Here is a 72,089-nt window from a genome sequence, read left to right as displayed (position 1 = left end):
GTAGGCAGTGGTCCATAGGACCACTGCCTGCTCTGAAAAAACATTTTTTTGGGCATTCACAAAGGGGAAGGGGTCCCATGGGGACCCCTTCCCTTTTGTGAATGAGTTACCATCCACTTCAAGTGGATGGTAACTGCGAGTTGGTTTGCGACCGCATTCGCGGTCACAAATACAACTCAGCATGGCGATGCGGTCGCAAATAGGAAGGGAACACCCCTTCCTATTTGCGAGTCGCAGCCTCAAATTGCGAGTCGGTACCGATGAAAGTGATTCCCCTTCCATCCATGACCGGGGGCTGAGGTGGGCCGGGTGGAGGACGAGCTGGTCTCATCCCCGGCACATGGCAACTGTGCCCGGGGGCGAGACCAGCTCGTCCAGGGCGCCCAGGGGGTTAATTCAAGAAATATGGCATCTTCGTTGGAGAGCCCTACTGACCATCATCACCTTTTTGCCTATTTGAGACACATGTAATGTATTTCTTGTTTTCTTTTTTTGCTATGTACTGATGTGGTATACCCTCCTTCAGCACTATGCCATTCCTGTGGCACCATGAGGGACTGTGAGTTTTGTTTAATATTATGTTTGCTATAGGTTCTCCGGTGCCTCTGGCATTGTAAGCCAACCTCAGAGCAATTGCTACAGATTATGCTCAGTTATGATAAGTTTGTTTTTTCTATGATCAAACAAATGTTCTTCTCTGTACCATGTAATAGGATTTCATTGTTGAGTATTTATCTTATGTCATGCAATGTATACTCCATGTCAGGGAGTGCAGGGGGTCTATTGAAGGTTACATATCTTATTCTACTGACATACTTTGAACATGCCCACACCAACGATTCGCTATAAAATACTAACATGGAATGTCAGGAGTAAGGGATCAGCACAAAAATAGCATTGCATACACTCTCAGCTTAGTCTTTGCTGGGCTCACTTTGTATGTTTGCAGGAGACCCACCTCTCCTCTGCTGAGAGACTGAACCCCATCAGAGATAGAGAGTGCAGCTGTTTGCCACAACCTTTTCAGCTTTTGCACAGGGTGCATTGTTATGGGTCGGGCAGGAGTGGCGTTTGAGGCTGTAGATACCAAGGTAGATGACAACTGCAATAATGTGTTCATACAAGGGGAACTGGATGGCAGACCACTGGTGCTGGGTAGCGTTTATGACCCAAAAATGTAACAAAGCCTGTTTAAATCACCCCTCCGTGCTAGCAGACTGGTTCCACTTGCCATGGTTAATCAGAGGAGATTTCATTGCATACCTAGATACCCACCCTGATTGTTCCAACACACCCCTTCCCAGTGCCCCATCATTTAGGCAAGCAAGGGCACTGCAAGACTGGACACTTGAGTGATACCTATTAGATGCATTGAGGGAGTTGAATGCTTGGATGCAGGAATATCCATTGTACTCCCCACCACACAAACTACACTCCTGTCTAGACTGTATCTCCTGTCCTTCGTACTTCCTGGCGAACATATCCATCTCCACATACTTGGTCAAAATCTTCTCTGATCAAAACCCCTTTGAAATAACCATGTTTTGGGGCCAAATTCCCACTACATCCCACTCCTCACATAGCTGCAACAACCTAGCCAATTGGAGGACATGGACTTCAAGGACTCTCTGGCCATTGCAATCACTGACTATTTTGGAGACAATGTTGGTACTGTCTAATCACCTCTAGTACAGTGTGGGTGTTTAAAGATGTTTAAAGTGATTATCCAGGGCACATCCATTTCCACAACAACTGCGGCATAGCATTTGTTCCTACACTATATAAACCAAATGGAATAGTACTATGTTAAATATTCAACGTCAATACCAGGTGATGGAGATTGCCAGGGATACATATCCTGACAGTGGATGCCTCTCCCTTGACCTCCAGCATGCATTCACCATCCTAGGCTGGGAGCACATGTTCACCATATTAGCTAAATTCAGTATCCCCCGGCCTATTTTTGGTGGATCAAGCTTTTATATACTGATCGCACAGCATGTGCAAGGACAGGCTCCCATGTATACTCCATTTCCCCTTTTTTCCACCACACTAGGCAGGGATGCTCCTTTTCTTGCTGGCAATGGAACCACTAAGACAGAGCATTAGGCAGAGGTTGGTTGACTGGTATTTACCACAAGGTTAGCAGCACTATGCAGTTTCTCTGTATGCAGATGACATAATATTATGCATACGTGACCTCACCATGGACGTGACACCACCTGCTCCAATCATTGCAGACCTCTCTGGCCTTCTGGTCAACTATAACAAATCCCATGCATTCTCCTTCCAGGGATGCATGCTGGGGGATACTATAGCATTGGGCACGAGTCTCAACTCAATGGCCCCACAAACATTTCCGCTGTCTTGGCATACAAATATTTAGAACCTACACAGATTTACTGGAGGGCAATATGACTAAGGCAAGCACTTATCTCTACTCACAGATTCGGTTCTGGATTACTTTACCTCTTTCTGTAGCAGGATGACTGTCGCTCTCCAAGATGGAGATGCTACCCCATCTATTACAATTTTTTGTGAACCTACCAGTGGTGGTCCATACTGCTTATTTTTGTCAAGGTAATATTCAAATTATAGACTTCAATGGGGGCAGGTAGACAAAGAGTGAGCCTGTCTAAACTACAACTCCCACTAGTTAAGGGTGGAATGGGCACCCCAGACCTCTGAGCCCACTGCTGGTGAGTCTAACTACAGTGGCTATTATACAGATTAGTGGGATTTCACCTGACTGAAATAGATTATACCCAACGACAACTGCAAATGGGTTCCTTGCACATATTACCGCAATCAGGAGTGTCACTCCCTCCCCACCTACCATTACTCATAAATAATGTGCTTAGATACTGGAACAAGGAATTATAATGTACAACTGCCCTCCCACACTCTGCACCTAATACACTGTTGAGAGGACTACTGACATAAATGGGTCCACTGAAAACCCTAGGCCTAAGAACCTGGGAGACTGATGGTATACATACACTGTGGGGATGTGTTTGTTGCCAAAGGACTCCTGTCACACCAGGAATTTACTCAGACTCATGAGTTGGCAAATTTTCTTTTTTTGACACATGGCAACATTTCTCGATATGTCCATAAACAGTGAGCACCAATGGGAACAGAACCAGAATGTTGCCTCATCCAGTCAAGATATGAAATGGGTACCAGCAGACGCTTGGTCAAATGTCTGTACAAAGAGCTCAGATGATATTTACACCTTTCATTTTCACCCCTCAGGTGCTGAACAGATGAGGATGTCAATCGTTTCCTGCATGACAAGAAGTGGTGTTTTCTAGTTGAATAGCCCAATATGATATGCTATCATTCCCAGTTTAAATTCCTTCAGTTCGCCCTACTTCACTGGGCCTACCACACACCTCAGAAACTGCACACAATATTTCCTACAGTGTTCCCTGACTGCCTTAGATCCCACAAAAGCACAGCAGACCTAATACATATGCTATTGGCTTGTCCTTCCCTGAGTGTCTATTGGGTTGACGTCCACACTGCCCTGGAGGATCAGGCCGGAGCCCCGAATTGGAACATGGTGGAGCACTGTCTGTTAGGCCTGTGTTCGTGACCCAAACATTCCAAAAATATGTCACGCTTCATAGACCTGGATCTTATACTAGCAAAGAGGCAGAATACTAAGCAATATATTAGAATAGGGACCTGGTGACATGACACGTAGTCACTCCTGGCGAAAATTTCCAGCACCCCTTTGGTATTCCCTATGATTGTCTTCCAATGTATGAGATCGATCACAAATTTTGAGTAGGTGCATCCCCAATGCTAACACCCAAAAAATTGGGTTTCGTCCCTTGTTCTCCCACCCAAGAACTCTCCTACAATTACTGTTTATTGTCACTTCATGCATGACAGAAAAATGTGCCTTTTGTGATCACTAAATGGCCTTGCACCATGTACCAACCCTATTTTTCAAAATGGTAAGCTATTACTGACTTGAAAAATAGGGTTTTCAACTTGCTATTAGAAAGGGACATGCCAAGGGTGTCCCTTCCTAATAGCGAGTCACAGAGGATGTAGGATTGTTTTGCAACTTCCTGGTCGCAAAACAATCACAGTTATCACCAGTTTCAAATTGGTGGTAACTCATTTGCAAATGGTAAGGGACCCCCAAGGGAACTCTTCATCTTTGTGAATGGGAGTGGCAAAAAAAAATTCAGAGCAGGCATTGGTCCCATGGACCTCTGCCTACTCTTAGAAAATAAAACTGAAACGTTTTATTTTTATTTTTGAAATGCATCCCAATTTTCCACTACATTAAAAAAAACTGCGTACCCCAGCAGGCCACCATCCCTGTCAGTACAGCCATTCCCAGATGGGTCACAAATTGTGACCTGCATCATGAATATTAATGAGGCAGGTCCATTGCGACCCATTTGTGAACCGCAAACAGTGTCGCAGACACTGTTGTACATCAGCTTTTGCCACTCACAATTTGTGAGTTGCTAAAACTCGCAATTTGTGAGTCGCAAAAGCTGGCCATCGTACATCTTGCCCAAAGTCTTATACTGAATCAGTTAATTCCCAGAAATTGAAAATAAGATCTCAGATGTATGTTGGTATACAAATTGCCTGTTACAAATTCACTCCCCCTTACATATTTCTATAGGTAAAAAGCACGTTGTGATAATTGTTTCCGGCTTTATGCTCTATCTTTTCAACTGTGACAAAACGTAATAACGTTTTTTTTTTTTCAAGTCAGTACTGGACCCTAATGCAGTGTCAATAATATATTTAGAAAAATAATTGATAATGTGCACCCTGAAGATGATATTATCAGTGAAAGGGCTAACATTAGATGATGACTTACCACCTCAATGTTTCCATATTTGCAGTACTAATGCCCCACATTCCGTTCTTGTGATATTGATTTTCTAAGACAGGAGTCATGTGGTATGGATGGTTTTGTGACAGAAAATGACTCTAGGCAGATTAGAGTCATTTTTTTTTACTCTACCCTGCCTAATGTAATTTTTTGGTGCAAAACCCCCTTCTCCCATACAGCCAGCCCCACCCAACTAAAGTCATTTTTTTTACGCTAGCCTACCCTTTGCTACATTTTTTGGTGCAAAACTGCATTAGTGCAGTTTTGCACCAAAAAGTATAAATCAGGGCCTTAGTACTTGGGAGTCTTCTCACGTGAGACTCAGCACTAGTGGGTCACACATGCAATGGCGGTGAAGTAGGACCTTTCAGGAAATTGTTCCTCACGATGAACTCTTCTGAAAGGGACTGATGGTTATCGACATGCATAAATATTTATGCAAGTATGTCTGTAACTGACAGTGAAATGGGTTACAATATTGAATTGATATGGAAACATTTTACCTCATTTATCCAGTTCTGAATTGCAGCAAATTCTAAGTGGATTACTGAAATAACTCGTTGATAGCAGACTTAGAGATGCTGGTAGCACTAGTTACTGATTTTGCAGACAGAACTATTTATTGCCTTTCAGAATTATTAGTTTTGACTTCCCTGAGGTTCTGGCTTTCTTTTTCTATTGTGTTCCACTTTTCAACTAGATTTGTGTAAAAATACAATAAGAATAAAAGAGAAACAGAACCCTTTAGTCGTTGGAGAAGTGTGAAGCCGACATTACTTTCGCCATCCTACAGACTACCGCCCGCTAAATTCAGAAATCATCAAAAGCCCAGCGGTGATCTCTGTATCTTTAGAGGAACTGTTAGTTCCTCTCAAGGTACAAAGAGTTTGGTGACAGCTGCTGTCGTGTTTGACGGTCCTGAATCAAACATTTTGGCCCTCATTATGACATTTGCAGTAAATCCCAGTTACCGCCACGCTGATTGCCGTCAACTTACCGCTGCCACAGCGGATATCCATTCACAATATTATGACACACACCCCCAATCCGTCAGTATTCAGCCACATACACAAATCCGCCACACCGAAGGTCAGTGATAAAGTGGCGGTATCAAAACCCACACTGTCACGCCAACAGAACAATGTGCATCACATTATGACTCATTAATCACCACGGTGGACATTCAACTTTGGTAAACCATTGGCAGTACATACTGCTGTGCTTACAATGGACACCCACATACAAAACAACACCACATTAGAAAATTCAAACAACAAATGCCTGACACCCATACACACACCGCACCCACACCCCTATAAAACACACACCCACATTACCCACAACCCTTTACCATTTCAAACCGTGGCCAGCAGAGAGCCATCAAGACCACAGACACAACTAGAGCCACACACTATTCACACCTATACACCACTCATGCACCCCACAACACACACCTGAACACATCACCCAACACACCCTTCACCTACACACCTCACACAACAACCATGTCACCTTAAAGACACCCCTGTTTTTTTACAGAGGAGGAGCTAAGGGTGATGGTGGAGGAAATTATCTGGGTAGAGCCACAGTTATTTGGAGCACAGGAGCAGCGGATACGATAGCTAGGAAGATGGAGCAGCACCCAAGAACTAGGGATGACATCAGGAAGAGGTGGAATGACCTGCAGGGGAAGGTATGTTCCATTGCAGCATGACACCAGCTCGCTGTACAGATGACTGGCGGTGGACTCCCACCCCCTCCCCCACAACTCACAGCATGGGAGGAGCAAGTCTTGGCAATCCTGCATCCTGAGGGCCTGGCCAGAGTAGAAGGAGGACTGGACTCTGGTAAGTCAACTCTCTACTACGACCCCCCTACCTGCATGCAATCACAATCCCCCAACCCTCACTCCCATCACTCCACCACTTCCCACCCACCCCACCATCACATCTCACTCATCCCAATGCCAAGCCCTGCATGCTCTACTAGTGCATGGACACCACTCACAGCCCTGGATGGGCACTCATCACTAAAGCATGCACACTATAGAGAACTAATCATCCCACAGTACACCAACATACACAATTGAAAGCTGCCAGGGCAAATACAACCAAAGAGGACAAGCCACAGAAGCACAATATGTCAGACACAGAAACCATAACACATCATTTACATCCCCACAAGTACCCCAGACAATGTCACCAAAGAGGAGGTGCCAGCAATGTCCTGTCCCCCAACAGAAGAGGACTACAATGATGACAGCAACTCTGGTCTTCAGGATCTGGATGACCTATCTGGCCCATCAGGGACCTCTGGACAGCCGGTTACGCAGGCCCAGTCACACACCACCACAGAGCCTGCCCCATCAGAAAACACCACCACAGCACCCACCCAGCCGGCCCATACCTCTGTCCCCAGGACACGTCAATCAGCAGAGTGTCCACCTCTACAGGGAACCCAGGCCACACCTCATACCCAAGACAATCATGGACCTGGGTTCAGTGGCAGTGGGCACAGGGATCAGGGGACAGTGGCACATGCCAATAGGGAAACTGGCAGGAGTGATGTGCACCAGGAGGAGGACAGGCCCAGGGAACCGACTCTCCAGGAGGCACTTGCAGAGAACCTGGGAGCCTATCAACATTCCCAGGACACGATGGGGCAGATACTGGACAATGTGCAGGAGAACAGGCGGCTACAGGAGGGATAGTACCAGGGGATCAGGGAGGACTTGCAGGCCATCAACAACACCCTGATCTCCATAGCAGGGGTGCTGTCAGACATGGCCAATATTTTGAGGGAGGCAGTCACACAAAGGCGTTCCCTGCCACAAGCCAGACATCTGAGTAGCCTTCCACCTCTGCTACTGCTAGTGGACAGGAGGCCCCACCACATGTCTTACAGGCCACCAGCACTCCTCCCCCTGCAGAAGGTGAACCACCCCGCAAACATTCCCTGTGATCCAGACAGAAGCCAGAGACATTTGCCAAGACCCCTGCCAGGAAATAAGACTCTCCTGATTGTCACCCTTGTGTCCCACTCAGTCACCCTGTTGACCTTGAACTGCCATTGCTCCCCTTCCTATGTCACCTTGGACAATGCACCTGTGCTACAAACAGACTGGAACAATACCCTAGACTTTCCTCCATCATCACCCCATCCCATTGCACTTGCCCCTCTATATTTTAACACTTCAATAAACACCCTTGGAAAAATATCAACATGCCAGTGCCACAGTAACTCAAACAAATGTCATTGAAATGTGAAGTAACACTGTCCTACCTGGGTGTCATTGGAAGTATTGTCTGATAACCGATGTTCTGTTGTGCTCATCCGCATCCTCTGCTTCCTCATCCTCACAGTCTACAGGGTCCACTGGTGGCACACGGGCATCGCCAGTCTCCTCCTCCTGCAGGAATGGGACATGGCATCTGAGGGCCAACTTATGTAACATGCAGCATGCCACCACTATCTGGCAGACCTTCATGGGTGAGTAGCACAGGGATCCACCTGTCAGATGAAGGCACCGGAACCTGCCCTTCAGGAGGCCAAAGAGCCTTTCACTTATCCTTCTGGTTCACCGATGTGCCTCATTATAATGTTCTTCCGCCCTTGTCCTGGCATTCCTCACAGGGGTCAGCAGCCATGATAGGTTGGGGTAACCAGAGTCACCTGAAATATTGACAACATTTAACCACACACTATCCCATATGGCCCACACCATACCCATACACCAACATCTACTGGGTGGGAACCAGGGCTCACCCATTAGCCACACCCTATGCCTCTGTAGTTGGCCCATCACATTTGGGATGCTGCTATTCCTTAGGACAAAGGCATCATGATCTGACCCAGGATACTTCGCATTGATGTGGGAGATGTACAGGTCTGCAAGGCACACCATCTGGACATTCATAGAGTGGAAAATATTCAGATTTCTGAACACCTGTTGATTCTGGCGGGGAGGGGGACAACTGCAATATGTGTTCCATCAATCGCCCCAATTATGTTGGAAGTATGTCCCATTGCATTGAACTCGACCTTCACTGTGGCCAAATCGTATACCTGGGGGAATACAATGTAGCTCCACATGTGTTTAATCAGGGCAGACAACACTCTGGTTAGCACTATTGAGAACATTGGTTGTGACATTCCTGCTGCCAAGCCCTCTGTCACTTGGAAAGAACCAGTTGCCAGGAAATGGAGCACTGATAGCACTTGCACAAGAGGAGGGATCCCAGTGGGGACGGATAGCAGATATCAGGTCAGGCTCCAATTGGGCAACCAGCTCTGTGATTGTGGCCCTGTCAAGTCTATAGGTGAGGATAATGTGCCTGTCCTTCAGTGTTGCCAAGTCCACTAGGGGTCGTTACAAGGGTGTATGTCTCCATCTCCTATTCTTCCGCAGCTGTAGTAATTTAAGGGACAAAAAAGTGAGGAGCCAGACACAAACTGAACAATGGAGCTATAACAGAACTTTGTATCCTGTTAACTTGTAATGGGTCAGTGTGATTTGTCCAGTATGTCCTAATATCACCAGTGACGCAGCAATTTTCCAGGGCCTGCCCCCCCCCCCTGAAATGGCGTTCGCCTGTCCTGCATGGAGGGACAGGTGGAAGTGAGGTAATTCCGCGGAAGTTGTGCGTCGTATTGGGAGGTGGTCGGGAACCGCTGTGCAACTCTTCATTGGTTATAATTGTGCCCTATGGGTTACAGTGGCCACTGGTGATCTACGCCGGCGGTGACGGTATGCTTCGCCACGGACGTGACCTCCATTTTCTATCTGATTCCTCACTTGCTACCTGACCTTCCAAAGGAGAGGACCTACACTGCATGTTCTGCTGTGACCTGTGTCTGGAACCTACCATGGCCCGTGTGACCGGGGTAAGGGCCCCGCCTTCACATCTGAGGAGTTGGAGAGACTGGTGGATGGTTCCTACCACAGTACGGACTGCTGTATGGGCCTCCAGACCTACTGGAGAGTACACTGTGGGCATGATGCATGTGGCATGAATGTATTAAGTGGTGTGTGTGAAGGCCTCGTGTAAGGGGGATGGTTGAATGTCCTCTGGGAGGTGTATAGGTTGTGTGCTGGGCCATGTGTGTGTAAATGATGATGGAAACAGGTATGGTGGGCCATATGTTTGACAGGCAGGACTGTTTGTCTAAATCTATTTTCCTGTGTGTATTGCTTCTGCAGGTCTGCACCCATCAAAAGAAGGGCAAATGGTGTGCCATCGCCAAGGATGTGCAGACCCTGGGGGCCTATGGCAGGCTGAGCACCCACTGTTGAAAACGGTGGGAGGACCTGACACGCTGGGCACGGAAGATGCGGAGGCCCAGCTGGGGTTGGCCTCCCAATGAAGAAGGGGTGCCCGTCGAACCCCTGATGGCCCGCATACTGGCGGTGGCCTATCCAGAGCTGGATGGGCGCTTGAGGGCCTCACAGCAGCCTCAAGGGGGTGAGTACAGTGTCCATCATTACAACTTACGCATGGTTTGGGGGTATCCGGGTGGTGATGTGTGTCAGTGGGTGCCCTTAGGCCAGGCCTGACATTGCAGCATAGGTCCCCTGGTGGCTAGGATTCAGAAGGGAAAATCTTGCTACCTGGCTCATAGGCATCCACTACTGGTCAGGGCTGCGTGGGTCCCAGGTGTGCTGCGTTTGACAGTGTGTGCCCCTCCCCGTGCCTTGGCCATTATTTCTCTGGTATTGCTATGGCATTAGCATCATCTGGCGGAGGAGCAGAGGCACCGGCGACAGAGGAAGCTGCATCCGACAGGACCCAGGAAGCAAAGTCCACTGACGGTGAGGGCACCAGTAGGACGGAGGGCGAGGGGAGCACCACGGCCGAGACTGGAGGGGACAGTTCTGACACAGATACCTCCTCCGATGGAAGCTCCCTGGTGGTGGCGGACACTTCTGTGACCACCCCAGCTACAGGTACATCCGCCACCCCCATACCAGCACCGCCCTCCAAGCAGCCCCTCATCGAGTTGCCCGTGCCCGCTCACCCAGGAGGGGGGCATCTCCTTCACCCCAGACACCTCAGGCCATGCCCCAGTTAGTCCTGCTGCCCTGAGTGAGGAGGCTATTGAACTCCTGAGATCCATCTCTGTAGGGCAGTCAACCATTGTGAATGCCATCCAGGGGCTGGCAGCCCAGATGCAACAATCTAATGCATTCCTGAAGGGTATTCACATTGGATTGGCTGCCCAACAGAGATCGATTCAGGCTCTGGCCTCCTCTCTGATGACAGCCATTGTCCCTTTTTCTACCCTCCCCCCTCCAACTTCCACTGCCCAGTCCCATTCTCCACAACCCCAACCCATCCCAAGCACACAGAAAGACGAGCATGCACACAAGACAACACCCAAGAGTGTCACAGGCAAACACAAGCACCACACTTTATCCCACATGCGCTCACACAAACACCATCCAGTTGCAGCCACACCAACATCCACTATTTCCACTGTCTCCCCCTCCTCCTCCTCCACCATCTCCCACCCAGTTCTGTCCACACTCACAACTGCATGCACTACATCATCATCCACTAACAGCATCACCAAACCACGCAGAACACTCACCTCACTGGCAGACACCTCCACAACAGCCATGCATGTCTGTGTCCCCTCCTAAAGTGCTCAAACGTAATCACTCAGACACCCAACAGCCATCCACCTCACAACAGCATACAGCCCATGCACCTGCACCCAAAAGCAGCAGACAGACACCTCCAACGACCACTCCCTCATCCTCCACTCCAATTCCTTCTCCCTCTTCCCGCCCCAATGTCCCTAAGAAACTGTTCCTATCCACCATTGACCTCTTCCCTACCCCTACCCCCATCCTGCATGTATGGGCAGGGTAGGAAGAACTCAGCCAAGCACCTCAGCCACACAGTCCACAGGACCAGTCGTCACCACACCCACTCGTGGTGGAAAGGGATCCAGGCCACATGTCCTGAAGGTGAAGGAGCCTGCACCAGGCAGCCTCAAGGGAAAGGAGACTGCCCAGCAGGCAAAAAGGGAAAGGAGCCTGCCCCAGCTGCCAGGAAGACCAAGGAGCCTGCACCAGCAGGCAAGAAGGAAAAGGAGCCTTCTCCAGCTGCCAGGAAGACCAAGGAGCCTGCATCAACAGGCAAGACAGGAAAAGAGCCTGCCCTAGCAGCCAGAAAGACCAACGATTCTGCACCAGCAGGCAGGAAGACCAAGTGGTCTGGGCCAGGAACTGTGACGAAGACCCCACCTCCAACCATGGTTGTGCAGCTGTCCAAGGTTGCAGGGGATGGGCAGGAGCCTCCCCTCACCAGCAGCACCACTACCACTGCGCAGCTGTCCGATGTTGCAGGGGAGGGGCAGAAGCCTCACACCACCAGCAGCACCACCACTGTGCAGATGTCACCGCCTGCGAACGTTATGTAATCCCGCCTCCAAGGGCTGCTGTGCGTCCTGCCCCCTCCAAGCCAGTGCATACGACACCCATCTGAGAGACTGTGACCTTACACTCCCCAGGATCAAGTACAGGGCATGTTGCATCCTCCAGAACCAGTGGGGAAGACACCCACCTGAGAGACTGATACTCATCACTCCCCAGGATCAAGCACAGGGCATGTTGCCCCCTCCAGAACCAGTGGAGAAGACACCCACATGCCCATCACCCCCCAGGATCAAGTACAGGGCATGTGCCCCCTCCAGAACAGTGGGTAAGACACCCACATGCCCATCACTTCCCAGGATCAAGGACAGGGCATGTTGCCCCCTTCAGAACCAGTGGGGAAGACACCCACCTGAGAACCTGTGGCCCATCACTCCCCAGGATCAAGCACAGTACATGTTGCCCCCTCCAGAACCAGTGGGGAAGACATCCACATGCCCATCACTCCCCAGGATCAAGCACAGGGCATGTTGCCCCCTCCAGAACCAGTTGGGAAGACACCCACCTGTGGGACTGTGGCCCATCACTCCCCAGGGTCAAGCTCAGAGTATGTTGTCCCCTCCAGACCCAGTGGGGAAGACAACCACTTGAGAGACTGTGCCCTTGCACTCCCCAGGATCAAGCACAGGGCATGTTGCCCCCTCCAGAACCAGTGGTCTTGTAACATCTCCCGGCTGAGGTGCCCCCCGTCCCCCTGAGGTGCCTGCCTATGTACCAACTGATGCCCCTGCAGTGTTCTTTCCGTGTTGAAGCATGTGACATGTGTGGCCTTGGACTTTGGCCTGTGGCCATGTGGCCTACGAACATCGTGGAGTGGGCTGTGTCCCTTTTTCTGTACATATGTATATATCTATTATCTTGTCTAACTTATTTTTCATACTCTGTTGATCTCATTACATTCACTTTTGCAAAGTCGTTTTGTCCTTGTATTATTCAGCCGAGTTGCAGGGTCCAATTGTTTTTATAATGCATCTGGTTGTGTGTATGGTGTGTGTGTGAGGTGTGTGTTGTGTGTGTGTGTGTCACTCACTTTATCCTCCCCCTCTTGCTTGTGTGCTAGGCGGCTGTACTCACCGTTGTAGTCTTCGCCGGCGTTTATGTTCGTGGTGGAGCAGAATGTAGAAGATCATCAGGAAGACATGTAGTTCAGGTTCCATGGTGGCTTGGTTGTTCCCTGTGTCTCCAATTGTGAGTCCTTTCCCTTCTGAGCTCTGTTTCCTCTAGGCTTTTGATGTCCTTGGTACCGTCCCAGAAAAAATGGCAGATTGTCTGGTCATAATACGGTGGGCGCAACATTGACTTCCTCCTGGCTGTAGGCGGCTACCACCGGCTGCTGTTGTTTTCCACCCTGGCGGTCGGTGTGGTACATTGGCTGTCTTTTGGAGATCTTTCTGCCATGGTCATAATTTGGTGGTAGTTACCGCCAGCCAGGGTCATAATGATGTCCTTTGTTGTGGAGTGCCTTTTTGAAAAACAAATAACTAATGACTCTCATATGCAGGACGTTTTTCCCTAAATTTGCAGGTTATTATTTAAAATTTTCTCTTCATCAACACCAGGTTTTCTATGGAGTTGGTGAAAAGAAATAAGGACATCAGACCATCTGTGCTAAACAGCACATGGAGTCAGCTGATCTTACTTTCACAGCAGACACTTCATCAAACTATAGGAGTAAGCCTTATGCTGACAGAGCACTGGTGGTCTCTGCTTAGAGGTTGGTGAACAGAGTACTTCATCATGTTTTTAACGGAGTCTTCCAATACCTAAATCAGGCCCTTTATCTTCCAGAGGGTGGTTTCACTTCATTCTGTCACATAGACTTGTAATCTTCTGATCACTACGTACAAAGTGAAGGCATTCTCCTGAAATACATTCTGAATATCCTTGAAGACATTTCTACCGCATTTGCATTAGCCTCGTTGTATCGGCAGCCTCCCTAGTGTGTAAGAGATATCACATAAGGGACTTCAGAATAAATCAGTGTGTATGTAACCCAATATGCACTGCTGCAAGTAAAAAAATAATCATAGCTATCATTTCAAAGATATGTCTGCTGTATATGAATTAGTCCCTCAGATCTCATTGTTTCATGAAACATTCCTCAAAACATTTCTATTGAATACATATCAGGCTTTGTGCTGATGTGCAGACAGCAGAACTGACTGAAAAAGCAATATTGCAATTCTGAGCAGTATTTCACATACTGAATAGTTTATTTTTATGCCATCAAAAATGACTCTGTAGGACAAAATGCCGAGAGGAGACAACTTGAAGAAAATTCATTTACATGATCAGCATGTGCTAAAGATAATTTATACCAGTCTGATTTTCAAAGAAATACTTGACTTTTTTTAACATACATTTGATAGAAGTGAATCGTTCCACATGTCACTTTATACAAGGGGTTTGTTTCCGCTGTTAACCTGCTGGCTATGGATCATCAATAGGCCCAGGTGAAATTCCCGTTCTACAACCATAATCTTGTGAAATTTCGGATCGTTCATATCACGCTTGTTAGCCGAAACTCCCAGAATTATAGGATTTCGCCAATAGGTACAATTATGCCACCTTCACCTAAAATGTGTAGTTATGGTACAAGAAATAAACAAATGGCCGGAAGGCCAGTGGCCGCTGTATGTGGCACTTCTGTGTTTTGTGTTCAATGACTCATTTCATAACAAAGTATAGCAGTGAATACTTGTTTTGTATTTCATTTCATTTTGATTTATAATTGCATAATTTTATTTGGTTACACATTTTTAGAAAATGTGCCTTTTTTGTGTTTGTCTCCATTGTTTGCTGAGTTTCATTTGCTGGTTTTTAGACTCTACACACTGAGGCACCCCCGTCCCGCACCTAGTATATATGCTCAGACCCTTAAACACATACAAATTAGCTAATCCCAGATTGGCATATTTAACTGTCCTGTAATGTCATAATATATGGTTCAGAAGTACACCAATGGCATGAAAAGTTAGTTTTGACCTGTGGACTGCAGTGACAAAGGAAACATGACTTCCGGCTTGTTAGGCTTATCACTGTAGCATGACTGAGGCAGTTTAAACTGGCTGTCCAACCAGTCCAAATAACACTTTTGATATGGGAAAAATCTTCCTTTTAAATATGAATGTCATCTTTATCTAAGCCTTGTAACCCTCAACGGAGAATGAATGGTATTTAGAAGTGAAGCCTGTAGAATGCTAATGTTAACATGTCCCTTGGCAAGACCCCAAAAACTATTTCCACAGTTGAAAGCATTGGCTGTCCTATGAGAAAAGTAAATTATGGGTTAAAAAATAATTCTCATCTGGTTTGGCATCAGCTAGTCAATAGCTATTTTTAATACCATTTCAAACTAATGTCAGAATAAGGATTTTTAATAAATACCTGAGAAAAGTAACTTTTATAGAGGTATATTTTCCATCCCTAAAGTTCATGAAGGATAGTTTGCCTTAGCTTCGTAACAGAAGAGCAGGTATTGAGCGACAACAAAAAAGGGGGAGGTGTAAATTTCCCTCGGTTTACACCTGGTAGGCATATGCTCTCTGCAAAAGGGAGAAATGGTTTTAGAAGTAAAGTGCACTGTGGAATTGTTTTCAGTATGCAATTAAGAACTGTTGAAAAAAATGGGTAGGGTTGCTCCTGGGAACTTTTGCCCCATTGGTCAGAAGGAACAAGAAGTCCCCCCAACCACTAGCTAGTACCAAATATAAATGTGGCACCTCAAGACACCTGCCTGAGAGTATTATCAGGACCTGTGGAAGAACAGACGAATGACTGCACCTGTTTGTTGAGACTTATGAGGAGATCTGGAGGGCTGAACTTGCTCCCACTTGTACCCAAGTCAAGGATGTAGACTCCAAGGGTCAGTTGGCTGACATCCTGTGTGGCTACCGAAACTCAACAAGCTGCCTTTTTCCTGAAGTGCCAACCTAACCAGTTAGAATTGGACCTGGACAGGACTCTGCTGGAGTGAGTCTTACCCTTAAGGCTTATCTTGAGATAGGCCTTTGATCCTTGGCTGAGTGTACCTAGGCTCCTTTTACTATTTGTAAAAAGTTTTGGGACTTATAGAAATTTCAGGAGCTGGAGAATCGGAACCAACCACCAAAGGCTAGCCGGCCAAGGCATGACTTTGCTAGGATAAGGGAATACGTTTCCCCCACTTGCAACTTCTATGCAGCAGAAAACCAGTTTCAAAGGCCCTCCGTGGGAAGGAGTCTGGCCTCATGGGACTCATTGTCTAATAGAGCCGGTAGCCTTGTTCCGCTGCCTTGAAAAAGAGACTTAGGCCCTCATTACAAGTAAGTCATAATAGATGTGTTATTTGTCATGTATATATCTCTTATTGTAACTTTTTTTATTTTTTATTGAAAATGAGGTATAAAATGCTGATTCTGTATTTAACACACCTAATTCTGCATGTTTCTACTTTTATGGGCCTTTTTTCTTGGTAAATTTTGGCAGATGTGACCCTCCAGAATTTATGAGGGGAAAACTGCGAGGGTGCTATAGTTATCATACCACTCATAATTCCGATCCCCGTGCAAACATGTTTGCACAGGGACTAGAAGTTAACCATGCACTTCTAATCGAGGCCTAAGTATGAATGTAGAAATCTTGACTCAGCAAAGGTGCCAAAAGTATCCAGTTGATTTCAGAACTTTCCTGGGCATGAAATTGTAATGTTTCCCATTTGGAGCTTTTCCCGGTAGAGCCAGTGGCTTCAGTGGGACCTCATCCACCAGGGATCTGGATTTGTAAGGACTTCCTTGGACACAGCCTACAACCTTGTGCCACTGGAGGATTTTGACTTCCATTCCAGAGACTAGATGAGAAGGTAAAATCTTGAACCTGCTTGATGTACCTGACCCAAAACTCCATTGTAGTCGGCATGGAAGACTGCTAAGGTCCTGGTTGCATGCTAACAGTACCCTATAATTGTGCTTTACTTATTCTTGGCACTTTGTCTCCTAAACCTTTAAAATACATACATTTGATTCCCCTGATCCTATTTGTGTGTTTTTTTTGTGATTTTTTTAAATGAATTTTTATGCTATTTTGATGAATTGGAGTCAGATTTTTATTGTTTTTTTTTACAAGTAGGTATATATTTTGTTCAACTTAAGCCTTTCTGATCCCTGCCATCGCTGCCAGGAGTTGAGCTTAAGTTTAAATTACTGAACAATTTGCCTGGACTCAAGAGGTTAGAGAATTCATTACTTGTGGCCGACTCATATCCACCCGTAGAAAAGTGCCATCTTTCTTGGCATGTTACCAGCATTTGTACCTGTATCTCAGTATGTTTTTGCCTGTCTCACTGGGATCCTGCTGGTCAGGACCCCAGTGCTAATAGTTTATGGCCTAATGTGTGTGTCTGTATAGTTCTTAACTGTGTCACTGAGGCTCTGCTAATCGGAACCTCAGTGCTTATGCTCTCTCTGTTTTTAAATTTGTCACTATAGGCTAGTGATCTCATTTACCAATTGCAACTGACACACTGGACCCCCCTTATAAGTCCGTAGTATATGGTACCTGGTACCCATGGCATTGGGGTTCCAGAAGATCCTTATGGGCTGCAGCATTTCTTTTGCCACCCATAATGAGCTCAGACCAACCCTTTCACAGGACTGCCACCGCAGCCTGTGTGAAATAATGCACACGTTATTTCACAGCCATTTTCACTGCACTTAAGTAACTTACAAGTCACCTATATGTCTAACCTTCACATGCTGAAGGTTAAGAGCAAAGTTACTAAGTATGAGGCCATCATTGCACTAGCAAAGGTGCCCCAACATAGTCCAGGGCCATTTCCTGGGACTTTGTGAGTGCGGGGACACCATTACATGTGTGCACTACATATAGGTCAATACCTATATGTAGCTTCACAATGGTAACTCCGAATATGGCCATATAAGGTGACTAAAATCATGGAGTTGTCCCCCATTCCAAATCTGGTATTGGGGAGCCAATTCCATGCATCTTGGGGGCTCCACTGTGGACCCTCAGTACTGCCAAACCAGCTCTCCGAGGCTTGCACTGTGGCGACAACTGCTGCCACCTCACAGACAGGGTTCTGCCCTCCTGGGGTCTGAGCAGCTCAGTCCCAGGATGGCAGAACAAAGCATTTCCTTTGGAAGCAGGGTGTTACACCCTCTCTCTTCGGAAATAGGTGTTACAGGGCAGGGGTAGCCCCCTCCAGCTGCAGGAAATGCTTTGAAGGGCACAGATGGTCTACACAGATGGTCTACACTGGTTCAGGGACCCCTTGTCCCCTGCTCTGGCGCAAAACTGGACAAAGGAAAGGGAAGTGACCACTCCCCTGTCCATCACCACCCTAGAGGTGGTACCCAGAGCTCCTCCAGTGTGTCCCAGACTTCAGCCACCTTGCTTTGCAAGGTGTGGGGGCACTCTGGAGGGCTCTGAGTGGCCAGTGTCAGCAGGTGACGTCAGAGACCCCTCCTGATAGGTCCTTACCTAATAAGGTAGCCAATCCCCCTCTCAGAGCTATTTAGGGTCTCTCCTGTGGGTTCTCTTCAGAGTCTATTTGCAAGTTTCCAGCAGGAATCCTCTGCAACTACTACTTCATCCTCTGTCCTCGGATCAACCACAGCCTCCTCCAGGAACCACTGTAACAGCAACAAATTATCCACAAGGTATACTTTTCTTCTGCAACTTCAGCTGTAGCCAGCAACTGCAACAGTTTCCATGGTGTGCATGCTCTGACGACTCACTGTCTTCACCCTGTACCAGAAGGACCAAAAAAATCTATCGTGGGGTGACGGAGACACTCCCTTGCTCACACAGGCACCTTCTAAGTCGATGACCTGTTCTCTTGGACTCTTCTCACAGTGGCAAACGTGCTCCTTCGAACACAAAGGGTAGATCCCATTGACTCAGACTATCCTGAGGTCCTGCTGTCACAATTTGGAGGCAGTAAGACCCTGCCTTCCCTGAGAACGACAGTACCCATGTGGATTACGTCTTTTTCACCTCCTGGGACCTCTTTTGCAAAATTCCCTCATGCACAGCCTGGCCCAGGTCACCAGCACTGTATCCTGCGATGCTCAACTTGATGAGTTGATCTCCGGTGGTGTGGGACCTTATTTTGTAGTGCTGCACCAACTGCATTTTGCATCTCCTTTGTCCCCATGTTCTGAGGCTAAATATGACTTTGCCAGAACCAAGGCTTGTTGGAGGAATCCAGTGCCAAAATTTGCCTGCATCCATCTTCGGTGACGTGGGACATCCTTTGCATCATGCAGGAACCTGCTGGCATCTTCCTAGGGCGCATTTCTGCAGTGTTCGTCCAACCAGGGACTCTTCTTTTGCACCTTCTTCTGGGTTGGCAGGGGCTCCTGTCCTTCCTGGAACTTCTTTCGACTTCTGGACTTGGGCCCTCATTACAACCGCGCAGAAGACCGCCAACACTCCGCTGCGGCGGCGGAATTACGCTACATCTATTACGACCCACAGGCTGGAATCCGCCAAGATTCAGACACCCACACAAGTCCGCCACACCAAAGGTTAGTGATAAACTCACGATAACAAAGCCGGCACCGTCTTTCAACTGTGGTATTCCATTGGCGGTACACACAGCGGCGCTCAAAATACACACACATTTACAAAACACAACCACATTGGACAATTCAAAATACACACACCTGATACACATACACACACCACTCCCACACACCCAATACAATATAAAACACCCACCCACATCACCCACAAACCCCTACGACAAAAATTGAGAAAGAAGCACAGAGAGAGACAACACTATCAACAGTACTAGCATCCACAGGCACACACCATCATCACTCACACAACATCCATGCACCTCAGACAACACACACAAACACATCCCCTCACACATCACAACACACACCAACCTACACATCACCCACACCACATCATGGCACCACAACGACACCCCAGGTTCTCAGAGGAGGAGATCAGGATCATAGTGGAGGAAATCGTCTGAGTAGAGTCACAGCTATTCGGATCACAGGTGCAGCACACCTCCATAGCTAGGAAGATGGAGCTATGATGCAGAATCGTAGACAGGGTCAACGCAGTGGGACAGCACCCAAGAATACGGGATGACTTCAGGAAGAGGTGGAACAACCTATGGGGGAAGGTGCGTTCTGTGGTCTCAAGACACCAGATTGCAGTTCAGAGGACTGGACCCCCACCTCCTCCCCCACAACTAACAACATGGGAGGAGCAGGTCTTGGCTATACTGAATCCTGAGGGCCTCACAGGAGTAGCAGGAGGAATGGACTCTGGTAAGTCAAATCTTAACTATTACATCCCCCACCCTACCTGCATGCTATCACATACCCCACCCTCACCCCCATCACTCCAACACCTCACATATGGCCCACTATCAAGAATGCAAACACTGGAGTACAGGGTCATCCACCCATTGCACCCGATGGCACACACAGATGCAATAATCATGCCTTTACACCCCTGCATGACCCCTACCCAACGTCACCGGGCAGGAGGTTCCAGACATGTCCCCTCCCCCAACAGAGAGGCCCACAGTGATGACAGCCGCTCTGTCCAACTGGATCAAGATGACCAGCCCGGCCCATCTGGGACCTCGGGACCCCTCACACTGGCACATGCCACCACAGAGCCTCCCCCCCAGGAAACACCAGCACAGCACCCTCCCAGAGGGCCAATCCCTCTGTCCCCAGGACACGTCAAGCAGCAGTGTGTCCACCACTACAGGGAACCCAGGCAAACCCACCAACCCAAGAGAATCAGGGACCTGGGGGCAGTGGGCACACGGTTCAGGGGACAGAGGCACAGGCTAACAGGGGAACTGGGAGGGCAGCTGTGCGACAGGGGGAGGACAGGCCCAGGGAACCCACTCTCCACGAGGCCCTCTCCAACATCATGGGAACGTACCATCATTCCCAGGAGACGATGGTAACGGTACTGGCCAACTTTCAGGAGACCCAGCGGCTGCAGGAGGAACAGTATCTGGGGATCAGGGAGGAACTTAATTCCATCAACACCACCCTTGTCACCATTGTAGGGGTGCCAAAGGACCTTGTGGACACCAGGAGGGACACTGTGGCACAACAAGGGGCCCCTGGCACTAGCCTTGATGATGAGCAGCCCACCACCTCCGCCAGTGCTAGTGGACATGAGGCACCGCCATAGGACCACGACACCAGCAGCCCACCCCTGCAGATGGAGAACCACCCTGCAAACGGTCCCTGAGATCCAGGACAAAGACAGAGAACAATGCCAAGACCCCGCCAGGAAATTAGACCACCCTGAATGTCATCCTTCTGTCCCACTTCGTCACTCTGTCCATCCATCAACTGCCCTAGCTCCACTTCCAATGCCACTTTGGACAATGCACCTGTGAAACAAATAGACTGGACTCTGCCATGGACAATCCTACACCATCACCCCTGCCCATTTTGCAACCCCCTCCACTAATTTGGACTGAAATAAACACCCTTGAATCACAAAACAATCTGGAGTCAGTCTGCGCTTTCACAAATGTGTATTTGCAATAACTAAGGAAAATAGCAATGTTGATTGTATTGTCAACATACCTCTGTCACACAACTCTAGTCCATGAGGTAATATAGCAGAGGTCACACAGTGGGACCCACATCTGTGAAATGGAAAGGCAAAGTGACAAGTCAGGGTCCATACACTGGGTGAAAGTGACAGACTTATAATAGGTCTAACAATTGTATGAGATGTGTGAGCCAGTGACATCTTCTTACCTGTGTCTCACTGGAAGTATTGCTAGATAACGTTGTTTCTGTTGTCGATATCCTCTTCTTCTGCCTCCTCTTCTTCACTTTCCACAGGCTCCACAGCTGCCACAAGACCTCCTTCTGGACCATCCTCCTGCAGAAAAGGCACCTATCGTCGCAAAGCCAGGTTGTGCAGCATACAGCAGGCCACGATGATCTGGCACACCTTCTTTGATGAGTAGTAGAGAGAACTACCTGTCATATGGAGGCACCGGAACCTGGCCTTCAGGAGGCCGAAGGTCCTTTCTATCACTCTCCTAATTCGCCCATGTGCCTCATTGTAACAAACCTCTGCCCTTGTCCTGGGATTTCTCACTGGGGTCAGTAGCCATGACAGGTTGGGGTAACCAGAGTCACCTGAAAATATCGAGGGACAACTGTTAGACACATACTAACCCTTAGGGACAACCCCAGACCTAGACAACTATTCACAGGGTATAGGGTCCTTGTCCTCACCTATTAGCCACACACGGTGCCTCTAGAGTTGCCCCATCACATAAGGGATGCTGCTATTCCTCAAAATGTAAGCTAAATGCACTGAGCCTGGAAACTTGGCATTCACATGGGAGATGTACTGGTCGGCCAAACACACCATCTGCACATTCATAGAATGGCAGCTCTTCCGGTTTCTCTACACCTCTTCACTCCTGCGGGTGGGGGGTACCAAGGCCACATGTGTCCCATCAATGGCACCTATGATGTTGGGGATATGTCCCAGGGCATAGAAGTCACCTTTCACTGTGGGCAAATCCTCCACCTGAGGGAAAACAATGTAGCTGCGCATGTGTTTCAGCAGGGCAGACAATACTCTGGACAACACGTTTGAGAACATATGCTGGGACATCCCTGATGCAATGGCCACTGTAGTTTGAAAAGACCCACTTGCCAGGAAATGGAGTACTGACAGGACCTGCACTAGAGGGGGGATTCCTGCGGGATGGCGGATAGCTGACATCAGGTCTGCCTCCAACTGGGCACATAGTTCATGGATTGTTGCATGATCAAGTCTGTAGGTGACTATTACGTGTCTTTCTTCCATGGTCGACAGGTCCACCAGCGGTCTGTACACCAGAGGATGTCGCCATCTCCTCACCTGCCCCAGCGGACGTGCCCTATGGACGAGAACAGCGCGCAGAGAGTCAGCCAACACTGAGGTATTAAAAAAAGGTTTTTGCCACACATTTGTCAATCCACAATGTGCGTGTCACTGTGTGTATGCAAGGCCTAGATTGGTGTGATGCATTTAAAATTAATTCCATGTGGCCCCCTGAAATGGCGGCTGCCTGACCTGTAAGGTGGGACAAGGGGATATGAGGTAACTGCGCTGGCATTGTACACCGTCGCGGTAGACGGTCGAAGACCGCGGCGCAATCCTGCATTGGTTAACATTGGACCCTATGGGTCCCATGAGCCAATGACGATGTACGCTGGCGGTGACGGTACGCACCGCTGTGGACGTGACTTTCATTTTCTGTCTGTTCACTCACTTGATACCTGACCTTCGACAGGAGAGGACCTACACTACAAGTGCTGCTGTGACCTCAGTCTGGAAGTGACAATGGCTCATGTGTCTGGGGAAATAGCCCCTGCCTTCACTTCGGAACAGTTGGAGAAGTTAGTGGATGGGGTTCTCCCCCCGTACACACTACTCTACGGTCCTCCAGACAAACAGGTGAGTACACTGTGAGCATGCTGTATCGGCAATGCCTGTTTGGAGTGGTGTGGATGGAAGATACGGGGGTACTGAGGCCTGCATGAGCAGAAGGTGAGTGTATGTGCATCAGGGCAAGGGTGGGAACGTGGGTCAATGACTGTGATGGTCCAGACGGTTAAGAATTTTCCTTTTTCCCCTGTACTATTCCTCTAGGTCAGCGCCCACCAGAAGAAGGATATTTGGCGTGCCATCGCCAAGGATGTCCGGACCCTGGGGCTCCACCACAGACAGAGCACCCAACTGCCGTAAAAGATGGGAGGACATTTGCCGCTGGGGCAAGAAGACGGCAGATGCCCAGCTGGGGATGGCCTCCCAACGTGGGAGGGGTGCCTGTTGCACAATGACCCCCCTGATGTACTGGATCCTGGTGGTGGCCTATCCGGAGTTGGATGGGTGCTTGAGGGCATCACAGCAGCCACAAGGTGGTGAGTACAGTCACATCCATCTGCCTCTGCGTGCATAAAGAGGTGTCTGGGTGGGGGAGGTGGGCTGTGGGTTCCCCTAGGCCTGGGCGAGTTTTGTAGGCAAGGTTCCTTTGTGAGGCAGGCTATGTGGCACCCCAACCCTACCAGTGGTCAGAGCCAACTACACCTAGTCAGACTCCTGTCACAGCAATCGGGCATAGGCCTTGTACCCCGTGCCCCTGTGATAGATTAGGGAACTCTAAGTGCATGGCGTAGTGCAGAGGGCTGCTGTGTCTGTAGTGTCTGCCAACAGTAGTGGTATTGCATGCACTGAACATGTCTTTCTTCTGTCTTTCCCCCACCCTTTTTGTGGTCTTCCTGTTCTTGTGTGTATTATCATCATCAGGCGGAGGAGCGGTGGCACCGGAGAAGGAGGGACCTGCATCCCACATGGCCCTGGAGGGCGAGACAACTGAGTCTGAATCCACCAGTGGGACGGAGGGTGAGGGGAGCTCCACAGCGGGGACCAGAGGTGACATCAGCGACAGCAAATGTTCCTCTGATGGGAGCTCCCTTCCGGTGGCAGGTCCCTCCCTCCCAGCAGCCCCTCAGGGTGTGTCCTGTAGCCGCTTACCCAGGAGGTTGGGCATCTCCTTCGCCCCAGACACCTCAGGCCCTGCCCCAGTCAGCCCTGCTGCCCTCAGTGAGGAAGCTATTGACCTCCTGAGATTCCCTCACTGTTGGGCAGTCTACCATTCTGAATGCCATCCAGGGTGTAGTGAGGCATTTGCAACAAACAATTGCATACCTGGAGGGCATTCATTCTGGCCAGGCAGCCCAACAGAGAGCATTTCAGGCTCTGGCCTCAGCACTGATGGAAGCCATTGTCCCAGTGTCCAGCCCCCCCCTCCAACCTCTCCCACCCAGACCCAATCCCCTGTACCTCACCCTATCCCAAGCACACCATCAGACCAGCATGCACACACCTCAACACACAAGAGTGGCTCAGGCAAACATAAGCACCACACATCCCACAGGCACTCACCCAAGCATCATACCCATGCACACATACCAACATCCACTGCCTCCACTGTGTCCCCCTCCTCCACGTCGTCGTCCTCCCTCCCTGTCTTGTTTCCCTCACACCTGCATGCACTACCTCCATCACCAGCACACCCATCACCAAACAACGCTCATGTGCACTCACCACCCCCACTACCATTCACACATCCCCTGTGTCCTCTCCCAGTGTTTCTGTGAGCCCTCCTCCCAAAGTACACAAACGCAGCCACACACCCACCCAACAGCCATTCACCTCACAACAGCCTCCACACCATGCACCTTCAACCAAAGTCAGCAAACGTACACCTCCTACAACAACTACCTCTTCCTCCACTCCCAAACCCACTCCATCTACCCGTCCAAGTGTGTCTAAAAAGCTTTTCCTGTCTACTATTGACCTTTTCCCTACATCTCCCCCCCCCCCGTCCGTCCCTTAGGGCCCGCCTTTCCAGGTCCCAACCCAGCACCTCAGCCACCACATCACAGGGCTGCCAGTGTTCCACAGAGCGAGGGCAAAGACATTCCGCCACCTCCAAAAGTAAAAAAGTTGCCCACATCCCGGACAGAGAAGGGGAAAACACCTGCCACCAAGGGCAAAGGCAAAACAAAAGTGGATAGTGGAAAGACAGCTGCGCCACCATCCAAGGTGGGGAAGGGCCAGAAAATCAAGGGCAGGTCCATGTTGACGCCAACCTGCATGGCAGACAAGACCGCCACCAGCACCGCCACCTGTACCGCCACCTGCACCACCACCAGCACTGCAGTCACTGAGCCTGTCACCAGCACCGCAGTCCGCCACCAGCACTGCAGTCACTGAGCCCGCCACCAGCACCTCCGCCCCAAAGACCGGCACCTGCACCGCCGCCACAAAGACCGGCTCCAGCACCGCCGTTACAAAGACTGCCGCCAGCACCGATGCCACAGAGCCTGCCGCCAGCACCGATGCCACAGAGCCCACCGCCAGCACCGATGCCACAGAGACCGCCGCCAGCACTGATGCCACTAAGACTGCCGCCAGCAACGATGCCACTGACACCGCCACCAGCACCGCCAGAGGCCCTGCAACATCCTGAGCCAGTGGCACCAACGCAGACAGGGCTGCCATCCCCAATGGTCAGTCGTACGAGGCTGGTGGTCAGTTCCAGGAGTCTGGGCAGCTTGCATGTTGCACCACCGTCAGCGGAATATCACATCCACTACCTCAGTCCTTGGCAGGATGAAGCACTCTTGGCACAAAGCCCCCTCCAGAACCAGTGGAGTATCACATCCACTCCCTCTGTCCTTGGCAGGATGAATCACTCTGGGCACAAAGCCCCCTCCAGAACCAGTGGAGTATCACATCCACTACCTCAGTCCTTGACAGGATGAAGCACTCTGGGCACAAAGCCCCCTCCAGAACCAGTGGAGAAAGGCATCCACTTGAGAGACTGTGGCTTGGCACTCCCCGGGATAAAGCAGTGGGCAAACCACCCACTGTAAAGACTTGTGAGACTGTGGCTTTGCACTACCCAGGATACAGCAGTGGGCATGGAGCTCCCTCGTGGAGCTGGTGTCGTGCACTCATCCGGCTGAGGACACTTTCTTAGTATATGGTTTGTGTTGCCCCTTTACCTATTTTCTCCCATTGCATTCTATAGCATTTCTTATTGTTTACTCTATCCTATGGCTATTTACTTGCCTTATTTTGATGTCTACTGTATACATTGTGTATAATACTTACCTCCAGAATTACTATTGCCTCTAAGATATTTTTGGTACTTTGTCACCCAAATAAACTACCTTTATTTTTGGTAACACTGAGTATTGTCTTTACTTGTGTTTAAGTACTGTGTAACTATAAGTGGTATTGCAGGTGCTTTGCCTGTCTCCTAGTTCAGCCTAAACTGCTCTGCTATAGCTACCTCTAGCAGCCTCAGCTGATACATTTCACTAATAAGGGATAACTGGATCTGGTATAAGGTGTAAGTACCCAAGGTACTCACTACAAACCAGGCCACCCTCTTACACCACCCCAAAGAATATGCCACTTTCTTACAACACAAAAGCAAAATATGTGAATTTCACACATCCCTAAAATTCATGACACTGCGGGCCATATTTAACGCAGTTTTGCGTAAAAAAAATTAGCGCCGGCTAACGCCATTCTGAAGCGCCATGCGGGCGCCGTATTTAATCAATGACGTTAGCCGGCGTTAGCCGCCGGCGCTGCCTGGTGTGTGTGGAAAAAAACGACGTACACCAGGCAGTGCCGGCGTAGGGGAATATGGAGCTTGGGCGCCAAAAAATGGGGCAAGTCAGGCTGAGGCAAATTTTTCACCTCAACCCGATTTGCGCCATTTTTTACGACTCCCAACCCCCATAGAAATGACTCCTGTCTTAGCAAAGACAGGAGTCATGCCCCCTTGCCCAATGGCCATGCCCAGGGGACTTCTGTCCCCTGGGCATGGTCATTGGGCATAGTGGCATGTAGGGGGGCACAAATCAGGCCCCCCGATGCCCCAATTTTTTTTTACAAAATTACTTACCTGAACTTACCTTAATGTCCCTGGGATGGGTCCCTCCAGCCTTGGGTGTCCTCCTGGGGTGGGCAAGGGTGACAGGGGGTGTCCCTGGGGGCATGGGAGGGCACCTCTGGGCTCCTTCAGAGCCCACAGGTCCCTTAACGCCTGCCTTTTCCAGGCGCTAAAAAACGGCACAAAAGCGGCCGGACGTCATTTTTTTGGACCCGCCCACTCCCGGGCGTGAATTTTGCCCGGGAGTGTAAATACGGCGCACATGCCTCGGAGTCAATTTTTTAGACGGGAACGCCTACCTTGCATCTTATTAACGCAAAGTAGGTGTCCACGCTAAAAAATGACGCAAACTCCATGGACTTTGGCGCTAGACGCGTCTAACGCCAAAGTATAAATATGGAGTTAGTTTTCCGTGGGAATTGCGTAAAAAAAAAACGACGCAATTCCGGCGCAAACGGAGTATAAATATGCCCCTGCATGTTTTGCTTGTATTTTACCAGTAGATATGATTACAACAGATACCATTTCCGTGGTGTTCTGCTATTTTGCTGACTTCTGCAAATGAAAGAAGCAAACAAGTATGTAAAATAAGCCATTGAACAGTATGTTCAAGTCAAACAGTGTATAAACCTTATCTGTTACTGTTAGTTGGCAGGGCTTGTATTGGGAAGCCCAGGTGGTACAGGTGGTACAGACTGAATATTCTGATTGAAACATACAATTTTGAAATTTCTGACTTGCATTCTGAAATGGTTAAAAAAAAAAAAGGGGCCACTATTGGAAGCTAGATTTTAAATTCCTACTTTTTTCCATCGATTTAAGGTCAAAATAACAATAGTCATAATATATTTTCTTATTTCTGAAACAACATCTCCCGTGGGTAAGGTTCCATCAGATTGAGGGGGTCATTCCAACCCTGGCGGTCATTGACCGCCAGGGTGGAGGACCACGGAAGCACCGCCAACAGGCTGGCGGTGCTTCCCTGCCCATTCTGACCGCGGCGGTAAAGCTGCGGTCAGAAAGGGGGATCCGGCTTTCCCCTGTCTGGGCTAAATCTCCATGGCGGCGGTGCAAGCAGCGCCGCCATGGAGATTCCGACCCCGTTCCCGCCACCCTGTTTCTGGCGGTTTTTACTGCCAGGAACAAGATGGCGGGAACGGGTGTCGTGGGGCCCCTGGGGGCCCCTGCACTGCCCATGCCACTTGCATGGGCAGTGCAGGGGCCCCCTAACAGGGCCCCAGTATGATTTTCACTGTCTGCTTAGCAGACAGTGAAAATCCCGACGGGTGCAATTGCACCCGTCGCACCCCTGCAACACCGCCGGCTCCATTCGGAGCCGGCTTCTATGTTGCAGGGCCTTTCCCGCTGGGCCGGCGGGCGCTCCTTTGGCGGGCGCCCACCGGCCCAGCGGGAAAGCCAGAATGGCCTCCGCGTTCTTTTGACCGTGGAGCGGCCAAATGGCGGTGACCGCCAGGGCGCTGCGGTCAGAATGACCCCCTGAGTGTCTGAAAGACTCAGTAAAGGGTTACATAGCTCCATTAGTTCAAACAGTCTGAAAGATCTTCTATATCTCAAGACTCCTTTTAATATCCAGATATAATAACTGAGATGATTAAGATGCTAGATGGCATAGATGCACGGAATAGAAGACCAATATTTGATGGTTTCATAGAACACAAAAAATCAACAAAGGTGGATAATGCCATTATTGCCCGCATCTCCAACAGTATATGAAAATATAAAGCAATCTTCTGGCAAAAAGTATTTTGTGACAGCTGTGTGTCCAGTATGGGGTGGGTGCCAACCCGGTAGGAACACTTGCCCACCACAAATGTTCAAAGTTACCTACTTCGAGGGCAGTCAGGTAATGATGAATAAAGGATGACATTTGACATTACCGACGCTATCAGACAAGGTTTGACGTGGTAGGAATGCTTATCAGGGCCATTCATGCTGACCTCTACTCCTTGGCCCAACGAGGCAGGAGTCCTTTACTAGCCCTTGATGGCGGACTCTTCTACATGCTACAAGATCACTACCTGTCCAATATTATCAGCCTTGACAAAGTCTAGGAGACGAAACACGTGTCGGCTGTTTTGCTGTATATAGTACGATTTGGATTATGGCTGTACTCATGATGTTTATATAGGACTATTTGGATTATTGCTGTACTCATGATGACTCGTTGTACATTGGATTGGTACTTGGAGATTAACATCACTCTCTCATAAATCAATAAACTCCATTGTACCTACGCAGTTGTTACAGACATTTGATGACTTTGACCACTTGGATCTCTGACACAGGACTTCCTGCGGTGTGCCCTGGTATTCTATCAATATTTGATGGTTGTACATCATTTAATAGAAAAACAATTTCATGGAATGCCATTATTAAGAAATTCATTCACCTGAACTGTTTATTGTAAATTTGTAGGATGAATGGCATTTAGAATTTCATAGAAACCAATTTAAAGAATGTATTTTTTTGGTTTATATTGTTATCAGCGTAAATGTAATTGTAGCAGGTCTTAATTTCAGAAACATCTTTATTAGAGATGTTTATCTCCGGATTTACTTCAAGGAGCATTATTTTGATAAAAAAGCATCAATCATAAAGGTAAAATTGGCAAATTAGGATACCCCAGAAGTCTTATAAGGGAATCATAAAAGAGAGCAATGTTTTATGATAGAGACCATTTGCTGTTGGGGTTAAAACAAAAAAAATCAATCCTAGGGTATTGTGTATTACTAGACATTCAGTATTTAATGAAAAAGTAAGACAGGGCATTACCTCAATATAGCATACTTTGAACACTGATCCTGTGAACAGCATTAAGATACCAATACCTATGTTTGCCCGACAACACAATTGCAATTTGAAAGACAGAATAGTGAGTTCAAGACTTAAGATAACAGGTATTTTTACGTGGAAGACCACAGATTGTGTTAATCCAATCAGAAGAAATTATAAATGTGGTCAATGCTTGGCATGCGATACTGCCATAGCACCTGGAACGTGTTGCGTAGTTTCTCTAGCCACAATGCAGGTCATGCGTTGATTTCTCAGCTGTGATGCAGGTGGTGTTTAATTTTTACAGCCATGTTGCAGGTGGTGCATCAAATTTTTCCCCGCATGGCTTCTGTGCATGGATTTCCACCTTGGTTCCACCGGCTTCACCTTTCAACGGCCCAGAGACTGAAGTGGGCATGACTTGGCAGGGTAGGAGTGCTGGCAGAGAAAGCCTTTAATGCCCCTGAGACTTCAAAACAGGAGGAAAGCTCAGTCCAAGCCCTTGGAGACACTTCACAAGCAGGAATATACAACAAAGTCCAGTCTTTGTTCTCATTCAAGCAGAAGCTACAACTGCAGGCAAGCAGAAGCAGCAACTGCAGGCCAATGCAGCAAAGCACATTCACAGGCAAAGGGGCAGTACTCCTCCTCCAGCTTTTCTCCTTGGCAGAGGCTACACTTAAGTCCAGAAGTAATCTAAAAATCTGGGATTTGGGGTCCACTACTTATACCTCTTTCTGCCTTTGAAGTAGGTAAACTTCAAAAGGAAGTGTCTGTTGTTCACAAGATCATGCATTGCCCATGCCTGGCCCCAGGCACACACCAGGAGGTTGGAGACTGCATTGTGTGAAGGCAGGCACAGCTCTTTCAGATGTAAGTGTCAGCTCCTCCCACCACTCCAGCCCAGATAACTCATCAGGATATGACGGCTACATCCCAGCTCACTTTGGTGGAGATTCAAAAATAGCCCAACTGTTAGTCTTACCCATACAGGGAATACACAACCAGGCAGAGTCACAGGATGGTTTAATCAAGAAAATTCCCACTTTTTAAAAGTTGCATTTTCAAACTGACGATCTGAAAAGCAACTTTACCAAAAGATGTATTTTTAAATTGTAAGTTCAGGGACGCCAATCTCTAATTCTCCATCTGCTCCCAAAGGGAAACTATACTTAAAAGATATTTAAAGGCAGCCCCCATGTTAACCTATGAGAGAGATATGCCTTGCAACAGGGAAAAACGAATTTGGCAGTATTTCACTTTCAGCACTTGTAAAGCAAATCAATACACGTCCTAGCTTTAACATACACTGCACCCTGCCCATGGGGATAGCCGGGGCCTACCTCAGGAGTGCCTTACATGTATAAAAAGAGAAAGTTTGTGCAGTTTAAAACTGCACACACAGACACTGCAGCTGCAGGTCTGACCCATGTTTACAGGGCTACTCGAGTGGGTGGCACAATCAGTGCTGCAGGATCACTAGTAGCATTTGATTTACAGGTCCTCGGCACCTCTGGTACACTTTACTAGGGACTTAGTAGTAAATCAAATATGTCAATTGTAGGAAAGTACCATCTTGCCTGGCATGTTACCTCCATTTTTACTTGTGTGTATGTTTGATTTTGCCTGTGTCACTGGGATCCTGCTAGCCAGGACCCCAGTGCTCATAAAGTATGCCCTGTATGTGTTCCCTGTGTGGTGCCTAACTGTATCACTGAGGCTCTGCTAACCAGAACCTCAGTGTTTATGCTCTCTCTGCTTTTAAAATTGTCACTGCAGGCTAGTGACTAATTTTACCAATTCTGATTAGCACTGGAACACCCTTATAATTCACTAGTATATGGTACCTAGGTACCCAGGGTATTGGGGTTCCAGGAGATCCTTATGGGCTGCAGCATGTTTTTTGCCACCCATAGGGAGCTCAGACAATTATTACATAGGACTGCCATTGCAGCCTGAGTGAAATAAATTCTGCGTTATTTCACAGCCATTTTTCACTGCACTTCAGTAACTTATAAGTCACCTACATGTCTAACCCTCACTTAGTGAAGGTTAGGTGCAAAGTAACTTAGTGTGAAGGCACCCTGGCACTAGCCAAGGTGCCCCCACATCGTTAAGGGCCATTTCCCCGGACTTTGTGAGTGCAGGGACACCCATGTGTGCACTACATATAGGTCAATACCTATATGTAGCGTCACAATGGTAGCACGGAACATGGCCATGTAACATGTCTAGGATCATGGAATTGTCACCCCAATACGATTCTGGCATTGGGGGGATAATTCCATGCATCCCCGGGTCTCCAGCATAGAGCCTGGGTAGTGCCAAACTATTTTCCCAGGGTTTACTCTGCAGCTACCGCTGCTGCCAACCCTCAGACAGGTTTCTGCCCCCCTGGGGCCTGGGCAGCCTGGTCCCAGGAAGGGATAACAAAGGATTTCCTCTGAGAGAGGGTGTTACACCCTCCCCTTTCAAAATAGGTGTGAAGGGCCTGGGAGGAGTAGCCTCTCCTGGCCTCTGGAAATGCTTTGAAGGGCCAGATGGTGCCCTACTTGCATAAGCCAGTCTACACTGGTTCAGGGATCGCACCAGCCCTGCTCTGACGTGAAACTGGACAAAGGAAAGGGAAGTGACCACTCCCCTGACCAGCACCTCCCAGGGGAGGTGCCCAGAGCTCCTCCAGTGTGTCCCAGACATCTGCCATTTTGGATGCAGAGGTGTGAGGGCACAATGGACAGCTCTGAGTGGCCCGTGCCAGCAGGTGACGTCAGAGACCCCTCCTGATAGGTGCTTACCTCTGTAGCCAATCCTCCTCTGATGGCTATTTAGGGTCTCTCCTGTGGGTATCTCACCAGAAAACGAATGCAAGAGCTCACCAGAGTTCCTCTGCACTTCCCTCTTTGACTTCTGCCAAGGATCGACTGCTGACTTCTCCAGGATGCCTGCAAAACTGCAACAAAGTAGCAAGAAGACTACCAGCAACATTGTAGCACCTCATCCTGCCGGCTTTCTTGACTGTTTCCTGGTGGTGCATGCTCTGAAGGCTGTCTGCCTTCACCCTGCACTGGAAGGCAAGAAGAAATCTCCTGTGGGTCAACGGAATCTTCCCCCTGCCAACGCAGGCACCAAACATTTGCATCACCGGTCCTCTGGGACCCCTCTCATCCTGACAAGCATGGTCCCTGGAACACAGGAGCTGGGTCCAAGTGCCTTCAACAGTCCAGTGGCCCTTCGGTCCAAATTTGGTGGAGGTAAGTCCTTGCCTCCCCACGCCAGAAAGTAATCCTGTGTATTGCGTGAACTGCAGCTGCTCGGGCTTCTGTGCACTCTTGCAAGACTTCCTTCGTGCACAGCCTAGCCCAGGTCCCCAGCAATCCATCCTGCATTGCCCAACTCTATGAGTTGGACTCTGACTTCGTGGGACTCCCTTTTGTTGTGCTGAGTTGACCACCATCCTCAGATCTTCTGAGCACCTGTTCAGGTACTTCTGCGGGTGCTGCCTGCTTCTGCGTGGGCTCTTTGTGTTGCTGAGTGGCCCCTCTGTCTCCACCTCCAAGGGGCGACATTTTGGTCCTTCCTGGGCCCTGGTAGCATCCAAAATCCTCAATTGCGACTCTTGCAGCTCGCAAGGCTTGTTTGTAGTATTTCTGCATGAAAACAACTCTGCATCCTCCGGCACGCGTGGAACATCTGCTGACAAAAGGAGAAGTTCCTGGCATCTTTCGTTGTTGCAGAATCTTTGGCTTCTTCCACAGGAGGCAGCCCTTTTGCACCTTCATCAGGGGTTTAGTGGTCTCCTGGCCTCCCTAGACACTTGCGTGACTCTTGGGCTTGGTCCCCTTCCTTTGCAGGTCCTCAGGTCCAGGAATCCGTCTTAAGTGCTTTGCAGGCAGTTGTTGTCTTTGCACAATCCCCTATCTCGACTGGGGTAGTAGGGTAACTTTACTCCTACTTTTCAGGGTCTTGGGGTGGGGTATCTTGGACACCTTTAGTGTTTTCTTACACTCCCAGCGACCCTCTACACACTACACTAGGCCTGGGGTCCATTCGTGGTTCACATTCCACTTTTGGCGTATATGGTTTGTGTTGCCCCTAGGCCTATGCTTCCCTATTACATTCTATTGTGTTCTACAGTATTTGCACTACTTTTCTAACTGTTTACTTACCTGATTTGGTTTGGGTGTGTATATTTTGTGTATATTACTTACCTCCTAAGGGAGTATATCCTCAGAGATACTTTTGGTATATTGTCACTAAAATAAAGGGGCATATTTATACTCCGTTTGCGCCGGAATTGCGTCGTTTTTTTTTACACAATTGTGACGCAAAACTAACTCCATATTTATTCTTTGGCGTTAGACGCGTCTAGCGCCAAAGTCCATGGAGTTAGCCTCATTTTTTAGCGTGGACACCTACTTTGCGTTAATTATATGCAAGGTAGGCGTTCCCGTCTAAAAAATCGACTCCGAGGCATGTGCGTCGGATTTATACTCCCGGGCAAAATTCACGCCCGGGAGTGGGCGGGTCCAAAAAAATGACGTACGGCCGCTTTTGCGCCGTTTTTTTGCGCCTGCAAAAGGCAGGCGTTAAGGGACCTGTGGGCTCTGAAGGAGCCCAGAGGTGCCCTCCCATGCCCCCAGGGACACCCCCTGTCACCCTTGACCACCCCAGGAGGACACCCAAGCCTGGAGGGACCCATCCCACGGACATTTAGGTAAGTTCAGGTAAGTGTTTTATTTTTTATTTTTTTGTGGCATGGGGGGGCCTGATTTGTGCCCCCCTACATGCCACTATGCCCAATGACCATGCCCAGGGGACAGAAGTCCCCTGGGCATGGCCATTGGGCAAGGGGGCATGACTCCTGTCTTTGCTAAGACAGGAGTCATTTCTATGGGGGTTGGGAGTGAAAAAAAATGGCGCAAATCGGGTTGAGGCGAAAAAATTGCCTCAACCTGACTTGCCCCATTTCTTGACGCCCAAGCCCCATGTCCCCCTACGCCGGCGCTGCCTGGTGTACGTCGTTTTTTTTAACGCACACCAGACGGCGCCGGCAGCTAACGCAGGCTAACGTCATTCAATAAATACGGCGCACGCATGGCGCTTCAGAATGGCGTTAGCCGGCGCTAATTTTTTTGACGCAAAACTGCGTTGGCGCAGTTTTGCGTCAAAAAGTATAAATATGGACAAAGTACCTTTATTTTTAGTAACTCTGAGTATTGTGCTTTCTTATGATATAGTACTAAGTGATATAAGTGGTATAGTAGGAGCTTTGCATGTCTCCTAGTTCAGCCTAAGCTTCCCTGCTATAGCTACCTCTATCAACCTAAGCTGCTAGAACACCTGTAATCTACTAATAAGGTATAACTGGACCTGGCACAAGGTGTAAGTACCACAAGGTACCCACTATAAGCTATGCCAGCCTCCTACACCAATCATGGAAAAGCCAATTAAACATACAATTTACATAGGGAGCACTTGCACCTTAGCACTGCTCAGCAATGGGAAAGTACCCAGAGTACCAAAACCAGCAAAAACAATGTCCAGCACACAGTCAAAACATGGGAAGCAGAGGCAAAAAAATCAGAGGAGACCACACCAAGGATGATAGGCCTAACACGTGTCCCCGCAGCTTAAAGTGGGGAGAACTACCTACCCTCATGGGAGTTCTCATCACTAAGGCAATAGAATTTGGACAGACCATCAGCATGATCTATTGCAGGGCGGTGTGCTACTCTAAAGTCCATTCCCTGTCGGGTGATGGACCACCTCAACAAATTTGGGTTCCCACCCCTCATCTGCATTAACCATCTGAGGGGCCTGTGGTCTGTCCAAACTCAGAAGTGAGTCCCAAACAAGTAGGGCTTTAGTGCTCAGACCACAGTAGAAGCTTCATACTCATTTGCACTCCACCTACGTTCCCAGGGAAGTAAAATCCTACTAATAGAGGCTACAGGTTGCTCTAGGCCCTCTTCCTTTAGCTGTGCAAGTACTACTTCCACACCATGCTTTGAAGCATCATTCCGCATGACCAACTCCTTGAAGAAGTCAGGTGACTTCAGCATGGGTGCTGTGCACATGTCTGCCTTCAAGGCGTTAAAAGCTATCTGGCAAGCCTCAGTCCAGATCACCTTTCTGGGTTGTCTTTTAAAGGTTAACTCAGTCAAGTGGACAACAATGGTGCCATAACCCTTAACAAACCTCCTGTAGTATACTGTAAGACCAAGAATGGCGCTTACCTCTGTCTGGGTCTTGGGAGGCTCCCAAGCCAGAATGGTGTAAATTTTTGGTTGCAGGGGTGCCACCTGGCCACGCCCTACCTGGTGTCCCAGGTAAACCACAGATCCCTGCCCTATTTGACATTTACTAGCCTTAATAGTGAGGCCTGCATTCTGCAGAGACTTCAACACTCCACAGAGGTGCTGTCGGTGTTTCTCTCAGCTGGAGCTGAACACTGCAATGTCATCCAGGGAGGTTGCACTGAAATCCTCCAGCCCAGGCATAACCTGGTTAACTAACCTCTGAAAGGTAGCAGAGGCATTTTTCATCCCAAAGGGCATAACACTGAATTGGTAGTGCCCTTCTGGAATGGGAAATGCTGACTTCTCCATTGCCCACCCAGTTAAGGTAATCTGCCAGTACCCAGACATTAAATCAAACATGCTGAGAAACTTGACAGCTCCCAACCGGGATGGGGAGGGCTCAGTCTTCATAATGGTTTTGAGTCCACAGCAGTCCACACAGAACCTGAGTTCTGGCATAGTACCGGGCGCAGCAGCCTTTAGGACCAAGACCACTGGGCTGGCCCAAGGACTACTGGAAAACTTAATAACCCCTAATGCTAACATCTTGGACACTTCAGCCATGATGCTATCCCTGGCTTTGTCAATCACCCTGTAAATCTTGAGTTTTACAGGTGGACTGTCCCCAGTTTCCACATTATGTCCCTCATTACAACCCTGGCAGTCGGTGATATAGTGGCGGTAATACCGCTAACAGGCCGGCAGTAATAAACATGAAATTATGACCACAGTGGAAACTGCTCAGACAGACAGCCACTTTAGCACACTGACAGCCATAGCAAAATTAACAGCCACCACGGCGTTAACCGCCTACAGCCAGGCAGAAGACAATGGGCCAGATGTCCAAACGGTTTTGCATGGCGCAAACTGCGAAAATCGCAGTTTGCACCATGTAAAACGGGCATCGCGATGCACATTCCCATTTTGCGAGTCAATACCGACTCGCAAAATGGGAATGCGACTCGCAAATAGGAAGGGGTGTTCCCTTCCTATTTGCGACTCGCACCGCGATGCAGAATTGCATTGTGACCGCGAGAGTGGTCGCAAAGCAATTTGCAGTTAGCACCCACGTGAAGTGGGTGCTAACTCATTCTCAAAAGGGAAGGGGTCCCCATGGGAACCCTTCCCCTTTGTGAATGTCGCAAAAAATGTATTTTCAGAGCAGGCAGTGGTCCAATGGACCACTGCCTACTCTGAAAAAACGAATCCAAATGGTTGAATTTTTTTATTTTGTATTGCAACTCGTTTTTCTTTAAGGAAAACGGGCTGTAATACAAAAAAAAACTGCTTTATTGAAAAAGCAGTCACATACATGGAGGTCTGCTGTCTCCAGCAGGCCACCATCCCTGTGAATGCAGGGAATCGCAAGGGGGGTCGCAAATTGCGACCCACCCCATTAATATCCACTGGTTCTGGAGGGGGCATCGTGCTCTGTGAGCTTCGTCCTGGGGAGGATGGGGTGAGTGGATGGCTTCTCCACTAGTTCTGGAGGGGGCATTATGCCCTGTGATGCATATCTTGGGAAGTGCAAGGTCACAGTCTCTCACCTGGGTGTCATACCCACAGGATTTGCAGGGGCCAGGTTGCACAACAGTCCATGGACGCAGGACTACACACTGTCCGCCGGCGGTGACGGCTGCTCAGTGGTGGCAGTGGTGGTGGTGCTACTGCTGCTGGTACTGATGGGAGGAGGCTCCAGCCCATCCCCTGCAGCATCGGATGGCTGCACACCAGGGCTGCTGCTGCTGGTGGCAGTGCTGGTGGATGTGCTGGCAGTGGTGGGAGGAGGCTCCAGCCCATCCCCTGCAGCCTCAGAAGGCTGCCCACTGGGGCTGCTGCTGCTGGTGGCATGCTGGCAATGTTGAGGGGAGGCTCCAGCCCATCCCCTGCAGCCTCGGACGGCTGCCCACTGGGGCTGCTGCTGCTGGTGGCGGCCCTGGCAGTGGTGTTGGGAGGCTCCAGCCCATCTCCTGCAGCCTCGGACGGCTGCCTACTGGGGCTGCTTCTGCTGGTGGTGGTGCTGGTAGTGGTGCTGGCAGTGGTGGGGAGAGGCTCCAGCCCATCCCTTACAGCCTTGGATGGTTGCCCACTGGGGCTGCTGCTGCTGGTGGCAGTGCTGGTGGCGGTGCTGGCAGTGGTGGATGGGAGACTCCAGCCCATCCCCTGCAGCCTCGGATGGCTGCAACACCATGGTTGGTGGTGGGGGCTCCAACCGAGTCCCAGCACCAGGCCCCTTGCCTCCTTGCCCTTCCTTCCTGCAGCTGGGGCAGACTCCTTGCCCTTCCTTGACGCACTTGGGGCAGGCACCCTTTCCGCCTGGATGGCTGGTGGCCGGGATCCTTTCCCACCTGGAGTAGCTGGGGACACTACTGTGCCCATGGACTTGGTGGCTGATGTGCTTGCCTGTGTTTTGACTACCCTGTCCTGACGTGAGGGACGGGGGGAGGGCTAGGGAAGAGGTCAACGTTGGTGAGGAAAAGCTTCTTGGGGACACTGGGGTGGGAAGACGGAGATGTTTTGGGAGAGGAGGAAGAGGGAGTGGTGGTAGGAGGGGTCAGTCTGCTCTGTGTTTGGTGCAGGTGCATGGGATGTATGCTGTTGTGAGGTGAATGGCTATCGGGTGTCTGAGTGCTTGCATTTGTGTACTTTGGGAGTAGAGGGCACAGACACGGTGGGAGAGGACACAGGGGGCGTGTGAATGGATGTGTGGGTGGTAACTGCCAGTGAGGGGTGTGTACTGATAGGTGTGCTGGTGATGATGTTAATGGATGAGGATGTGGTGCATGCAGGTGTGAGTGTAGATGCAACTGGGAGGGAGGTGGAAAACAAGGAGGATGGGGACACAGTGGAAATTGTGGATGTTGGTATGTCTGATTCTGGATGTTGTTAGTGTGAGTGCCTGTGATATAAAGTGTGGAGCCATGTTCACTCTTGTGTGTTGTCCTGGGTGCCTGCCCAAGAGGGCATGGGAAACTCACTGAAGAACTGCTGGGAGGGCGGTGCTGGTACGGGGGTGGCGGCTGTATTTGTAACTTAGGTGGGTACAGAGGTGTCCGCCACTACCAGGGAGCTTCCATCGGAGGAGGAAGCTGTGTCCGAACTGACCCCTCCAGTCTCTGCCGTGGTGTTCCCCTCGCCTTCTGTCCCACTGGTACCCTCACCGTCGGTGGATTCGGCCTCCTGGGTCCTGTGGGATGCAGCTCCCTCTGTCGCCGGTGCCTCTGCTCCTCCGCCAGATGATGCTAATGCACATAAGTATAGGGTGACAAAACAAAAAGGGGGGAGAATAGACAAAGGATACACTTGGTCAATGACGGCACCAACACCACCGTGGGCGTACACATCACACTCACACACAGGGAACAGCCCTAAGCACTAGGCAATGCACTACCAGTCCCAATGCTAGTCACCAGCCCATGGATAGGGACATCTAACGCAAATAGCAGCATACCTGAGACCCACAGACCCCTGCCCAGTAGTGGATGCCTACTAGCTTGGTTGGAGGACTTTCACATCAGAATCCTGCACAACATGGGACCTAGTCTGCAATGCCAGGCCTGGCATTGGGGCACCCACAGGGCCCATACCCCCCATCCGGATACCACCCCACCAGGCGTAAGTTGTAAATTAAGGCACTGTACTCATACCCTTGTGGCTGCTGTGATGCCCCCAAGTATGCAGGCCATCAGAGGGGTCAGGGATCGACGGGCACCCCTTCCTCGTTGGGAGGCCATCCCCAGATTGGCCTCCACTGTCTTCCATGCCCAGCATCTCAGGTCCTCAAACCATTTCTGACAGTGGGTGCTCCACCTGCAGTAGATCCCAAGGGTCCACACGTCCTTGGTGAAAGCAGCCCATATTCCCTTATTTTGATGGGCGCTGACCTGCAGGGAAATAGACACAGGGAAAGGTATTAGTCTGACCTTCCTGCCTGTTAAACTCATGGCCCACCATGCCCCTTCCCATCCCCATTAGCACAGACATGGTCCACCATAGATGCTCTATGCTGCCCATGGCCCATCCACCAACCCCCCTACATGAGGCCTTCACACACAGTACTCCATGCATTCACGCCCCATGCATCGTACTCACGGTGTACTCACAGGTTGGTCTTGAGGCCCATACAGCAGTCGGTACTGGGGTAGGACCCCATCCGCCAGTTGCTCCAACTCCGCCGATGTGAAGGCAGGGGCCCTTTCCCCAGTAACACTAGCCATGGTCGGTTTCAGTCACTGTTCACAACAACACTTGCACTGTAGGTCCTCTCCTGTTGAAGGTCAGGTAGCAAGTGAGTGCACAGATAGAAAATGGTGGTCATGTCCACGGCGGTGCGTACCATCACTGCCAGCGTACATCACCATTGGCCACTGTACCCCATAGGGCCCAATGATAACCAATGAGTAGTTGCACGGCGGTGCTCGACTGCCTCCCGCAACGGCGCACAACGTCAGCGGAATTACCTCATTTCCACCTGTCCATCCATACAGGACAGGTGGACACCATTTCAGTGGTGGGGTGCAGGGCATGGATCCTAATTATGTCACAATACACAAATGCACTATTTTGGACATCTCCAACAAAATAATGTTACAATTACAATATGCATTGAACTGTAGTGGTTGGAATGTACAGATAATGACCATCGCTCACTCTTTTGCCCATAGTTTGCAACCACTGTGGATGAATAGGAGATGGAGACATCCCCTGATGTACAGACCCCTGGTGGACTTGGCAACAATGGAGGACAGGCACATTATCCTCACCTATAGACTTGCCAGGGCCACAAACACAGAGCTGAGTGCCAAATTGGAGCCTGACCTAATTTCTGCTATCCGTCAGCCCCCCTGAACACCCCTTCTTATGCAAGTCCTATCAGTGCTCCATTTCCTTGCAAGTGGCTCTTTTCAAGTGACAGTGGGCTTGGCAGCAGGAACATCAATGCAAAGGTTCTCAATAATGCTGACCAGAGGGTTGTCTACCCTGATTAAACACATGTGCAGCTACATCGTTTTCCCCCAGGTGGAGGATTTGGCCTCAGTGAAAGCTGACTTCTATGCAATGGGACATATCCCCAACATCATTGGGGCAATCAATAGAACACATATTGCATTTGTCCCAACCCTGGTGGAATCAACAGGTTTTCAGAAATCGAAAGAGTTTTCACTCCATGAATGTCCAGATGGTGTGCCTGGTGAACCAGTACATCTCCCACGACAATGCAAAGTATCCTGGGTCTGTGCTTGATGCCTTTATCCGGAGGAACAACATCATCCCAAATGTGATGGCCCAACTCCAGAGGCACAGGGTGTGGCTAATAGGTGAGCCCTGGTTCCCACCCAGTGGATGTTGGCGTATGGCTACTGACCCCTTTGAGGACTGCCAGGACAAGGGCAGAGGAACTTGCAATGAGGCACATGGGCGACAAGAAGGATTATAGAGAGGACCTTCGGCATCCTGAAGGCCAGTTTTCGTTGCCTCCATCTAACAGGTGTATCCCTCTGCTACTCACCCAAAAGGTATGCCAGATAATCGTGGCATGCTGTATGTTGCACAACCTTGCCTTGCGTCGCCAGGTGCCTTTTCTGCAGGAGGAGGAGGCTGGAGATGGCCGAGTGGCAACAGCGGATCCTGTGGACAGTGAAGATGAGGAGGCAGAGGATGAGGATGAGGGCAACAGAAGTGCAATTATTCATTAATACTTCTAATGAGACACAGGCAAGACAGTGTTAATACACATATAATTGACAGTTTTCTGTGTAACAATGTCACTGGCAGACTGTGTATTCCTACTTCTATACCCACTCAAAGTACCCTTTGGCATCTCTTTTTGCATATGTTGGTGCCCCACTATTGCTCCTGGAGTGGTCAGTGCAGCCAACTGCAGGTCTTTCCATTGTAAACATTACTGTACACTTGAATTGCATTGTTTGAACCTGGTTAAACGAATACATTTTGAAAACATTTGACATACACCATAATTGTATTTTATCAAAGTGTGTTTATTGCAGTGCTCTGAAGAAGAGGGGATAGTTCAATGGACTGGGGTGATGATGGAGGAAAGTCCAGGGTAGAGTCCAGTCTATTTGTAGCACAGGTGCATTGTCCAAGGGGGTATCGGAAGGGGAGCAATGGCAGTTTAAGGTGGACAGGGTGACTGAGTGGGACACAAGGGTGACAATCCGGACAGTCTTATTTCCAGTGGGGGTCTTGGCAATAGTCTCTGGCTTCTGCCTGGATCGCAGTGAATGTTTGTGGGGTGGTTCCTTCTGCATGGGGAGGGATGCTGGTGGCCTTTTGGTCCTGTGGCAGGGCCTCCTGTCCACTAGCGGCAGCAGCAGCGGAGGTGGAGGACTGTTCAGTGGTTTAGCTAGTGTCAGGGGCCCGGTGGTGTGCCACTGCCTCCCTCATACTGTTGGCCATGTCTGCCAGCACCCCTGCAAAGGAGACCAAGGTGGTGTTGATGGCCTCCAAGTCCTCCCTGATCCCCAGGTACTGTCCCTCCTGCAGCCACATGTTATCCTGCATCTTGTCCAGAATCTGGCCCAGCGTATCCTGGGAATGTTGGTATGCTCCCAGGATCGGTGTGAGTGCCCCCTGGAGGGTCGGTTCCCTGGGCCTGTCCTTCCCCTGGTGCACAGCAGTCCTTCCAGCTTCCCTGTTGTCCAGTGCCTCTGTCCCCTGAACCGTGTGCAGACTGCCACTGACCCCAGGCCCCTGATTGTCCTGTATTAGTGGGTGGCCTGGGGTCCCAGTAGTGGTGGACGGCTGATGGCACGCCATATCCTAAAGGATTTCCATCTAAATATCATTACTCAATGGGTGGTATACTGAACGCTGAAGTTAAGATTCCAGGCGTAGGTGTACGCGACATGCCCAATAAAATTGTGCGACCTCAATTAATTACTGCAGCACATGAGGGGGCGGCATCTGCACATGATGGCGTGGCTGCCACGATTTCGGTGTTGCAGGCCCGGTATTGGTGGCCTGGTCTTTATAAAGAGATGAAGCAGTATGTCCTTTGTTGTGACATCTGTCAACAAATTAAAGTTTCAACGGCTAAACGCCTGCAGCAGACGCCCCTTCTAATATCAAATAAACCATTACATTGTGTGTACTTGGACCATTGTGGTCCGCTGACACCAGATAGTGCATACAAATATATTTTGGTAGCTGTAGATTCGTGCTCCAGATTTGTGTGGGTGTGGCCACAGCGCTCAACTGACACTCGAACTGTTATTAAAGATTTGCGCATCTTTGTCGGTACGTATGCAGTTGCGGCTTTCCATTCGGACCAGGGCCCTGCTTTTGCCTCTAAGGCATTCAGGGACGCCATGGCTTTGTTGGGGGTCCAGCTCCAGTTCTCGTCTCCATTTCATCCCGAGGGAACTTTTGTCGTGGAGCGTTTAAATCGTGATTTAAAGCAATCCTTAACAGCTAGAGTTATAGGTACGGGTCGTAGTTGGCTAACCCACCTGTATGGAGTACAGAGAGAACTGAATACCTTGCCTAGAAGGTCCCTGGGGGGTCGTACTTCATATGAGTGCCTGTTCGGAACACAAATGTTTGTTCTGGATCTAGATGGTCCTGGTGTGGAGGCGGCGGAAACGCCTTTTGACATAAATGATCGTGTCACTGTTTTGCAGGATTTACAACAATTCCATGAAGATAACTCTTCTGCAAGTGCTGCCTCCACTGGAATTAAGGATGAGCCAGTAACACCTACTGGTTGGATTCCCAGAGTTGGGGATCTTGTGCGTGAAAAGGTCGCAGTGAAAAAAGAATTTGGCCCTTCGTATCGAGCACCAGTCCCTGTACTGGGAATCCACGGAACAAGAACTGTGATTTTGCCGCCGTTGCACGGTGCCAAGGGAAATCGCTTTGTCTCCATCGACAATGTCAAGTTACAACATGTGGCCGATTCTGCACAGCAGACCAGGAGGAACGCCCAGTAGTTCCCGAATCCCTCTCACTACTGGGGAAGATGTTCTGCTGCAGGTGATTTGCACTGACGCTGTTTTCTCTCCGTGCTTGGGGAGGGTGGAAGCTGATCTTACGATTTGTTCCACTGACGGCAAATAATTTGGAATCTTTTGATCAAGTCGCTGTGACTACTGATGTTGCTGAGGGTGTTATCTACAGTGTACCACGGCGAGAGACACCGGCTACTCCTTTGTTTACGGTGGCACCTTTTGCGAGAACTGCCTCTGGATGCTTTAATACCAATGATGATGGTATGTCGGACTCTTTGTCCTCTTCAACACCAGACCTGGGTCCACGTAAGCTGATGTATTGGCTTAAAGATACGTATTTTGTTTTTCCATGGAACTATCTGTGGCTTTTTATGACTCTGATGGCTTTTTTTTTGTGGATAGGGTTTGTCGTTACCTTTTTTCTAGTGATACATGGTCATTTTCTTCCTGAAAGATCAGAGGTTGAGCAGGTGGATGAGGTGTTGAAGCCACATTTTTCAACACATAAGGTTCGAAGACACTTGTCCTTTGTGAACATTTTCGCTGTACCTATTCCGGATGGGATTGTGTGGGATAGAGTAATGTTTGATATATATGGTCCCACTGAGATAATTCAAATACCTTATGTTCTTAAGTTATCAATGAATGATATAGTTATACCAGGAATTGTATCTGATGATTGGGATGTGAAGACAGTTGATTCTATGTTGACAGAGTTGCAATATTATACTGTCTATGAAAATGAAGATGCTTACCAGTTTAGAGATAATTATGGTGACATGTTTTGTTACAATTATTATTGGCACCACTTTATTCATAAAGCCAGTAATCCTAAAACAATATTTGACTATACGCAATGGGAGCATTGCCCGACTCCTCCGCAGAGTTCTAAAACATATTCTGACAAATTTGCATATTTTTCTGGGCATCATCAAAGAAGTGCTAAGTCATATTATTTTAAATTAACTCTGCATGCAAATAAGCAAATACTGTTGACTAATACGAAATTCCTGTAGTCAAATTCGTTTGTTTCCCAACTGTCTATTGAGGGGTATGAATATTGGTCTAAAAATGTTGATTTGAAAAGTGTTTGGGGAACAAAACATTGGCAGACGTGGGGTAGAGAAACATTGTTTAGAGCATGTCTCATTCCTGTCCAAATGATTTTCTTAAATGACACTGTACAACAGACTAGCTGTTTGGGCTTAGCAACCATTAGAGAATTGAATATGCCTGGCATACCCATCCCTTCCAAAATGAAAGATTGGCAGCAATATATCAATGCCACTTTTAGTGAGCTTACAGAGTGGGTCCAGAATGGTACGTTTAACACTTCATTGACACGTCCAGGCGGGTGGTTATTGTGGCCCATAGACACAAATGGGTGTCATCAATGTTTTGTCACCTCCTCAGAGGGTTTCAGGACAAGTAGGGCAGACCCTCGCTACATATCACCTGAACATGCTGATGTCATTACTACATATAGCGTGGGGAAACTATGTCAAAAATGGTTAAAATCATCCACGCTAGATGCAGTTAAAACACATCTCACGCTTCTGTCTAATTATACTGACTTGCACAATTTTTTGTCAGGCCCGAGAATGCCCCGGAGAAAATGTTTTTTGTACGAAGTATACAATGAGATATGGAAACTTTCCCAACAGGAGGCAGCGGCCCAGTTGAGGCAGATAGATCAGGAAAATTTGAAACAAGCATTGTCTGTTGTGGATAATGGAATACATACCCTGTCCGACCGTATATATATGATTGACAACATTGTTTCCTCTGCTATAGACATTATTAGATCAGATATGTCTTCTTTATATCATGGACAGAGTCAAAAGCGGTCCATTATGCAGTTGGGTTGGACACTTCAGACACTGAAGGCGGGTTGCGTTCCGTGGCAGAACATCAGAGACAGGGAAATATTTTTTTCTTTTAATTTGACACTTCAACAACAGCTGATGGCGAAAAAGGAAGCGACATATGTTATGTTGAATATTGAAAAATTGGAGAGGTTGCCTTTTACTGTGGCCGAGATTCCCTCAGCTGAATGGTTAATACACGTGGTTATTAATCTGCCTATTTCCACTTTGCAATTCACTTCTTGTTTGAAACATGTTCCGGTGGGCAGATATGAAAGATGGGGAGACAGTTATATACATGAGGTGTGGGAGCTTCCCTTTTTATACAGATGTCTTAATGGCATGAGGGAGGTTTTTCTTAGCGGTAGTGAATGCGAAACTTCTGTCAGCCATTCGATGGTTTGTAAGCAGCTGTCCTTGCATGGGGCGTGTAATGCTTCGGTTGCGAACTTGGCTTGCTATCTAAAGGGAGTTCTAGTCCCCGTGATTAAAAACACATTCCAGGTGCTTTCAAACGGCAGCTTCGTCCTCCTTAACAGTAAAGACTGTTGTGGCATGCGTGCCGGAATAGTTTACATGGTTTTGGTCACCAAGGCCGTTACTTGCTGCAGAAATGTGTTGTTTCCCCCCACTAAATTAAGGGAGGTAGCAGATATCTGGCCTCACATTGCTACTTCCAAGGTGAATTTCGACAAGTTGAGTCGACTAAAGGCTCTATTGTTTCAAAAGCATGTGGCCCTTACGTCTGCACGCAATACCTACGCACTTCAGGTGGCGAGGTCATCAGCAGAAATACAGTCCCTGTTAAATACTAACTTTCCGAGCCACTTTGGTGAACTCGTGGGACGTATATTTAATGCGTCCAGCACTGCTGGAATAGCACATTTTTTCAAAGCCGTTGGTGTTGGTTTTGCTCATGCCTTCTCTTCCATATTCAGTTTGATACCTTTGGCTATTCATTCTATTTTCGGAAGCATTTTTGGAGGATTTCCGATAACTTTGGCTTTATTGGCTGGTGTTTTGCTGTTGCTGTTGTTCTTCCGCAATGGCTGTCCCGCCGCAACAAGACTGAATGTGGGCGCTCCCATCGGCGCAGCTGTGTCGTGAGCGCATGATGCAGCATTTTGGAGCAACACTCCTGGGACATTTGGAGTGTGACTGGTCCCTATCATTCAGACCAGTTTTGGATTGTGTGCAACCCGTGTTTCGGTGCCATTGGTGCTCGTTTGAACATGCAATAGCTCTCTGTCTCTCACTGCAGCGCCCCCCAGTGGTTGATGCTGATCTGTTGATGTTCCCGGTCAGGGCTCATTCCCAGACATGTGCCCTGTGGTTGAGTTTGCTTCGTGAGGCAGTTTACGAGATTCCCTTCCTGGAGGAAGATGGTATTGACTCGTTCATAGGCCCTGCACGGGATGCCACCTTGGATGGTTCTGGGGCTTTGGAACACACTTGCTCCATGATAGTGTTTGGCGTGGATTTTCCGGTCTTGACATCTGCCGAAGTGGAGAATATCCTGCTTTCCGTGACTTCCATTTGAAATTGGATTTATTCAAAATTGACATTGTATGAATTTGGCTCTTAAGTCACATGCTTACAAATTTTAATTTAGAGTTTTTTGTTATTTGGTGTCCTCTGGACTTGTCGAAATGTGTTTTGCAGATTTTTATATCTGGGGCATATTTTTTATTTACGTTTTAATTAGAACCAGTTTCTACCGACAAGGGGAGGGTGTAGTGTAGTTATTTTTATGTACCCTTTGCGCGTTTGCTTCAGGCGTTAGGCCTTTGTGCACTTTGCCCTGGATGCATTTTATTCCTTTGCTCCCAGCATTAGGCCTCTGTGCACTTTGTTCTAAATGCATTTTATTCAGCTTCGTTCTGTTATTTTTCAAATAGCCAGTTCTACGGTCTTGTTTTATTTTTTATATCACACTGTTTAGCCTACTTCAGCACTGGAGTTCTCAATAACACATTCTTGCTCACTCTGTGCTTCAGTCAAGGATACAGTCTGGTACATTGCCGATAGATGTGGTAGGAGTGTAGTCTGTGGGTTGTAGATATACATTCTTGCGTAGGGACGTTTTGTTACCACATCGACATGTTAGTTATGAAAACACTTCCTTGTCCTAATACACGGAAGAGGGAGATTCCGGCCAGGGAACCACAACTAGACACTGACTGCCCTGTTGCAGATGCTGATCCAGATCACAGGCCTTTGCTCAGGTATGAGGGTTGATGTCTTCCCGGGGAATCTGAAAGGCAAGCTTAGAGCTTAACATGCTGTGCTCGAAATAGAACTTAATTAGAGGGAATGTAATCTATTAACACTATGATAGCGTTATTCTTATGTTTCACTTTTCTCGTGACTATTTAAATCCTACTGTGTTGTATGGTTCTGGTTATTGCGGCTCACGCCTTATTATCTAAAATGCAGTTGTTTTATTAAAATCAATCTATAAAACTTAAACTGCCTTTGTCATTTGTATATGAGATCATACCGTAAATGAGAGAGCTGGTTGGGATCTGAGCAACCACCACTTTCCTGAGAAGTTCTAAAGATGTCATGCGCTCGGCTGCCCAATCATCCCTTCCCCTTTGGAGAGATGGGGCACTGCTAGTTAGCCGGAGCAAAACCGGATTGAAGGTGACAGAGGTCCTTCTTAGTGGGTCAGACTCAGTCCCCCACACCAGGAACGACCCTGCTACCTAGAAATTCAGTAGTCTCATTTAGGATAATGAGAGCCAACGTAACAACACTGCTGATTGACATGTCCTGGGGACAGAGGTATGGGCCCGCTGGGTGGGTGGTGTTTCCCGAGGGAGGAGGCTTTGTTGTGGTGTGAGATTGTGCCTGGGTAACCGACTGTCCGGAGGTCCCAGATAGGCCAGATTGGTCATCCAGATCCAGGCGACCACAGCTGCTGTCATCACTGTGGGCCTCTTCTGTGGGGGTGCTGAATGTTGCTGGCACCTCTTCGCCGGTGACTGCCTGGGTTACCTGTGGGGATTTAAATACAGTGTTATTGTTTCTATGTGTGACATATTGTGCAGGGGTGTGTTGCCCACTTTGGTTGGATTTACCCTGGCAGCTTTTCCTTGTGTAAGTTGTTATTTGGTGGGCTAAGTGATTCTCTCCAGTGTGCATGATGTGGTGATAGCTGTCCATGCAGGTCTGTGAGGGGTGTCCATGCATTGGTGTTACATGCAGGGCTTGGCATTGGGGTGAGTGGGTTGTGATGATGGGGTGTGTGGGAGGTGGTGGAGTGATGGGAGTGAGGGTGAGGGTGGAGTATGTGATGGCATGCAGGTCGGAAGTGATAGTAATAGAGAGTTGAAATACCAGAGTCCAGTCCTCCTGCTACTCCTGCCAGGCCCTGAGGATGCATGATTGCCAAGACTTGCTCCTCCCATGTTGTTAGTTGTGGGGGTTGAGGTGGGGGTCCACCACCAGTCCTCAGTAAAGCTAGTTGGTATCTTGCTTCAATGGAACATACCTTCCCCCGTAGGTCATTCCACCTCTTCCTAATATCATCCCTTGTTCTGGGGTACTGTCCAACGACTTTGACCCTGTCCATGATCCTCCACCATAGCTCCATCTTCCTAGCAATGGATATCTGCTGCACCTGTGCTCCAAATAGCTGTGGCTCTACCCGGATGATTTCCTCCACCATGACCCTTAGCTCCACCTCAGAGAACCTGGGGTGTCGTTGTGGTGCCATGAGTGTGGTGTGAGTAGTGTGGGTGAGGGTGTGTAGGGTGATGTGTTGGGGTGTGTGTTGTGAGGTGCATGGGTGGTGTATAGGTGATGGCGGTATGTCGCTCTGGTTGTGGGGGTGCTCTTGCTGTCTCTCTCTCTCTGTTGGCAATGGTTAGTAGTTGTAACGGGTTGTAGGTAATGTGGGTGTGTGTTTTATAGTGGTGTGGTCATGGGGGTGTGGTGTGTGTATAGGTGTCAGTTGTGTTTTATTTAAATTGACCAATGTGGTGTTGTTTTGTTTGTGTGAGTGTATTTTGAGCGCAGCTGTATGTACCGCCAATGGTTTACCGCCATTGAATGTCCGCCATGGTGATTTGTGCGTCATAATGTTGTGGGCATTGTTCTGTTGGCGTAACGGTGTGGGTTTGGATACCGCCAGTTTATCACTGACCTTTGGGCTGGCGGACTTGTGTGTGTGGCTGTATAGTGACAGATTGGTATGTGTTTGTCATATTATGGTTGGCGGATATCCGCTGCGGCGGTGGTATGTTGGTGGCAGTCGGCATGGCGGTAAGTGGAATTTACCACCAATGTCATAATGAGGGCCTTTATTTACACAGAGAAGTGACCCTTGGGGCCAAGGAGAACAAAGAGGCAAACTGTCCCATCACCTGGCAACAGTCCCTCTGTTGCTCTGAGGTCAGTAAGGGGGAGAGGTTCACACCTGTAGGAAAGTTGCCTCTTTCTGACATAGTTACCCCCACTTTTGGCCTGTTTGTCAGAGTGTCTACTGGGATCCTGCTAATCAGGAACCCAGTAGTTCTCCTCTCTCCCACGAATTATGGTTATAGGATACTGATAATCCAGTATTTCACCCACAATTGTCATTCTGGTGCCTCGTTATGTGTCCCTAGTATATGGTACTTACTTACCTAGGGCATTGGGGTTCCAGGGATCCCTATGGGCTGCAGCACTCCTTTTGCCACCCTTAGGGAGTTATGCAAAGGCTTCTAAAGGATTACAATTGCAGTCTGTGTGAAAAGGTGCATGCACCCTTTCACTGCCATTTACACTGCACCAGGTCACTTTTAAGTCACTCTATTGCAGGCCTTCCTGCCCTAAAGGCAAGGTGCAGAGTACCTGTGTGTGAGGGCACCCCTGCACTAGTGAAGGTGCCCCGATGACCTCCAGAACCATTTTCCCAGACTTTGTGAGTGTGGGGACGCCATTGTATGCATGCACTGGACATAGGTCACTACCTATGTCCAGCTTTAAAATGGCAACACTGAATTTGGCCATGTTTGGTATCAAACATGTTGTAAACATACCCCAAGGCTTCTGAAAGCATTGGCTTTTGGATTCAATGACTCCGGGGGCTCCTTAGAGGTCCCCCAGTATTCCCATTTCAGCCTTCTGAGGGTTTCCAGGCAGCTCTAGCTGCTGCCATCTCCCAGACACGTTTCTGCCCTCCTGTTGCTCAAGCAACTTGAGCCCAGGAAGGCAGAACAAAGGATTACCTTTGAGAGAGGGGTGTTACACCCTCTTCCTTTGGAAATAGGTGTTACAGGCTTGGGAGGGGTAGCCTCCCAGATCCTCTGGAAATGCTTTGAAGGGCACAGATGGTGCCCTCCTTGCATAATCCAGTCTACACCAGTTATGGGACTGCCAGTCCCTGCTATGGTGTGAAACTGGACAAAGAAAAGGGGAGTGACAACTCCCCTGTCCATCACCACCCCAAGGGTGGTGCTCAGAGCTCCTCCAGAGGGTGCCTGGGTTTTGCCATCTTGGATTCCAAGTTGGCAGGGCAATCTGGGAGCATCTAAGTGGTCATTGCCAGCAGGTGACGTCAGAGCCCTCCCCTGATAGGTGCTTACCTGTTTAGCTGACCAATCCCCCTTTCAGAGCTATTTAGGGTCACTCTCTTGGGTGGTTCTTGAGATTAGGATTGCAAGACTCCAGCAGGAATCTTCTGCATCCTTTACTTCACCTTCTTACTGAAAAAAATGTATCTGGACTCTCCAGGAACTCTACAAACTGCAACAAAGAAGCTAATCTGACTTCTGCAACATTGTATCTTCAGCTCCTGCCAGCAACTGCAACTGTTTCCAGGTTGTGCATCCTCTGAAGACTGCATGTCTTCAGCCTGCACCAGAAGAACAAAGGAATCTTCCTTGAAGGGAAGGAGTCACTTCTCTGCTTCAGCAGGCGCCCCTCTGTAATGATGACTCGTGGTGTTGGTTCCCACTCCTGACAGAGAGTGTGGATCCAGTAACACAGGTGGTAGACTGAAGTTGTTCCGATGGTCCTGATATCCAAGTGTCCAACTTTGGTGGAGGTAAGAGCTTGCCTCCCCACGCAAGACAGTACCCATGGTGCACCCCATGTTTTGCAGTTACCAAGCCTTGTTGGCATCCTTCCACAAAGTTCTTCATGGACAGTGCAGCTCTGGCCCCCAGCACTCCTTCCTGCAATGCACAGCTTCCTGAGTGGTTCTCCGGTGGCATGGGCTCCCTTTGTGTAATGCTGTGTGGGCCTCCTTTTGCACCTCCTTTGTCCCTGTGCTGTGGGACCCCTATACATGTGGCCTGCACTTCTGAGGGCTCTCTGCGTTTCTGAGAGCCCCCTCTGACTCTCCCTCCTAGGCAGAGTCTACCAGGTTCCCTCTGGTCCCGGACAGCGCCATTTTCTTCTAATCACGAGCTTTGCATGTGCCAAGGTTTGTTGGCAGAATCCAGCAACGCAAACCAGACTGCCATCATCCATTGGGCATGGGACATCATCTGCCCCAAGCAAGAACTTGCATCCGTCTTCTTGGGTACAGTACTGACTGTTGTTCTTCTCTGGTGGTTCTTCTTTTGCACCTTCATTCGGGTTAGCAGGGGCTTCTGTTCTCTCTGTACTCTTCAGTGCTTCTTCGACTTGGTCCTCTTCTTTCACTGGTCTTCAGGTCCAGGAACCCATCATTGGTGTCTTGCAGCCTTTTCTGGTTCTTGCATAATCTTCTTTCTTGTGTTCTTGTGTGTTCTCGGAAAGTTACTGTGATTTACTCCTGCTTTCCTGGGCTCTGGGTGGGGTCTATTAGTTACCTTTGGTGTTTTCTAATACTCCCAGTGCCCCTCTACACACTACACTTGCCTAAGTGGGAAACCGACTTTCGCATTCCACTTTTTTAGTATATGGTTTTTGTTCCCCAAATGCCCATTTCTAACTATTGCGATTTTCACCATTTGCACTATTTTCTAACTGTTTTTACAGCTATTTCTACATACTAGTGTATATAATTTGTGTTTTACTTACCTCTTAAGGGAGTATAGTCTCTATGGTATTTTTGGCATTTGTGTCACCAAAATAAAGTACCTTTATTTTTGTAACACTGAGTATTTTCTTTTATGTGGGTGAGTACTGTGTGACTACAGTGGTATTGCATGAGCTTTGCATGTCTCCTAGTTAGGCCTTGGCTGCTCATCCACACTACCCCTAGAGAGCCTGGCTTCTAGACCCTGTCTACATTTCACTAATAAGGGATAACTGGACCTGGGTATAAGGTGTAAGTACCTTAGGTATCCACTACAAAACAGGCCAGCCTCCTACAACACTTTCCACAGATCCCTCTTTCTTTTTTTGTTGTTATTTTTGTTTTGTAATTCTTTATTGAGCATAATACAGGAATAAAGTTGAAACAGAGAAGGTATATAAACAACAGGAGGATAAATGACACCCGTTTCAAAAACATGTTCATAGAAATATAGGCACAATCAGAACCTGTGGGAACAATGGTGAAACGGTTGGTGTACATTTTTGTCCAACAAGGAGTGGTGGGGGACAGTCTTATCTGAGGTGAGGATGCATTTGTCAACTGGTGCGGGCGGTCTTTAAGGCATGGGGTATATTTCCTGGTGCAGTGGGAGGGGGTGTGCATATTGCGTGAGTGTCTTGGTCTCAGGAAGAAGGTGACATATATTCTACAGGTTGCTTAGATGAGCCTGGAAGGTGTGTGTGTTGTGTTGAGGCAAGGTGGGGAGCATGGGTCCAGGTGGAAAATAGCAGAGTATGCCCTGTGGTCCTCAGTCATTTCCATTGTGGGTCAGTGTTGGAGAGTGCATGAGTGGGTCTATCGGGGGTCAGAGTGGTATCTGTTTGCTTTAGGACATTTAGGGGGTGGCAAAAACAGAAGGAGATGGCGAGGACAGTGGGGTAGTGGGGGCTGGCTAGTGGTGAGTGTGTAATGGTGATGGGGCGGATAGAATATTTGAAGAGTGTGTCCATGAATGCAGAAATTAGAACCTTTAGGTTACAGTACGTCATCTTGCTCAGGCCCTATCAGTTGTAGAAATGGTTCCTAGGTGGCTAGGAAGGTCTCGTAGGTTATAAATGGTGTGCTTGAATGTCACTGCCTGGTACATTGTCCTGAGCCATTCGTTGTGGGTATGAGGTGTTGGGGAGAGCCCGTGGTGCAAGACGCAGAGTTTTGCCATAGCGAGTGCAGTGTGTAGTAAGTGGGATAGCGGGTGGGTCACCGTAGGGATGTTACCGTTAGGGATGCAGCATTGTTCTGTATTATTTCAACATGCAACAATGCCACGTTTCACCAACTACATGTTTCTCTAACTTGGTAGCTTTTAGGTGCAAAAGAGAAGAGACATCACATTACCCATAGCATTGCCAAAGAGAAGGCCTGTACAGTTACTTCAGTCCCCACAAAATCTTCCACTGGTGCATTTTAGTGCCACTGCCAACTGAGAGCTCAAGATGACCCCAAAGAAAGTTGCTCCCATGGAAGTGGTTAGTGAGGAGAAGCAGTTTTCCACCAGTGGTGTGCTGATAGCAACCTTTTTCGGGAGACATGTGCCTGCCACACCTGCATCTGGGGAGGAACCTGGGAGCAGCACTCCTGTATCAACATCAACAGCACCACCCCAACCTAAGCCCGAGACCATGTCTGTCACTGAGGCAGCCTTGGCAATCATTGAGATGCCTATGAGCAGTAACATTAAATTGGACTTGCCCCTTTCACAAAGTAGTAAATAATCATTTCCGGAAACAGAGCAAAGTGCACAGCAAGCTTAGCCAGCAATAGTAGATCTTTCCAAAATTGGAATAGAACAGGAAGTCGAGCTTCCTGCTGAGCAAGAACCTCCTCCTTTAAAATCAATGGCTCCCAGATCTTCAACAAGAAAAAGGAAGGTACTACTCCACCTTCTTTCCCAAGCACCACTTCTGATGACGATGCTAGGGACATGAAGTGGACTCTAGCAGAGTCAGAGAAACACCAGGAGAGGCAAGAAAAATTTCAGAATGCCTTAGAATCATGGAAGGGGAGGATGAAGAGGAGGAGAATGATGATGAGACATTGTTGTGGAAGCCGGCAAAGAGGAGCCTGACATTAGCAGCCAACCTGCACCAAGGGATATGTCACAGGCATCACCGCCAGCTCCATATTTGTAAGGCCACAGCAGAGACCTGCACCAACCCGTACTGCAGTAGAAGTATGTATTGCAGAGAGGCGATCTACACACCCACCTACCTCTAGTTCTTCCTCAGGCTTTGGCAATGGCTCAATAAGAAATTACTCCTCCCCAGTCTGTGACTTTTTTACGCCTAGCAAAAAGGAGGAGAACATTGCGGTATGCCACATTTGTGATGTAACTGTTCATCGAAGTAAGTCTGGTTCCATTATGGTACTGGAGTCTAAACGGCCCATAGGAAAAAACATCACGCAATTTGGTGGGAGGAGCACCTTAAAAAATGGCTGAATGTGGTCACAGTGGTGAAGGGAAGGGGAGCTGGGAAACATCAGCTATAATTGGTCAAGTCACAGTGGAATGTGAGGAAGAAGAGGGTGACATCCTCACGCAAAGCAGCCCTGTCTCTAGCAGTGCAACAGAATCACCCACCTCAGCAACGTCACAATGGCACAGGAAGACTCAGAGTCAGATGGAGTCACCATGGCATACGATGACTACACCACAAAGCACATTGGCCCATATTTATACTTTTTGACGCTAAACTGCGCTAACGCAGTTTAGCGTCAAAAAATTTTGCGCCGTCTAACGCCATTCTGAAGCGCCATGCGGGCGCCGTATTTATGGAATGGCGTTAGACGGCGCAATCAGACCGGCGCTGCCTGGTGTGCGTGGAAAAAAACCACGTAGACCAGGCAGCGCCGGCGTTGGGAAAAAATGACGTTAGGGCGTCTTAAAATGGCGCAAGTCAGGTTGACGCTAAAAAATCGTCTTAACCCGATTTGCGCCATTTTTTCGACGCCCAGACGCCATTTCATGACTCCTGTCTTAGTAAAGACAGGAGTCATGCCCCCTTGCCCAATGGCCATGCCCAGGGGACTTGTGTCCCCTGGGCATGGTCATTGGGCATAGTGGCATGTAGGGGGGCACAAATAAGGCCCCCCTATGCCACAAAAAAAAATAAAAAAATAAAAAAAATTATACTTACCTGAACTTACCTGTACTTCACTGGGATGGGTCCCTCCATCCTTGGGTGTCCTCCTGGGGTGGGCAGGGGCGGCAGGGGATGTCCCTGGGGGCAGGGGAGGGCACCTGTGGGCTCATTCTGACCCCACAGATCCCTTAACGCCTACCCTGACCCAGGCGTTAAATTCAGGCGCAAATGCGGGTTTTTTTGACCCGCCACCTCCCGGGCGTGATTTTTGCCCAGGAGTATAAATACGACGCATTTGCGTCGCCGTAATTTTTTTAGACGGGAACGCCTTCCTTGCATCTCATTAACGCAAGGAAGGCGTTCACGCAAAAAAATGACGCTCTTTCTTCATACTTTGGCGCTAGACGCGTCTAACGCCAAAGTATAAATATGGCGTTAGTTTTGCGCCGAATTTGCGTCGAAAAAAACGACGCTAATTCGGCGCAAACGGAGTATAAATACGGGCCATTGAGTCTATCACCACCTACATCTCAAAAGTCACCTGCACCAGTGGCCCCAGAAAAGAAAAAAATCCAGGCTACTTCTACAGCTATATTTAGGTAGGAGTGGCCTTATGACCGCAACCACCCAATTGCATGTTTGTTCAATGGAAAGCTGGCAAAAAGTTTAGCACTGGACCTCCTCCCTTTTTCTTTTGTGAAAGGATTGGGATTGTTAGAGTTTGTGGCAGCCATCTGCCCGAAATGGAATGTTCCAAGTCAGATCTATTTTGACAGAGTTGCTGTTCCAGCTCAATGTGCTGAAATTGGTTGGAGCAGCTTTGCAGCAAAGTATTGTCAACACTATCCTCCTGACGGCACACATGTGAACCAGTTGTCAGGCTATTGAGTACATGTGCATCACTGCACAATGGATCTCTTTTGGGGTGTAAACAAAAGATAGCTACAGGTCTTGGCCATAAAGACATTTTTAAGAACATTCAGCAGCATGCAAGAGTAGCCATGTTCGCCATGAAGAAATCACATACAGCTGCAAACATTTTGGACAAATTTAATAGCAAGGTGTCTGAATGGATGCGACCCAGAGGCCTCCAAATTGGATTTGTTGCCACGGAAAATGGCAGTAACATAGTCAAAGCCATGACAGATGGTGGCTATTTCAAGGTCCTGTGTTTGGCGCCCTGCATCAAGCTGGTTGTGTAAGAGTTTCTTAAGAAAGAGGACACTGGCCCTCATCATGACATTGGTGGTAAATTCCACTTACCGCCACGCTGACAGCCGCCAACCTCCCGCCGCGGCAGAGGATAGCGGTTCACCATATTATGACACACACACACCAATCCGTCAGTATACAGCCACAGACACAAATCAGCCACCCCAAGGGTCAGTGATAAAGTGGCAGTATCGAAACCCACACCGTTAGGCAAACAGAACAACGCCCACCACATTCTGACCCACGAATCACCATGGCGGACATTCAACTGCAGTACGCCATTGGTGGTACATACCGCCACGCTCAAAATGGACACACACAAACAAAACAACACCACATTGGACAATTCAAACAACACACACCTGGTACCCATACACATACCACACCCACACACTCACACTACTATAAAACACACACCCACATTACCCACAACCCTTTACCATTATAAACCATTGCCAGCAGAGAGACACCAAGACCACTGACACAACTAGAGCCACACAATATTCACACCTATACACCACTCAGGCACCCCATATCACACATCCCAACACATTACCCAACACACCCTCACCAACACACCTCACACAACACCCATGGCACCACAAAGACACCCCCATTTCACAGAGGAGGAGCTAACGGTCATGTTGGAGGAAATTATCTGGGTAGAGCCACAGTCATTTGAAGCACAGGTGCAGCAGATATCGATAGCTAGGAAGAAGGTGCTATGGCGGAGAGTCGTGGACAGGGTCAATGCTGTGGGACAGCACCCAAGAACTAGGGATGACATCAGGAAGTGGTGGAATGACCTTCGGGGGAAGGTACGTTCCATAGCAGCAAGATACCAGCTTGCTGTACAGAGGAATGGCAGTGGACCTCCACCTCCTCCCCCACAATTAACAGCATGGGAGGAGCAAGTCTTGGCAATCCTGCATCCTGAGGGCCTGGCTAGAATAGGAGGAGGACTGGACTCTGGTAAGTCAACTTTCTACTACTACTACCCTCCTACTGGCATGCCCTCACATACCCCACCCTCACCCTCAATCCCATCACTCCACCACTTCCCACACACCCCACCATCACATCTCACTCATCCCAATGCCAAGCCTTGCATGCTCTACCAATGCATGGACACCACTCACAGCCCTGCATGGGCACTCATCACTAAAGCATGCACACTATAGAGAACTAACTATCCCACCATACACCAATGTACATAAGTGAAAGCTGCCAGGGCAAATCCAACCAAAGAGGGCAAGCCACAAATGCACAATATGTCAGACACAGAAACCATAACACATCATTTACATCCCCACAGGTACCCCAGCCAATGTCACTGGAGAGGAGGTGCCAGCACTATCGAGTCCCCCAACAGAAGAGACCCACAGTGATGACAGCAACTCTGGTTTCAGAATCTGGATGACCTACCTGGCCCATCAGGGACCACTGGACAGCAGGTTACCCAGGCCCAGTCACACACCACCACAGAGTCTCCCCCATCAGGAAACACCACCGCAGCACCCACCCAGCCTACCCACACCTCTATCCCCAGGACACATCAATTAGCAGTATATCCACCTCTACAGGGACCCCAGGGCACACCTCATACCCAAGACAATCAGGGACCTGGGGTCAGTGGTAGTGTGCACACTGTTCAGGGGACAGAGGCACAGGCCCACAGGGAACTTGGAGGAGTGATGTGCGCCAGGGGGAGGACATCCCAGGGAACCAACGCTCCAGGAGTCACTTGCAGAGTTCCTGGGAGCTTATCAACATTCCCAGGACATGGTGGGCCAGATCCTGAACAACTTGCAGGAGAACAGGCGGCTGCAGGAGGGACAGTACCAGGGGATCAGGGAGGACTTGCAGGCCATCAACAACACCCTTATTTCCATAGCAGGGGTGCTGGTAGACATGGCCAACATTATGAGGGAGGCAGTCTCACACCAGCGGGCCCATGTCACTAGTCAGACATCTGAGCGGCCTTCCACTCCTGCTGCTGCTAGTGGCCAGGAGGCCGCGCCACAGGACTGACAGGCCACCAGCACCCCTCCCCCTGCAGAAGGTGAACCACCACACAAACGTTCCCTGCGATCCAGACGGAAGCCAGAGACACTTGTCAAGACCCCTGTCAGGAAATGAGACTCTCCAGATTGTCATCTTGTGTCCCACCCTGTCACCCAGTCCACCTTGAACTGCCATTGCTCCCCTTCCTATGTCCCCATGGACAATGCACCTGTGCTACAAACAGACTGGAACAATATCCTGGACTTTCCTCCATCATCAAACCATCCCATTGCACTTGCCTTGGAAAAAAAGAATTTTGGAGTATGTCATGTATATCAAATATGTATTCATTGAAACAGGTACAAACATTGCAAATCAACTTTACAGAAAATGAGCATATATTAATGACCTGTAGCTGGCTGCAGTGATCACACCAGGAGCATATGTCAGGTCACCAGCATCTGCAAAATGAATTGCCAGAGGGAACAGTAAGTGGGCATAGAAGTGGGAAATATATGCATGCTATTGCCACACAAATTCAAATAAATAAAATTGAAATGTGAAGTAACACTGTCCTATCTATCTGTCATTGGAAGTATTGTCGGATCACAGATGTTCTGTTGACTCATCCTCATCCTCTGTCTCATCATCCTCACTGTCCACAGGGTCTACTGCTGCCACACAGGCATCTCCAGCTTCCTCCTCCTGCAGGAATGGGATATAGCGCTCGAGGGCAGGTTATGCAACATGCAGCATGCCACCACTATCTGGCAGACCTTCTCTGGTGAGCAGCACAGGGATCCACCTGTGAGATGGAGGTACTGGAACCTGGCATTCAAGAGGCCAAAGGTCCTTTCAATGATCCTTCTGGTTTGCCCATGTGCCTCAGAATAACGTTCTTCTGCCCTTTTCCTGGAATTACTCGCAGGGGTCAGCAGCTATGATAGGTTTGGGTAGCCAGAGCGACCAGCAAGTATTGAGGGAGAGCATTTAGCCATACACTATCCCATATGACTCACACCATATCCATACACCTACATATACTGAGTGGGAACCAGGGCCCACTTATTAGCCACACCCTATGCCTCTGTAGTTGGGCCGTCCCATTTGGGATGCTGCTATTTGTAGGAGGCTGGACTGGCTTGTAGTGAGTACCAAGGAGTACTTGCACCTTGCACCAGGCCCAGTTATCCCTTATTAGTGTATAGGGTGTCTAGCAGCTTAGGCTGATAGATAATGGTAGCTTAGCAAAGCAGCTCAGGCTGAACTAGGAGACGTGTGAAGCTACTACAGTACCACTTAGTGTCATATGCACAATATCATAAGAAAACACAATACACAGTTATACTAAAAATAAAGGTACTTTATTTTTATGACAATATGCCAAAGTATCTTAGAGTGTACCCTCAGTGAGAGGATAGGAAATATACACAAGATATATATACACAATAGCAAAAATATGCAGTATAGTCTTAGAAAACAGTGCAAACAATGTATAGTTACAATAGGATGCTATGGGGAAACATAGGGATAGGGGCAACACAAACCATATACTCCAGAAGTGGAATGCGAACCACGAATGGACCCCAAACCTATGTGACCTTGTAGAGGGTCGCTGGGACTATTGGAAAATAGTGAGAGTTAGAAAAATAACCCTCCCCAAGACCCTGAAAAGTGAGTGCAAAGTGCACTAAAGTTCCCCTAAGGACAAAATAGTCGTGATAGAGGGAGAATGCAAGGAAAACACAAATCAGCAATGCAACAACGATGGATTCCTGTCTGAGGGTACCTGTGGAACAAGGGGACCAAGTCCAAAAGTCACAAGCAGCTCGGAGATGGGCAGATGCCCAAGAAATGCCAGCGGTTGGTGCAAAGAAGCTCTACTAGGCTGAAGAACTGTGAATACTGCAGGAACGACAAGGGCTAGAGACTTCCCCTTTGGAGAATGGATCCCCCACGCCTTGGAGAGTCGTGCAGAAGTGTTTTCCCGCTGGATGGACGCCAACAAGCCTTGCTACACGCAAATCGTGCGTTTGGCGTTTTTGGACGCTGCTGGGGCCCAGGAGGGACCAGGAGGTCGCAAATTGGACCTGCAGAGAGAGGGGACGTCGAGCAAGACAAAGAGCCCTCACTGAAGCAGGTAGCACCCAGAGAAGTGCCAGAAACAGGCACTACGAGGATGCGTGAAACGGTGCTCGCCGAAGTTGCACAAAGGAGTCCCACGTCGCCGGAGACCAACTTAGAAAGTCGTGCAATGCAGGTTAGAGTGCCGTGGACCCAGGCTTGGCTGTGCACACAGGATTTCCGCCGGAAGTGCACAGGGGCCGGAGAAGCTTGCAAAGTTGCGGTTCCCAGCAATGCAGCCCAGCGAGGTGAGGCAAGGACTTACCTCCACCAAACTTGGGCTGAAGAGTCACTGGACTGTGGGGGTCACTTGGACGGTGTCGCTGGATTCGAGGGACCTCGCTCGTCGCGCTGAGAGGAGACCCAAGGGACCGGAGATGCAGCTTTTTGGTGCCTGCGGTTGCAGGGGGAAGATTCCGTCGACCCACGGGAGATTTCTTCGGAGCTTCTGGTGCAGAGAGGAGGCAGACTACCCCCACAGCATGCACAAGCAGGAAAACAGTCGAGAAGGCGGCAGGATCAGCGTTACAGAGTTGCAGTAGTCGTCTTTGCTACTATGTTGCAGGTTTGCAGGCTTCCAGCGCGGTCAGCGGTCGATTCCTTATCAGAAGGTGAAGAGGGAGATGCAGAGGAACTCGGCTGAGCTCATGCATTCGTTATCTAAAGTTTCCCCAGAGACAGAGACCCTAAATAGCCAGAAAAGAGGGTTTGGCTACCTAGGAGAGAGGAAAGGCTACTAACACCTGAAGGAGCCTATCACAAGGAGTCTCTGACGTCACCTGGTGGCACTGGCCACTCAGAGCAGTCTAGTGTGCCAGCAGCACCTCTGTTTCCAAGATGGCAGAGGTCTGGAGCACACTGGAGGAGCTCTGGACACCTCCCAGGGGAGGTGCAGGTCAGGGGAGTGGTCACTCCCCTTTCCTTTGTCCAGTTTCACGCCAGAGCAGGGGCTAAGGGGTCCCTGAACCGGTGTAGACTGGCTTATGCAGAATTGGGCACCTCTGTGCCCAACAAAGCATTTCCAGAGGCTGGGGGAGGCTACTCCTCCCCTGCCTTCACACCATTTTCCAAAGGGAGAGGGTGTCACACCCTCTCTCAGAGGAAGTTCTTTGTTCTGCCATCCTGGGCCAGGCCTGGCTGGACCCCAGGAGGGCAGATGCCTGTCTGAGGGGTTGGCAGCAGCAGCAGCTGCAGAGAAACCCCAGGAAGGGCAGTCTGGCAGTACCAGGGTCTGTGCTACAGACCACTGGGATCATGGAATTGTACCAACAATGCCAGGATGGCATAGAGGGGGCAATTCCATGATCATAGACATGTTACATGGCCATATTCGGAGTTACCATGGTGAAGCTACATATAGGTAGTGACCTATATGTAGTGCACGCGTGTAATGGTGTCCCCGCACTCACAAAGTTCAGTGAATTGGCTCTGAACAATGTGGGGGCACCTTGGCTAGTGCCAGGGTGCCCTCACACTAAGTAACTTTGCACCTAACCTTTACCAGGTAAAGGTTAGACATATAGGTGACTTATAAGTTACTTAAGTGCAGTGTAAAATGGCTGTGAAATAACGTGGACGTTATTTCACTCAGGCTGCAGTGGCAGGCCTGTGTAAGAATTGTCAGAGCTCCCTATGGGTGGCAAAAGAAATGCTGCAGCCCATAGGGATCTCCTGGAACCCCAATACCCTGGGTACCTCAGTACCATATACTAGGGGATTATAAGGGTGTTCCAGTAAGCCAATGTAAATTGGTAAAAATGGTCACTAGCCTGTCAGTGACAATTTGGAAGGAAATGAGAGAGCATAACCACTGAGGTTCTGATTAGCAGAGCCTCAGTGAGACAGTTAGTCACTACACAGGTAACACATACAGGCACACTTATGAGCACTGGGGCCCTGGGTTACCAGGGTCCCAGTGACACATACAACTAAAACAACATATATACAGTGAAAAATGGGGGTAACATGCCAGGCAAGATGGTACTTTCCTACACAACCCCCCCCCAAACGAAGGACAATAAGACTAGCCATTACCTGATGAGTCTTCATTGTCTAAGTGGAAATATCTGGAGAGTCCATCTGCATTGGAGTGGCTACTCCCAGGTCTATGTTCCACTGTATAGTCCATTCCCTGTAGGGATATGGACCACCTCAACAATTTAGGATTTTCACCTTTCATTTGTTTTAGCCAAAGTAGAGGTTTGTGGTCTGTCTGAACAATGAAGTGAGTGCCAAACAGGTATGGCCTCAACTTCTTCAGAGCCCAGACCACAGCAAAGGCCTCCCTCTCAATGGCAGACCAACGCTTTTCTCTAGGGGTCAACCTTCTACTAATAAAAGCAACAGGTTGATCCTGGCCCTCTGAATTAAGTTGTGATAGGACTGCCCCTACTCCTAATTCAGATGCATCAGTTTGGACATAGAATTTTTTAGAGTAACAAGGGCTTTTCAGGACAGGTGCAGAGCACATGGCCTGCTTCAGCTCCTCAAAAGCTTTCTGACAGTTTGCTGTCCATAATACCTTTTTAGGCATTTTCTTGGATGTGAGGTCATTAAGAGGGGCTGCAATGGAGCCATAGTTCTTAATGAACCTCCTGTAATACCCAGTGAGGCCTAGGAAGGCTCTCACCTGAGTCTGAGTGGTAGGGGGAATCCAATCAATAATAGTTTGGATTTTCCCCTGAAGTGGTGCAATCTGTTCCCCACCAACAAGGTGTCCCAGATAAACCACCTTACCCTGCCCTATCTGGCACTTTGAAGCCTTGATAGTGAGGCCTGCCTTTTGCAGGGCCTCCAAAACTTTCCAAAGGTGGACCAGGTGATCATCCCAGCTGGAGCTAAAGACAGCTATATCATCCAAATATGCTGCACTGAAAGCTTCCAGCCCTTGCAGGACTGTGTTCACCAACCTCTGAAAAGTGGCAGGTGCATTTTTCAAACCAAAAGGCATTACAGTAAACTGGTAATGTCCTCCAATGGTAGAAAATGCAGTCTTAGGTTTAGCATCTTCTGACATTTTGATCTGCCAATACCCTGCAGTCAAATCAAAAGTGCTTAGATACTTGGCAGATGCCAGTGTATCTATTAGCTCATCTGCCCTGGGTATAGGGTGAGCATCTGTTTTGGTTACTAAGTTGAGACCTCTATAGTCTACACAAAACCTCATTTCCTTCTTTCCATCTTTAGAATTGGGTTTTGGTACCAGTACCACAGGAGAAGCCCATGGACTGTCAGAGTGCTCAACCACTCCTAGTTCCAACATCTTCTGAACTTCTTGCTTTATGCAGTCCCTGACATGGTCAGGCTGCCTATAGATCTTACTTTTGACAGGTAAACTGTCTCCAGTATCTATAGTGTGCTCACACCAAGAAGTGGTGCCTGGCACAATGGAGAAGAGTTCTGAAAATTGTCCTAGGAGATTTATGCAATTATCTTTCTGCTCAGCAGTAAGACAATCAGCCAAAACTACACCTTCCACAAGAGCATCTTGTTCTGTGGAAGAGAAGAGATCAGGTAGAGGATCACTGTCTTCTTCCTGTCCCTCATCTGTTGCCATGAGCAGGGTGAGATCAGCCCTGTCATAGTAGGGTTTCAGGCGGTTGACATGGAGCACCCTAAGGGGACTCCTGGCAGTGCCTAAGTCAACCAAGTAGGTGACTTCACCCTTCTTTTCAACAATTGTGTGTGGACCACTCCATTTATCTTGGAGTGCTCTTGGGGCCACAGGCTCCAAGACCCACACTTTCTGCCCTGGTTGGTACTGAACCAAAACAGCCTTCTGATCATGCCATTGCTTCTGGAGCTCTTGGCTGGCCTGAAGGTTTTTACTGGCCTTTTTCATGTACTCAGCCATCCTTGATCTGAGGCCAAGTACATAGTCCACAATATCCTGCTTAGGAGCTTTTAAAGGTTGTTCCCAACCCTCCTTTACAAGTGTGAGTGGACCCCTAACAGGGTGTCCAAAAAGAAGTTCAAAGGGGCTGAAGCCCACTCCTTTCTGGGGTACCTCCCTGTAGGCAAAAAGGAGGCATGGTAGAAGGATATCCCATCTCCTGCGGAGTTTTTCAGGGAGTCCCATAATCATGCCTTTGAGAGTTTTATTAAATCTCTCCACCAGTCCATTTGTTTGAGGATGATAGGGTGTTGTGAACTTGTAAGTTACACCACACTCCTTCCACATGGCCTTTAAGTATGCAGACATGAAATTGCTTCCTCTGTCTGATACTACTTCCTTTGGGAAGCCCACCCTGGAAAATATTCCCAGGAGGGCCTTTGCCACTGCAGGAGCTGTAGTGGTCCTTAAAGGAATAGCTTCAGGATATCTTGTGGCATGGTCCACTACCACCAAGATAAATCTATTGCCTGAAGCAGTAGGAGGGTCAAGGGGGCCAACTATGTCAACCCCTACCCTTTCAAAGGGAACCCCAACCACAGGCAGTGGGATAAGGGGTGCCTTTGGAGTGCCACCTGTCTTGCCACTGGCTTGACAGGTTTCACAGGACTTACAAAATTCTTTTGTGTCCTCAGACATCCTAGGCCAATGAAACAGTGGAACCAATCTGTCCCAAGTTTTCATTTGACCCAGGTGCCCAGCTAAGGGAATGTCATGTGCCAGTGTTAGGAGGAACTTTCTGTACTCCTGAGGAATCACTAATCTCCTGGCAGCTCCAGGTTTAGGATCCCTATTCTCAGTGTACAAGAGGTTGTCCTCCCAGTAAACTCTGTGTGAGTCACTGACATCCCCATTAGCCTGTTTGACAGCTTGCTGTCTGAGACCCTCTAATGTGGGACAGGTTTGCTGTGCCACACTCAGCTCCTCTCTGGCAGGCCCCCCTTCACCCAAAAGCTCAGCAGTGTCTGCTTCCAGCTCCTCTGGTGTAGGTTCTGCACAGGGAGGGAATTCTTCTTCCTCAGAAGTAGAATCCACTGTAGAGGGAGGGATAGTAGGAAGTGGTTTGCTTCTACTAGCCCTAGCTTTAGGGAGCACTTGGTCCATTGTTCCAGGATCCAAGCTTCCCTGTCCTTTTTGCTTTTTGGCCTGAGCCCTTGTCAAAGCAAAAATATGCCCTGGGATGCCCAGCATTGCTGCATGGGCCTCCAACTCCACATCTGACCAAGCTGATGTCTCCAAATCGTTCCCTAATAGACAGTCTACAGGTAAATCTGAAGCTACCACAACTTTCTTTGGACCAGATACCCCCCCCCCCCCAGTTGAGATTTACAACAGCCATGGGGTGGCTTTGTGTTATGTTGTGAGCATCGGTTACTTGGTACTGGTGTCCAAGTATGTGTTGTTCAGGGTGCACCAGTTTCTCAATCACCATTGTGACACTGGCACCTGTGTCCCTGTAGGCCTGGACCTCAACACCATTTATTAGGGTTAGTTGCTTGTACTTCTCCAAGTTATGGGGGCAAGCAACCAAAGTGGCTAAGTCAATAGCCCCTTCAGAGACTAAAGTAGCCTCTGTGGTCTCCCTAATCAGACCAACCCCAACTAAATTACCAAAAGTGAGCCCAGCTACTCCCTTGGATTGGCTATTAGTAGGTTTGCTCCCACCACCACTGCTATTAGTAGGGACACTAGGTGTAGCAGTAGGGGTTGTAGTGGTAGGAGCTGTGGTGCCTTTCTTTGGACAACTGGGATCTGTTGTCCAATGGCCTTTTATTTTACATAAATAGCACCATGGTTTCTTTTCCTTGTTCTGATTAAAGGAGGATTTGGGCCCACCACCCCCACCAGAGTGTTTTTGTGGGCCTGATGAAGACTCATTTTTAGATTTGTCCCCACCCTTGTCAGAAGACTTACCATCCTTCTTTTTGTTGCCATCTTTGTCACCCCCTGTATGAACTTTTCTGTTCACTCTTGTTCTGACCCATTTGTCTGCCTTCTTTCCCAATTCTTGGGGAGAGGTCAGATCAGAGTCCACCAAGTACTGGTGCAACAAATCTGACACACAATTATTAAGAATATGCTCTCTCAGGATCAAGTTATACAGGCTGTCATAATCAGTAACTTTACTGCCATGTAACCACCCCTCCAAGGCCTTCACTGCCTGGTCAATGAAATCAACCCAGTCTTGTGAAGACTCCTTTTTGGTATCTCTGAACTTTATCCTGTACTGTTCAGTGGTTAAGCCATAACCATCCAGGAGTGCATTCTTAAGAACTTGGAAATTGTTAGCATCATTTTCTTTTACAGTAAGGAGCCTATCCCTACCTTTTCCAGTAAATGATAGCCATAGGATAGCAGCCCACTGCTTTTGAGGGACATCCTGTACAGCACAGGCCCTCTCAAGTGCAGCAAACCACTTGTTAATGTCATCCCCCTCCTTGTAAGGGGGAACTATCTTATGCAGATTCCTGGAATCACGCTCTTTTGCAGGATGACTATGGGGAATACTGCTGCTGCCACCATGGGTATCTAAACCCATTTTCTGTCTTTCCCTCTCTATTTCTAAAGACTGTCTATCCAAATCCAGCTGTTGCTTCTTGAGCTTCAGTCTGGTTTGCTCCACTCTCAATCTATTGAGCTCCCTTTCTAACAATCTGTCATCAGGGTGGGTGGGAGGGACATTTCTAGATACAGAGGTATGATGGGAATGAACAGAAGGAGACCTGTCCCTTACAGAGGGCACCCTAACAGCTTGGCTACCAGTATAATGTGAGAGCACATCATCAGTATGATGTGATTCAACCTCTGTACCAACTATGCTAGACTGTCTAGTAATGGGCAGGCTGAGAAGTTTCTTTCCTGAACCTTTTCCTGGGGGAGTCCCTGGATCAGATTGAGAACCATTAGCTACTTTTTCTACAGATTGGGCACTTATGGCCTTATCCTGTACTCTAAGCATATTAATTAACAGTTCTAAGGAAGGATTCTTCCCTACACTCAAACCTCTCTCTATGCAGAGACTCCTTGCTCCTTTCCAGCTAAGGTGATCATATGCAAGTTTGGACAGTTCAACTTTTTGGCCTGTGCCAGACATTTTTAGAGAGAGTTAAAGTGATAGACAAAGAAAAAAAAGTTTTCTGAACTTTTTGGAAAGACAGAAAAAAAAACTTTTTAAACTTTTAAGAACTTTTTGAAAGTTTAGTAGTACTTTTCAGCACTTAGAAAAGAGTGAAAAGAGGAAATGCAAAACTTTTTGGCTATGTGTATATACACTGACCTTGTTTTGTATATTTTTCTCTTATGAAAAGTACAATGACAAGAGTGGTAAGTAGTCTCAAGCACTTATCCCACCGCTGCACAACCAATGTAGGAGGCTGGACTGGCTTGTAGTGAGTACCAAGGAGTACTTGCACCTTGCACCAGGCCCAGTTATCCCTTATTAGTGTATAGGGTGTCTAGCAGCTTAGGCTGATAGATAATGGTAGCTTAGCAAAGCAGCTCAGGCTGAACTAGGAGACGTGTGAAGCTACTACAGTACCACTTAGTGTCATATGCACAATATCATAAGAAAACACAATACACAGTTATACTAAAAATAAAGGTACTTTATTTTTATGACAATATGCCAAAGTATCTTAGAGTGTACCCTCAGTGAGAGGATAGGAAATATACACAAGATATATATACACAATAGCAAAAATATGCAGTATAGTCTTAGAAAACAGTGCAAACAATGTATAGTTACAATAGGATGCAATGGGGAAACATAGGGATAGGGGCAACACAAACCATATACTCCAGAAGTGGAATGCGAACCACGAATGGACCCCAAACCTATGTGACCTTGTAGAGGGTCGCTGGGACTATTGGAAAATAGTGAGAGTTAGAAAAATAACCCTCCCCAAGACCCTGAAAAGTGAGTGCAAAGTGCACTAAAGTTCCCCTAAGGACAAAATAGTCGTGTTAGAGGGAGAATGCAAGGAAAACACAAATCAGCAATGCAACAACGATGGATTCCTGTCTGAGGGTACCTGTGGAACAAGGGGACCAAGTCCAAAAGTCACAAGCAGCTCGGAGATGGGCAGATGCCCAAGAAATGCCAGCGGTTGGTGCAAAGAAGCTCGTACTAGGCTGAAGAACTGTGAATACTGCAAGAACGACAAGGGCTAGAGACTTCCCCTTTGGAGAATGGATCCCCCACGCCTTGGAGAGTCGTGCAGAAGTGTTTTTCCGCCGGATGGACGCCAACAAGCCTTGCTACACGCAAATCGTGCGTTTGGCGTTTTTGGACGCTGCTGGGGCCCAGGAGGGACCAGGAGGTCGCAAATTGGACCTGCAGAGAGAGGGGACGTCGAGCAAGACAAAGAGCCCTCACTGAAGCAGGTAGCACCCGGAGAAGTGCCAGAAACAGGCACTACGAGGATGCGTGAAACAGTGCTTGCCGAAGTTGCACAAAGGAGTCCCACGTCGCCGGAGACCAACTTAGAAAGTCGTGCAATGCAGGTTAGAGTGCCGTGGACCCAGGCTTGGCTGTGCACACAGGATTTCCGCCGGAAGTGCACAGGGGCCGGAGAAGCTTGCAAAGTTGCGGTTCCCAGCAATGCAGCCCAGCGAGGTGAGGCAAGGACTTACCTCCACCAAACTTGGGCTGAAGAGTCACTGGACTGTGGGGGTCACTTGGACGGTATCGCTGGATTCGAGGGACCTCGCTCGTCGCGCTGAGAGGAGACCCAAGGGACCGGAGATGCAGCTTTTTGGTGCCTGCGGTTGCAGGGGGAAGATTCCGTCGACCCACGGGAGATTTCTTCGGAGCTTCTGGTGCAGAGAGGAGGCAGACTACCCCCACAGCATGCACAAGCAGGAAAACAGTCGAGAAGGCGGCAGGATCAGCGTTACAGAGTTGCAGTAGTCGTCTTTGCTACTATGTTGCAGGTTTGCAGGCTTCCAGCGCGGTCAGCGGTCGATTCCTTATCAGAAGGTGAAGAGGGAGATGCAGAGGAACTCGGCTGAGCTCATGCATTCGTTATCTAAAGTTTCCCCAGAGACAGAGACCCTAAATAGCCAGAAAAGAGGGTTTGGCTACCTAGGAGAGAGGAAAGGCTACTAACACCTGAAGGAGCCTATCACAAGGAGTCTCTGACGTCACCTGGTGGCACTGGCCACTCAGAGCAGTCTAGTGTGCCAGCAGCACCTCTGTTTCCAAGATGGCAGAGGTCTGGAGCACACTGGAGGAGCTCTGGACACCTCCCAGGGGAGGTGCAGGTCAGGGGAGTGGTCACTCCCCTTTCCTTTGTCCAGTTTCGCGCCAGAGCAGGGGCTAAGGGGTCCCTGAACCGGTGTAGACTGGCTTATGCAGAATTGGGCACCTCTGTGCCCAACAAAGCATTTCCAGAGGCTGGGGGAGGCTACTCCTCCCCTGCCTTCACACCATTTTCCAAAGGGAGAGGGTGTCACACCCTCTCTCAGAGGAAGTTCTTTGTTCTGCCATCCTGGGCCAGGCCTGGCTGGACCCCAGGAGGGCAGATGCCTGTCTGAGGGGTTGGCAGCAGCAGCAGCTGCAGAGAAACCCCAGGAAGGGCAGTCTGGCAGTACCAGGGTCTGTGCTACAGACCACTGGGATCATGGAATTGTACCAACAATGCCAGGATGGCATAGAGGGGGTAATTCCATGATCATAGACATGTTACATGGCCATATTCGGAGTTACCATGGTGAAGCTACATATAGGTAGTGACCTATATGTAGTGCACGCGTGTAATGGTGTCCCCGCACTCACAAAGTTCAGTGAATTGGCTCTGAACAATGTGGGGGCACCTTGGCTAGTGCCAGGGTGCCCTCACACTAAGTAACTTTGCACCTAACCTTTACCAGGTAAAGGTTAGACATATAGGTGACTTATAAGTTACTTAAGTGCAGTGTAAAATGGCTGTGAAATAACGTGGACGTTATTTCACTCAGGCTGCAGTGGCAGGCCTGTGTAAGAATTGTCAGAGCTCCCTATGGGTGGCAAAAGAAATGCTGCAGCCCATAGGGATCTCCTGGA

The sequence above is a fragment of the Pleurodeles waltl genome, chromosome 2_2 (genome assembly GCF_031143425.1).
Source record: "Pleurodeles waltl isolate 20211129_DDA chromosome 2_2, aPleWal1.hap1.20221129, whole genome shotgun sequence".
Taxonomy (NCBI): domain Eukaryota; kingdom Metazoa; phylum Chordata; class Amphibia; order Caudata; family Salamandridae; genus Pleurodeles; species Pleurodeles waltl.
Note: the sequence above shows the minus strand (reverse complement) of the source record.